We start from the raw sequence: 72,089 nt of genomic DNA, 5'->3' as shown, positions 1-72,089 counted from the left end.
CTACGGATTCGGTGAGGTAGTTCTTGAATGTAGCTTTTGTTTATCAGCATTTGTTGCTACTATCTACACTTACTGTTTTAAGCACAGTACTTTGTCACCCACAGAAGATTTTTAGTATTACATAGAGAAAGAAATTTATATTCTTGGATATTCACAATGACCTATAAGCTATTGATCTTAACATTTATGGTAAAACATGAAAATCAAGACATCATCTCAAGAAACTGAACACAACACAATATTTGTAGACTCTGTTGTTTAGGTGGCATTAATATAATCTTATTTAAAACAAATATAAGGAAAGCTTGTAACTTCTTTCTTTATTTAATATTTGAAAAGGAATGGCTTTTTCAATGAGACAAAAATCAATTGTTTCTTCTCATAAATTATTTTAAGGGGTTCATTTATTTTACACAGAGAACAAAAATAAATCAGTGTGTTTGTTTCAGAAGACAGCAAATCATACACTTGGGTTTTAAAATGCATAACATTAATTACAACTGAAATGTGTTATGAGTTTGCATAGAGATTTTTTATTTCAGGAATACATAGACAATTCTGAAAGTATACATTTTTTAGTGGCGCTTACAGTCTAGATCACGATGTAGCTTTGTTGGTATCTCTCTTCTTGAAAATAAAACTGTACACAGGATTTTTCAGATCTGCTAGAGAATGATACATTAAAAATGTTAGTAACTGAGTTTACAAACTGAAGATTTTATTTATATCCAGTTTCCCATAACTATAGAGGTTATTATTTTTGTTTCTATAAGTAGGCATAGATACATGTGAAGCCACCCTCCCAGGGATAGCTATAGATAGTGTAAGATAATATCTTACATCATAAAAATATTCTTTCTTGTTTAAACTGTGGCTATAATGTAGCCACAGAATTTCAACAAAGAGCTGTTTCTACCATGGAAATGCAACACTGTAGGGTTCCTGTAGAACTGTCTCAATAGCTTTGTTCTAAGACATTAGAGTTGATAAGAATTTCACAGACTTGTCCTCACTTTTTCTTATTAAAGAGTAATAGTTGCTTTCAAATGTTCTATTCCTGGTTGCCTCATTTAAGACTATATAAATGGAGATATGGGCACATAGTTTTATTGTACAGAAATAAAGGCTTGAAAAGTACCAATATTTCACAAGTATCGTGAATCCTGCCACAGGTACAGTCATAATACCATTTTGGTGGGTACTTGATACCTGAATCATTAGGTCCTCAAGTCAGGATTGCATGAGCAATTTCCTGTGAATAATAGATGATTCACAAATTAAAAGTAAAATGTTCATGACCCATGAAAATACATAGTCTAACATAACAAATTATTCACAATGAAAACTTAGTGGAGACAACCCCTCAAGGCAAATGTCATAATTTCACATTAGGTACGAATGTGGGGTATACATTGGGTAGAGGTTGTGAGAGAAGTCTATGTTAAAATGAGAATAACACAATGTGATCCTATCAGATAGCAAGCCCAAATATTAAGGAATGGTGTTTATTTGCTATCCTTGAAGGCACTAAATCATCTTATTACAGACAGGTAACACTAGGTTAATCTCTAAACATCATGGTAGAAAAATGTTCTAAGAGAAGTTTAGTTTTGTAAAAAGTATCACACATTTCTTGAATTCTTTACAAACTTTGATACTGCTGTGTTATGGAGGCATTTATTGAAATGGACAGGACGCAGCCATGAGGAATTCTAACAAGCAACAAGCAATGTTCTGCAGGGATGGGCCAGATTCCCTGATTTCCACTCATAAGCCTTAAAGCACTTTAGCTTAAATGAATCACTTTGGTTTCCTACTTAGGAAGGGTTTCCTAAAATCTGACTGTTTCCAAAGAACTGATGCTAGTTTGCTATAGGAATAATAAAACCTGTTTTTACGACTTTGGGAAAGGAAAATGCATTATTAAAACTGAATCACTATATCTTGACATATGTTTACAAGACTTATTATTAATGGTGAATTAGCAATCCAAAACCTGCACTGCATGTCAGGTTCTAGGATTTTCTCAGGAAAACAGGATGTTGTAAATTAAACCCAAATTATGACATAACCTTAATTCATTGTGAACTAGTTCTATCAAATCAGCTTATGGGTCCTGGTGATCTTTTCATTACTTGTTCTGTGTATCTGGCATAATTTCTGGATGTCAATGGAATAACACAGTACTACTTTGCTAAGGATAAGAAATTATTAGTCAGTTCTGAAGTTGAATAATATATTAATTAGGTCCACTAACAGTTTATCAATACCTTCATAATGTCTAAAATCTAAAGGGTTGTGGACATACTGAGCATTGAGAAAACCTGGTTCACCTCAAGGAAATATAGAAAAAAAGAACAAAACAAAGAAAAATTCTAACTTCCATTTGATATACATGGGAGATTATCTCTAATTGTGCTGAATTAAAATGGAATAAATTTTAATATTTTATGACTCACATATAAATAAAGAATAAAGAAGGAAATAAAGAAGCTTTTTTAAATTTAAACTAACCTTAGAGAAATAGTAAACAACTTAAAGTTGTTTGCACAAGGGAGCCAGAAAGCTGTACATACCTAGCTGCCTTGGACACTTGTCATGCTGGCACAAGCGAGTATTTTACTTGTGGTATGCTATGGTCGAGCCAGATAGGCATTGTTCTGTTTTGATTGTATCTGGAATGATATACAATAAAAGTTTTTAGTTTGTTTTTCATACTTCAAACAGTGTTTCACAATGAGTATGTTCCTGGGGCTTAGGGAGGGGTAACTGCTTGCTGTAACATGTATAACAAAATAGTTCAAAACCAGGAGTTCATTGTGTTTCCAGTTTTTATGAAGTATCTGGAAAATGCCTTTAACTTTTTCTGTTTCCCTAGGAAAATTATGATTAGTTTGCCACTGAGAACTGAATCTATATATTACTAATAAATGAAAACCAAGAATTGAGAAATGGGACAAGTGTCCCCTGCAATACTTGCCCTATAGTTGAATCTTTGGGACCACGTTCCCACCAGTGATTAAGAGTTCTTTTCAAGTTTTGTAAAGTAACAGTCTGTAAAGGGGCTAGATAGAGACACCCAATATTATAACAAGCGTATTTACTAATGGAGCTGTACTTACATATACCAGTGTGAGAACAGCAATATTTTTTTCCAATAAAAAGCTAAAGAAAACATATTTCAATCTTTGGGTGGCCAACCAACTCAAGTATTCACCACTACCATTGTGGAATACAGTACTCACAGTGATATGTAAATATCCAGAATAGCTATATTTCAATACACTTTTATGAATACTTAAGTTTGACTTATTTTAATTTTGCATGTCAGAAATGGCAGAGTTGAGGCAAGGCAATTGGTTCAATGAGTACAAAAAAAAAACTGCAAAAACCTGAGGACCTAAGTTAGATCCCAGTCATATATACCTCATATGATGGTCTGCATTGGTAATGCCAATACGCCTATTGAGTAAAATAAGGAAGAGATGGAATTGCCAGAAATACCATGGGCCATGATGGAGTATACAACCCAACAGCACAAAGAAACAGACTGTTAATAAGAGGACCAATTCCAGAATGTTGTCCTCCAGCTTCCAGAGACATGTGGACACAGTGCACCAACATTTTAATTTATAATATTTTTAATTACTAGTCTTTACTTTAATATTATTTTAAAGTAGAAAACTTAATTCTTAGTTTATCAACCCAACACTGAAGAAACACAACAATCTGCATTTGGCTTTTAAAGTTTAGTTTGGTAACAACTGATCTTGTATGGCTGTTCATGCATGGGACTCGGACAAAAATCATCAGATCATGTGGTGGTATTGCGTTCCCCCGAATATTGTACACTCTAATAAACTTATCTGGGGTCAAAGAACAGAATAGCCACAATATTAAACATAGAGAGGTTAGGCACTGGTAGCACACACCTTTAATCCTAGCATTCCAGAGGCAGAGATCCGCCACTTTGGAAACAGCCAAGTATGGTGACTCATGCCTTTAATCCCAGGAAGTAATGACAGGAGGCAGAATGGTAGTTAAGGCATGAGTACCAGGAACTAGAGCTGGTTAAGCTTTTAGGTTTTTGAGCAGCACAGTTCAGCTGAGAGGCATCCAGTCTGAGGAAACAGGATCAGCTGAGGAACTGGCGAGGTGAGGAAGCTGTGGCTTGTTCTGTTTCTCTGATCTTTCAGCGTTCATCCAAGTAACTGGCTCTAGTAAGGCCTTTTAAGATTTGTGCTACAAGGTCACTTACCAATATTGTTCTGGAGACCCTGCTGTACTTGAGGTAATAAGAAGTGATCATTTACAATGTGTTATTTAAGAAACAGGTGACACCAAAATCAGATTCATGCATATTATAGTTTATGAATACTTAAGAATCTTACTTCTAAGAATATGAAGAGGTTTTAGTAATTTAATCAGCCTCATGAATGTTTGGTTTCCCTTATTAAAAATACAAGGAATACAACTTCCTTTTTTTTCTTTTTGTGTATTCAGAACATGGACATGTTTGTGTAGTGTGTGCACATGTGTGTGGGTATAGAGATGTTTACATGTAAGTGTGTTTCTCTGTATATGGAATACCGAGGTGGACATCGATGTCTTCCTCAATTGTGCTCTGTATATGGAATACAGAATAGCGTAGCTGGAATATTCCTTCCAGGTCCTGCCAAGCCCCGACAGTCTGACATCCCACTTATAAAGTAAACACACAGATGCTTATATTATTTATAAACTGTATGGCCGTGGCAGGCTTCTTGCAAATGTTCTTATATCTTAAATTAACCCATTTCTATTAGTCTATACCTTGCCATGTGGCTCGTGGCTTACTGGAATCTTACATGTTGCTTGTCATGGCAGCAGCTGGCAGAGTCTCTCTGCCTCAGCCTTCCACTTCCCAGAATTCTCCTCTCTCCTTGCCCCATCTATATTTCCTGCCTGGCTGCTGGCCAATCAGTGTTTTATTTATTATCCAATCAGAGCAACACATTTAACATACAGAACATCCCACAGCAGAACTGGACATAGATGTCTTCCTCAATTGTTCTCCTTGTCCTTTTCTTCTTTCCCACATTTTGCTCAGTTGCTGTCCATCAAGCATTATGATGCTTCTGTCCACTCCTGACCGATTCTGGTGGGAAAGATACAAACTGCTGCACTCATCTGTTAACATTGGTACTTGGATCTGAACCATCAGGGCATCACTGGAGCATGGTAGCACACAAATCTCAGGTCTTCCTTAACTTTCTGAGCCATAATTTATGTTTATTAAAATCCCTAGGTGACTTTTAAGGACACTAATTCTTAGAAGAACCATATAAATTGATAATCATCTAAATTGACTGTATTATCTTCTTTACTGCGTTGCTTCTCTAACTTTACATTTCCTACTTCTTCCAGACACGTTTTTGAGATAGTAAATGTAATGATCCAAATTAATTAATAAATAAATAGTACTTTCCCAAAGTGGGGCTACCATGACCACTTCTAATGTTTTCAACTGGAAGCTTGTAAACACATTTGAACCTTACTAGTTATCTGATGCTTGCACAGACATGCAAGCCAGAGTTGAGCTCAGAAATAGAAAGAATGTCAGAATCATAGAAATAATTGTTTAATTTCTTAAAGGTTTTATAGACATTCTATGTAACATTTGTATATAAAACTTCCAAGTTCAGCAGATAAGGAAAAGGACAATGTAGGTATTTCACTAATCAAAAACCTAAAATAGTAAAACTTTGTTTGCTATATAATGACTACTTAATGGAGTTTTGAGTTTCATGACATGAGACAGAAATTCTTCTAAAATCATTGAAACGCAGCTGAGATAAAATATATTTATCACTGGTTTTATGATACATGCAAACAACATAAATTAAAAACCTAACAATTAATCATAAGAGAAATGTTCTACACACAGAAACTCACATCATGGGAAAAAAAAGTCCTATGAAAGAATCAGCAGTTCAAATCCTTGCAGTTCTACTAACTTTCTGACTTTTAGAGTTTTGTGGTTTCATTTCAGTCCTTTGTAGTTTAGTATTCTATGAGCAAAAGAGCTTTGCTCTGATTCTTTTTCCTAGGGCAAGAACAAGCTTCAGCCCGCTTTGGTGTTCTATTGAGCAAGACACTTTTGCTCTTGTCCATTCTTGTTCTGGAGTCTCATTCTATGTTTGAGGCTTTGATTAGCCCAGCTTCCTGTTTGAACTCTCTGACTCACCTGAAGGAAATGAGCAGCAAATCTCTTGAATGATTTGAGAGTTTACCTCTAGTCTTAGTATTTTATTGTGCATTGTTTTCACTTTTTGTTTCTGTTTTTTGGTGTTGGGGATAGATTTCAGAGCCTCTCAAGGGCTAGAAAAGTGCTCTATTACATTGCCCATTTTTATACCAGATGTTTTGGTTAGTGAAATAACATTTGAATATTCTTCTTTTAAAAAGTTTTTATTCATTTTACATACCAACCACAGATCCCCGACGCATCCCTCCTCCCACCCCTCTCCAGCCTTTCCCTCTACCCACTCACTAGTCCCTCCTCCAAAAGAGTAAAGCCTCCCATGTGGGGGTGGGGGTCAGTCAAGTCTGGTACATTCAGTTGAGGAAGGACCAAGCCACTTCCCCCTGGCATTAAGGCTGAGCAAGGCACCTCGCCATAGGTAATGGGCTCCAAAAAGCCAGCTCATGCACCAGGGTCGATCCTGATCCCACTGCCAGGGGCCCCTCAAACAGACTGTCCACACAACGCAGAGGGCCTAGTCCATTCCCATGCAGGTTCCACAGCTGTCAGTCCAAAGTTTGTGAGTTCCTACGAGCTTGGTTCTATTGTCTCTGTAGACTTAAACGGGCCAAAGGATACTCTTGCTGGTTAATACTATTAAACTATGTAAGTGTGTATGCAAAATATTTCAGTATATTGTTGTATATCTCTTATGCAAAGATATCACTTAGATATTTAGAGAAGTAAATAATTCCAGGTCCAACTTCCTATGTCCAATTTATTTCTGCCCATCATCTTTGCATGTTTGTCCCTTAGCTCAAACATGTATGTGCAAGTCACCTATATCCAAACTGAACTAAACACTAAAAATCTATGTCCAGGTCAAGATGATTAAAACATGTGCACTTAGAAATGCAAAAAAAATCTGTGCAGACAGAAAAATAGTTTAAAATTTATGTTATTTGTTTTTTCAATAACTTCATTTGATGGAATGTGTCGTGACGTCTCTGCTCCCCTCCTGCTCCTCTTTCCATGTGTCTTTTCCTCTTCTGTCTTCTTCATCTTTCCCTAATCTGACAGACAATGGAGGAGACTGACCAATAGCATTAGCTCAGGCGAGTTTCCTGAGCACTGTCCTTTTACATTTGTTTGCTAGCTTCCTAGCAAGGTTGAGAGACAAGGATGGTAGATTTTTGTGAATGCATTTCAAGGAATCATGTTGATGTACTCATGAATGATGTTCCTATTGGTAAAATTGGCTAGAGTGTGCAAGAAGTCACACTCAGATAAGGAGGAGACAGAATTTGCACTTGGAAGCTTTCTAAAGGTATGTTAAAATAAAAGAAAGGTCAGGAAGAGCTTTGTCATATTTTTAGATGATCTGGGAGGAATTTCAATTCCTTCTAATTTTGTAAGTAATGAGGTTTCTTTTCTCAGGCTCATTTGCATGTTCATTTTTCTACCATATGATATTGTATCTACTTTTCCCCGAAAGAATGGATGTTCACTTTTAATATAAATATCATATGTCAATATTTTTCTTTGAAATTTGATTAAAAATTAATGGCATTCGCATTATTTTTGTAATAATGAGGATTGAATGTAGTGAACTGTGAACATTAGAAAAATTCTTTATCACTAATCTACAATCTCTATGAAAAAAAATCAAAATATAATTGTACATATTCATGAAGATGCCATAATGTAACATATCACTTCCTGTGCAATATAAAACAATAAATGAAAATCAGTGTTGTTTTCAGTAGAAAAAAGAAACAAAATCTTTATGGAAATATTAATGTATGAAGGGCTAAGAGTAGGAACCAAATGTGTTTATTGGATTCACTAACAATACACTTGTCTTTGAGGTAAAGTACAAAATAATTGTGCAGAAAATTTGCTTCAAGATGTATGTTTAAATATTTTTATTGAAATAAGCAGACACAAAGGTGTTTATTGTATCACAATAAAAAACTTACCAATCAAAAGAACTCTAACTCATGACAACTGCTATACTTTCAGCAAAGAATTAAAAAAACATATCAGAACTGATCTCCCTCTTTAATTCTGATATCCAAAACTTGAAATTAGATATTCATGCATAGGATGTTAAAACAAAGCTGGACTTTTTTCCCTTTAGAAACACTGGAATTTTTATAAAAAAAAAAAAAATCAATGGGAGATACTTTCCATTCTGGTCTCAGAAAAATGAAGTTCCCATAAGAATCTGTACAAAACTTTGGCCTTTATCCCCTGTAGTCTATTCTGTTTTTTTTAATTGGTTCCCTAGAGTGTATTAACTTTGAGAGCTATAGAAAAACTATGGGGAGGTTTACTATATTCAGTTACAAACAAAGTTTATTCACATGAACCATGTTAATATTTGATTCAGGCACTTGAACTTACAATATAATCAGATTCAGGTAATGCAGGTATGTTACTTATAAAATTTCTCTCCCCCCACCTCTCTCTCTCTCTCTCTCTCTCTCTCTCTCTCTCTCTCTCTCTCTCTCTCTCTCTCTCACACACACACACACACACACACACACACACACACACACACACACACACACTTCTGCTTCTCTATAGGTTGCTACTCTATCATTGGCATCAAGTTACTTGTAGAAAAAAAACTTGGCAAGTCTAAATACAGACAATTCAATGTTTTTCATGGAGTTCTTTGCTTTGCACATGCTTACATTGTATTGTCAGTTATGAAGGATAAAATAGTTTTACCATTATGAAATTCATTGAAACATATTCACATTTTTCTTAGGCAGTATATGAACTTTTTTTAGAATAAGAGATGGAATTAATAGCTGATTTAGAGATTAGGACATTGACATTTAATTAATTCAAATGAGCTAACTATGTTGAATTCCAAAATTGTCTTAATTCTAATAAAGAGAAAAATAGAATTTTGATTTTATATTTTTGTACATATTCTGACTTGTTCAGTTTCATAAACATTAATGTGTGAACATCAATCAAATAGAGAAGCAAAACATATATAATTCTCCCTAATTGTCCTTAATTTAAATATACATATAAATGTATATAGCCTAGAACTTTTAAAAGACAGAATGTAATACATTGTGTTGATGAAAATGTATTTATCTTTATTGAGTTAGTAAAATTTCAGCATACAAACATACTAACATCACTTTTAGCCATTTAAACATGTAATGTACCAGAGAAGAGAATTTAATCCTTTTCACTATATCATTTAGTTCTTCAATAAATCATGTTAAACTTGATTATCAATATGACATTTCATGATATGGGAAAATTAACTGATGGTAAGAATCACTTTTTTTCCTTTTATTTTATTTTATAATACCATTCAGTACTACATATCAGCCACGGATTCCCTTGTTCTCCCCCTTCCTGCCTCCCTCCCCTTCCCCCCAGCCCAACCCCCATTCCCACCTCCTCCAGGGCAAAGCCTCCCCCAAGGACTGAGATTGACCTGCTAGACTCAATCCAGGCAGATCCAGGCCCCTCCTCCCAGATTGAGTCAAGTGTCCCTGCATAAGCTCCAGGTTTCAAACAGCCAACTCATGCAATGAGCACAGGACCTGGTACCACTGCCTAGATGCCTCCCAAACAGATCAAGCCAATCAACTGTCTCACCCATTCAGAGGGCCTGATCCAGTTGGGGACCCCTCAGCCTTTGGTTCATAGTTCATGTGTTTCCATTCATTTGGCTAGTTGTCTTTGTGCTTTATCCCACCTTAGTTTCAACAATTCTCGCTCATACAAACCCTCCTCTTTCTCGCTAATTAGACTCCCAGATCTCCACTCCAGGCCTAGCCGTGGATCTCTGCATCCAAATTCCTCAGTCCTTAGATGGGGTTTCTGGCATGACTATTAGGGTGTTTGGCCATCCCATCACCAGAGTAGGTCAGTTCCAGCTGTTTCTCGACCATTGCCAGCAGCCTATTGTGGGGGTATCTTTGTGGATTTCTGTGGGCCTCTCTAGCACTTTGTTTCTTCCTTTTCTCATGTGGTCTTCATTTACCAAGGTCACCTATTCCTTGTTCTCCCTCTCTGTTCTTGATCCAGCTGGGATCTCCCGCTCCCACAGGCTCTCTTTCCTTCAACCCTCGCCCTTCATTACTCCCACTCATGTCCAGGTTGCTCATGTAGATCTCAGCCATTTCTCTGTCATTGGGTGATCCTCGTGTCTTTCTTTGGGTCCTGTTTTCCAGGTAGCCTCCCTGGTGATGTGAGTAGCAGTCCAGTCATCCTTGTTCTACCTCTAGTATCCTCCTATGAGTGAGTACATAGAACTAAACAGAGAATTCTCAACAGTGGAAACCCAAATGGCTGAAAGACATTTAAGGAATTGCTCAACATCCCTAATCATGAGGGAAATGCAAATCAAAACAACTCTGAGATACCACCTTATGCTGGTCAGAATGGCTAAGATCAAAAACACTGAAGAAACTTTATGCTGGAGAGGATGTGGAGCTAGGGGAACTCTCCTCCACTGCTGGTGGGAATGCAAGCTTGTACAACCACTTTGGAAATCACTTTTAAACATATATGTCATATATCATGCCAGGCCAGACAGATATTCATATTAGATCTCCTGGATGTATATGTGTATATACATAATATATATATATATATATATATATATATCCATCCATGTTTGAATTGTAGACATAATTTTCATAAGGAAATCTAAGAAAAGAGCAATGTTGAAGAAATTGTTTCATTTGCATTCTAGAGGGTCTGTACTAATATAAAGAAGTGAAGCATGCATTCATTCCAGGGAGAAGGAGCATGAGTCAAAACGGTGAGAAGTTTACTCAAATAAATGTCAAATGAGAACCTCTTAGAGTAATAGCAAAATATTCTCTTTCTAAGGCTTAGTAGAATTAAAAATATATGGGTGTTTTGGAAAATACCAAAATTAGGGTGAATCTGAGATGTGTTTATCCAGTTAATATGTTTCTCAGTGCTTTAGTAATCCTTTTGAGAGCTTCCAATACAGGAGTCTGGAACTTCTGTACATAGTCTGTGGATGAATTTTATGTGATTGCTGGAGTTAGTTACTCTTGGGCACTATCTGTTTTGATATTTCTTTCCTTCTCCTCCTCCTCCTCCTCCTCCTCCTCCTCCTCCTCCTCTTCCTCCTTCTTTTTATTTATCAAGAGAGGGTTTCTCCATGTAGTTTTGGTGCCATTCCAGATCTCACTCTGTAAACCAGGATGGCCTCATGGTGGATTCACCATATCTGTGTTAAATATTATTTAAGTAAATTTAAAGTTTTAGAAAAACAGTTAGTCAGGAAGGATATAATGAGCAACAAAATTATTGATGTTTTAATAAAGTAGCATTGTTAATGCATTTGCTTTTCTTTCATTTAGAACCCTCATCGAATCAGTCACTGTCCAACTGAACTCACACTGTAGAAGACATAGTGCTAGTCATGACCACTGATATTTGTGGCCTTCTCCATAAGGCTCCTTTGGAAAAGAGCAGCAGCCGAACACCAAAAGAATATTACAGATAAGCTTCTCTCTAGAGAGTTAAGTTATTTTAACCACTTTTTTTTCCTAAGGCAATCTCTGTGCTAATACCAGCATCTTGCATCTAACATCTAAACAACTCACATTAGAACCCTCTGGGCTCTGATGATTTTCAGAATTCTTCCAAAGCTGCATCTCTGACTAGGCTTTGGTTCTATATGATCCCATTTCTCTTTGTCTTTAACTTTATCATGGATTTATACTCTTGTTAATTTATGCACATAATAAATATATTCTCAGGGTTATAACCATATTATTTAATATAGGTTAGAAGAAAAGATATAACTAAAGGTAAGAAATTAAAAGACCTAGCAATGATAGAGACATGAGTGAGACAGAAGCAACAGGAGAATCAAGGAGTAAAAGAGATTTAGATTTAGTTTTAAATTCAAGCACACACACACACACACACACACACACACACACACACACACACACACACATATATATAATTGCTAATAAAGTGATGTGTGGTGTGAACAACTATCAATTAAGAATTTCAATTCCTATTAAAGTTCCATAATTGAAAGTATCTAGTCACTATGAACAGATCTAAGAAGGAGTGAATAATTCTTTTGTGATGATGGCATTTTACTTGCTACAGACAGGTTGCAAATTACACTTATCAGGCATTGAAATTAGCAACTTGAGTGACTATAGTGGAGATATAAGTTTATTCAGGAATCCTGAACCTTGATGTATCAAAAGAGAACAAAGCAGAAGTCATGTGACCTATTAACTGCTACATAGATTACTCCAGAATCAATGGGAATGGAAAATAAAGTTCTCCTTGATGAAGAGTAGAAAATGCTACTTGATCTTATTTGTGTGGTGTAGACTACAGAGCACCCTTTTGGAAATATAATCTACCATGTTCAGGAAATAATGTTGAGGTGTTTATTTAATTTCCAAGTAGCAATGTCACAGATATATTGCAAAGGTCTCTGAGTTCAAAGAAAATAAAAGTAACATAAAAAATTTAGAAGGTAATAAAATTATGAATTTTCTGCTTGAACATGTTTATGAGATATTTAATCAAAATTATTTTCCTATTTTATGATTTCAATTGACTCCTATATTTCAACTGTGCATCTCCAAAACTGGCAGTAAAGCCACTCAAAGGAGTAGAATGACGGAGGTAACACATTAAGTATTACGTGTACCTAAGATTAAGGATGACTTTCTTCTATAGGGGAAGTAACCATTTTGAAGCAAGGATTTAAAGTGGAAAATCAATTTAAAAGCTTTAGATTTCTAAGTACTCTGAGTTCTTCGTGCAGCCATAGTTCATTGTTAGGAAGTTTCTACACCAAAGGCATGAGCTTGAAAATAAAGCTTAAGTAGCTAAGCAGGATGGAGCTCACCTGAAATTCCACTTCCTAGGAAAACAAGACAAGAGGCTTGCAATGTCTGTGAGGCCAACATGGTTATATTCAGAACCTGTTCAAAAAACCAAACACACAAAGAAAGAATCCAGGGAGACCAACGAAAGCTAAGAGTTTTATTAAAGATGGATCAGTACCATCACATCGGTGTTATATTTGGGAATATTATTCAATTAACTAATAATGAAGACTAACTCACCTGACATGCATTTTTGGTTTTTCAGATTCATTTTAGGGTCAGAACTTAGGAGATCAGGCTTTTTTAAAAGCTATGTAATATCTTTAAAATATTTTTTCTTATTTTTAACTGACAGCACCAACTGTCTCCACAGGGCCATGCCTTCAAGGGGTACTTTGATCATATGATCACAAGCAATACCATAATTAGCTCTTTCATCAATAGGTAAAGGGATTTTAGATTCCAGTTCCAGCAACTGAGCGATGAGTTGCAATGTTCTTTGTTTCATCTTCCCTAGGGATTAATTGTAACTACATTAGATTTAACTGGAATCTGTTACATGGAAACAAGTTCTGAAACCAATTACTTTATGGTGATGGTCTTCAGAGGTATGCCAAAGACTACCATTAGCTTACTTAGAGGAAATGAGGATTTGCTGGAACTCACATAATTTATTGGGAAGAATATAAAAGTTGATTTATTTATAACAGAAGCCACATAGTTCTATGGTTTCCTTTTGGAATATATAGTCTCCAGAGACTGGTTCCTGACCTGCTATGAAAATAACTAAATATGCAAAATATTCCCTTTCATCATTCTGCCTATGTTTGACATCACACACAGAGAAGTACTTTGAATATCAGTTCCACCAGATGGTATGCAAAGAAAGGTAATTAACACCAAGTAAGAAAATCAAACTCTAGAAAAATGAATGCATCTGGAGATAGTCATATTAGGCACTAAAGCAGACCCATAAAGCCAACAGTGTTTTTACATTTAAATGAAGACAGATAGGTGGCTAAAATCACAAACTTTTATAATTGGAAAATGGACAAACATCTACAAAATCAACAAGAATCGAAAGGGTGAAGGAGGGGTGGAATGTGGCAGCAGCTAGGTACAGGTGACATGCTCAAGTATACTCTATGCTTCTATGAGCTGTCCTTTGCTGTGGGATGTCTTTCTGTATGCTGTGAATATGTTTTTCTCTGATTGGTTGATAAATAAAGCTGCATTGGCCTATGGGAGGCAGCTTAGAGGCAGGCAGAAATCCAAGCAGAGAGCCAGGGAAGGAGAAAGGAGAGACAGGGGAGACACCATCCCACCATCCAGAGATCAGCATGTAATGGCACTCAGGTAAAGTCATTGAACATGTGGTGACATATAGACTAATAGAAATGGACTGAGTTTAGTTATAATAGCTACCTATCAAGAAGCTTGAGCCATAGGCCATGGCCATAAGTTTAAAAATAATATTAAGCCGCTGAGTGATTATTTTATAAGCAGCTACAGGATACGGGTGGAAGAGATTTGTCCTCAAGGCAGGGCTGGGCAGAACCAGAGAAAACTTCCAACTACAGTCCTTACTAAAACCCATATAATGTACCATGAATTCATTTCAGTGAAAATATAATTTAAATGAAAAGAAAGAAAATCAAACTCCCAGAGCAAAGAAGATAGCTTAAGGAAAAGCACAGCCACCAAAAAAGCAAAGCATAGCAGCATAGAGTCAAGACTACAGAATTAATCACATCCTTTGTTTTGAAATATGTTCCTGATGGCCAGAATTAGATTACCTTTATAATGCTCAACTTTAGATGGGGTCAAACTTCTCTTTGTGGCATATTCTGATTAGTATGATATGGCATATGGAATGCTTAACATATAAACCCTATATTTTTTAGTTCACTTATTTTATAATCTTAAAATTTGACACAAATCCAATGTTTCTACTACATTTAAAAATATTTACAGTTGAGTAGAAGCACAGAAAGCGCTTGTGTAATTAAAAATATATAATTAGGTCAAGAGCTAATCTCCAGGCCTAGTGAATAATTATTTGCCTGGATACAGTATACTATGTTCCCATGAATAATCCACAAATTGCTCTATAGTTCCTTACTTTAAAACACACACACACACGCACACACACACACACACGCAAATACAAAATAATGTAGCAATGAAAAGCATTATATGTCTTTAGTACTTGTTTTAAAACAGGACTTTTGAAACTTGATCTTCCTAAATGAAAAGAGAGACATGAGTTTTATAGGGAGTGGGGAAGTGTATCAGGGAGGTTTTGGAAGAAGGGAAGGGAAAGGAGAAACGTAATAACTATATTATAGTCTATGATAAAATACCATGATCTAAGGCAACATGTGGAGGAAAGAGTTTAATTCAAGTTACAGTGGCACATCATTGCCCATCACCAAAGGGAAAAGTGGCAGGAATTCAAGACAGGAATTCAAGGGGGCAGAAACTGGAATAGGAATGGAAAACAGCTGTTTGCTGGATTGCTCTCCTCACTTTCTCAACTTGGTTTCTTCATAGCATCTGGGACTACCAGCACAGCAGGGGCAAAGCCACGTGAGATGGGCCCTGTCCACCAATAATCAATCCGGAATATTACTCTGAACCTCAAAATGTTCAAGTTTTCAGAATTGCAAGGAGAACTCCCCGTCTTGGCTCATTGCTCTCAATTCCTCTTCATTTAATAATTGTAATTATGTATATATTTCTTTACAGGGTAGTCAGGGCATAGTCATTTGATCACACAGATTTGGTCTGAATTCCAAGCAATTATTGATAATATTTGTATAACTTTGACAATATTTGTGTAACTAACATAGGTGACCTAAACATGTGGGAAACATTTTTCCGATCATCCAAATATATTGAATGCTATCTATCTTAAAGCCAGTTGCAAATATGGCAAGCCTTTCTTTTCTTAAATATCTTTTTGTTTTATTTTTTTTTTAGTTGCTGTTGGTGACCACCCTCCCACCCCCACCCCCGAAACCCTCCCCACCCCCCACCGCCTCCCACATCCCACACAGGGTTTCTCTGTGTAGCCCTGGCTGTCCTGGAATTTACTCTGTAGACAAGACTGACATGGAACTCACAGAGATCTGCCTGCCTCTGATTCCTGAGATTAAAGGCATGTGCCACCACTGCCTGACTAAGCATTTCTATTTTAAAGTTTTTATTGCTATGTCAAAGCCAACATATGCCAAAAAAGTATAATCTCTAAAAAGGACTACTCTGATCTTCTTTCTTCTCCAGGTACAAAACACTATCCAAATATTAGAGATTTTCAAATTCCATTCTTAAAGTACTTGAAAAATACCTACCTAATTAGTCTCAATGAACTTTTTCATAAAACTTTATTTTTTAAAACTAATATACATGTCACAGGCCACGTCTGTCAGAAAACCAAGTAGTCTGCCTAAAGATCTTCTCATCTCTCTCTTCCCCCAAACCTAATCCCCCTGTCTAGTCCCTAAAATACCAGCTGACACCTTCCTGCACTCCTCCCCAAATCGCTGGTGGATCCCAAATTAATCTGCTTTTACCCCCGCCACACACACATACACTATTTGCTTTGTCCCAGACCAAATTACAGCAGGCATGCCCTGTTAACCCAAGGGCTGAAATTCCCAAGGAAACAAGTGGGTTGAAGTTAGACCCATATCTCTCCTACTGCTCCTGAGACCTCCTTCCTCCAATATCATCCCCACCTCTGTAGCTGGAAATCCACTGTGGTCTCCCTATCCTTTCTAACACCATCTCCAATGGTTCACTAATACCTTCTCTTCTGACCTCCCTTCCAGCAATTTATCCTAGTTACCCAGCCTCCAGCACCTTCAGGCATTTCCTTTAAACACATCAGCTGAGTGGGACAGGGAAACAGGCAACACACCAATATTCATACTCTGAAAATCCAGAAAGCAAACAGAAACCAAGGAACAAAAACCCACTAAAATAAAGTCCAGACATCAGCACCTAGATTTATAATCATTCCAAATCCAGATGCTGCCACATCTTCATAAAAACATATTCAGCAATAGCCAGAGCAATATGGCTTTCCTATAGTACAAAGATCAACCACAGCAAGCATGGAAATTCCAACATACTTGAAGCACCAAAAAAAGACCTTAAAATAGCTTTGAGGAATATGATAGAGGTCATGAAATAGGAAATGAATGAATCCCTTAAGGAAATCCAGTAAAACATAGTGTAAGAAAATATATAAAACTGTTAAAGACATGAAATTAGAAATAGAATCAATAAAGAAGACTCAGATTGAGGGAATTCTGTAAATGAAAAACTTAAATTAATCAGTAACTACAGCAACTAGCTTCATGAGCAGAATACAAGAGGTGGAAAGATCTCAGGCATAGAAGACATGATAGAAGAAATGGTTACTGTTCTGGTAGACTCTCCACCCTAACCCCTAGTGTCCATATACCCAAAGAGTCTGAAAGGTTTTGATGGAAGCTCCTTCTCAATCCCCACCCCCCTCAATCTCTCACTGTCCCCAAACTCTGTCCCATTCCTGAAAGCCCAACATGGTGGCTCCTCTTCCAAGATACTCGGGACCACCCCTACTGGCTATTTAAGACCTGGCCCATAGATCTGTCATGCATGTCCTTGTGTTCTGTCCCCTGCCTTCCTGAGGACCACCTGGGAGAGCTCTGCTTTACATTGCCTTGTTTTTTAAACCTGGATTTATTAATTCAGTTTGATTTTGCTTAATGCATTGGCGGCAGAGGAACCAGCAACCGGGGATCCTTTACTTAACAGTTACACTAGTCAAAGAAAGTTTCAAATCACCAAAAAATTTCTGACACAAAACATCTAGCAAATCTGGGACACTATGAAAAGGTCAAACTTAAAAATGATAGGTATAGAGGAAGGAGAAGAAACCTAGCTCAAAGGCCTCAAAAATGTTTTCACCAAAATCATAAATGAAAATTGTCTTAACCTAATGAAGGAGATGCCTATAAAGGCACAGCAAAACATACAAAACATCAAAGAAACTGGACAAGAAAAGAAAGTCCCTTTACCATATATTAATTAAAACACTAAACATATAGAACAAACAAATAACATTAAAAGCTGCATGGGAAAAAATCAAGGCAGACCTATTAGTTTACATCTGACTCCTCAATGGAGACTCAATGGAGACAACGCCAGAAAGGCCTAAACAGGTGTCCTGCAGACTCTGATGGAGCACAGATGCCAGTACAGATGACCGTACCAGTAAAACTTTCAATTATCATAGTGGAGAAAATAAGATACTCCATGATAAAATCAATTTTGAACAATATGCAACTATAAATCCAGCCCTATATAAGGTGCTAAAAGGTAAAATACTATTTAAGGTGAAATATGTATATTAAAACACAGTAAATAAATAATCCGATGTTAGCAAAATAAAAAAAAATGGAAACACAAACACACACACACACACACACACACACACACACACACACACACACACACAGAATCCATCCTTCTGCTTTATTTTAGCATCGCATCGATGTATTTAATTTTGACTTGGTGACCTATATATTGGTGAGATGGCGTATTGAATTCTCCCCTATGAATGTGGAAATTTAGGCTATAGCGGTATTTCTTTTGCAGTCTCAGGTGTTCTCATGTTTGGGGCATAGATATTAAGATATTAAGAACTGAAATGTCATCTTGGTGGGTTTTTCCTCGAATAAGTAAGAAGTGTCCTTTCTCATGTCTTTTGACTAGCTTTGGTTCAGTTTGAAGTCACCAGCATGCTTTCTATGTCTATTGGCTTGGAATATCTTTTTCCAACTCTTTACCCTGAGGTAATGTGAATTTTCGATGCTGAAGTATGTTTCTTGAATAAAGCAGAAGGATGGATTCTGTTTTCACATTCATTTTGTTAGTCTGTGTTTTTTTTTTTAATTAGGGAATTGAGGCCATTGTTATTGAGAGGTATCAATGACTTTATGTTAATAACACTGCAAAGACACTATCATTACTAGTAAAATTTACAAGTTCTATTCATTAAGACATAGATCTGATTTAGGAAAGTATCATTCTTATTTCTGCCAATACTTTCTTGCAACTGTACAAAGCTCTTGTGTAATGTATGCATGGTACTTACGTCCCATAAAACTACTTTGAACAAGGAACTGTTCACAGTAACTCACACAAGTGTGGTACTTATGTTCCATAAAATTACTTTGAACAAGGATTAAAGTGTATTTCTAATCATGAAATAAATAAAATTTAAAATTAGATTTTCACAAGTTTAAAAATCTTCATTATATGTGTTTATAATAAAGACACATTAAATTTCATATTATGAAATTATTTATATTGAACTCATAAATGAACATTTACTCTATAAGACACATCACTGCTTTCTTGTCTTGTTTTGTCAATTATATTTATTCTTCTTTTAAAAATTACAGTGAGTCAATGATTCATGAGTATAAAATTCATAAATATTATTAATCAGGAGTATAGATACACATATAAATATAAATACACATATTCACATTTGTATTAACACATATATTCATTTTGAAAGAAGATTATTGATAAAAGACAAATAGCTTGGTAATTTGGTGGTTTGTTTTAAGAATTCAGTATTCCTGTATCTAATTTTATTTACATTAAAAGTAAAAAGTTTTAAAAACAAATCAGAAGTAATAGGTATCTGTAGGTTATCTTTATCTCTCCTGCCTGCCATCTCACAAATCATGACATTGAGACTTAATATTAATTATAAAAACTCACCTGATAGCTTAGGCTGTTTCTAACTAGCACTTATAACTTAAATTAACCCATTTTTTTAAACTACTTCTTTTATGTTACTTGGTTACTTTTACTTTGTAATGCCCATGCTGCTTGCTCTTAAACCTTGGTATTTCCCCTTATGTCCACCAACCTTATTTCCAGCATCCTCTCTGCCTTGAAAATCTGTTTAGCTATTCGCTATTCAGCTTTTTATTAAACCAATCCAAGTGACACATCTTCACACTGTACAAAAAGATTATGACACAACAGGTAACAATAAATACACATTTGGCTTACAGTTCTATAGAGAAACTAATATGCACACTAGGGAAAAAGAATGAGTTTCATTATTTAGGCACATAAAATTAAAAACTTATTTCTCTGTTTTAAAATAAATAAATTCATGTGAAAATTCTAGGATATTAGACAAAAAATGAAAAAATATGCATAATTATTTCAGCTGGAGAATAAGCATTTAATATTTACATCAATTTGCAAATGAAGAAAACTTTGTTTCTCCTATTGCACAAATGAAGCTACATATTAAGACAATATCATCCATGAATTTAAAGACTACCCAGAAATATAAGAATTAGAACTCTTTCATGCCTTCCTAAGTTTAAATGTGTCCCCAACAAATCATGTAACTACCATAAAAATAATAAATGTGATGAGCCAATTTTCTTTCTCTAAAAGATCCAAGATAACTTGGCATGAATATTACTTTCTACAAGTGAAGCACCCAGGAGTATATCCACATGTTTACATGTTTATATTCTATCACACTACCTGTATCTCTGTGTTAGAATAAAAAAGAAATTTAGCAATTAATGGCTGTTTAACATCTCTATTTTTCATACTGTCTAAATACAAACAGACAAAGATATCCTGTTTCTTGAACTACAGCCTTCATTATCCACATGTGAAATTCAGTACTCTTCCTTTCCCACAACCAAAGTGCCAAACTTGCTGCAATCCCATTTTCTTCAAATGACAAAATCATATTCATAATGTTTTTCTTAAGCCAAAGAACTGGTCCTCATTTACTTTGTTTTTTTTTCCTCTCTGTCTCTCTTTTTAACCATGCCCAATCTATTATCAGATCTCTCAATTTGATCATTTTTATTTCCCTGTATCTATCATATTCTTAAAAAGTTTTATTACACATCTATTATTGTTTTTCTTGTTCAGCTCATGTATATCTAAACAAGTTGATGAGACTTTGTGGGTGTAGCTTCTGACATTCCTAGTAGACACAATCTCATAGGTTTGCGAGCTGTTCTTTAGATGTAACTATGGGGAATGGGCTCCACAAGTCTGCATTTTGATTGGTTTTGCCTTTTTGTTATGGTTTCTGTCTGTTACAAAGAGAAGTTTCCTTGGTAAGGGAGAAAGACTACACTTATAAGTGGGTCTAAGAACAAATATTTAGAATGTAGATTATGCATGCTTTGTAAAGCGGTGGTTTTTGGTTCTCCTCCATGATCAATGTCATTGCTGGTCAATGTTTTGGTTCATAGGGATCATACCATGATGGGACTGAGCGTTGCTTCCATCTTTTGGAAGCTTGCATGGTGCCTTCTCATGCAATGAAAGCTAGTCCTCAGAGGAAAGGCTTTCAGTTCATTTCTAGCACAGGGGCTTCGAGGGCCTGAGTCTGAAATGCATGGTGTCTGCAGCAACAGGGACTTACGTTCCAAGGACAATAGCAATAACCTAGAAGGTTTTGGGAGTCTCTTGGACAACTCTGACCAACAACTCAAAGGAGGGCTTCTTATGCCTATGGATTTTTTAAATTTTTTTCATCACAGCTGGGAAAATTTCATTTAAACCATATATGTATAATTATACACTGACACACACACACATACATACACACATCTACATATATATACATGCACATATATAGAGAATAGTCATTTTATGTAGATATTTCTAGTATGATTCCTTATGATTATCAAGGAATCTTTACTGTAATTTTACCCTCCTCTTTTCTTTTGTATTTATCTCTCTCCTCCTGAACTAGAGACACACCCTTGTTTTTCCTATTTCTCCTTTCAGATCACTTGTACCCTGATATTTCAATCTCTATTGCTACCCAACACTCCTATCTCACAGTAGTCCCATTTTACCTTTTTTGGTTCTGCAGCTACTTCAAAATGTGTGCTCACCCAATATGATCTTTTCTAGTACTAAAAATTTACCTTTGGAGCTCATGATTTCATTTTTCTTTACTGATGAATACATACATGTCATATAACATATATGCACCACATTTTCATCATCCATTTGTTGGCTAAAAGACATTTAGATTGCTTCCTTTTACTAGTTATGATTAATAAGGCCACAATTAACATGACTAATTAAAGAAGTATCTATAGATCAGGAAATTTGACTCTTTGGTGATATGCCAAAGAATGGCATAGCTTGGACACGTGGTAGATTTATTTTTAGCTTTTGAGAATTCCCCACACTAATTTCCAGAGCTGCTGGCTCAGTTTTGCAATCCCACCAATGGTGATTGAAGGTCCCCTTTTCCCCAAATCTGCTCCTGTTCTTGTTTTGAGGTGTTTTGTGGTTGTTGTTGTTGTTGTTTTTCTTATTTGTTTGTTTTTAAATCATTGGCATCTGACTGGGGTAAAATGAAATCTGAAAGTTGTTTCTATTTGAATTTCCCAAATTGCTATGGATGATGAACTTATTTGAGACATTTCTTAGCCATTAGAACTGTCTGTCCAGGCCTCAGGTCCATTTTAGACCTCAGCCTAGTACAAAGAACTGCAGAGAACTAAGCAATTCAGATAGCAGGAGAAAGAGACCATCTCAGATGAGACACACAAACCAGTCATCTAATACCAAATGGTCAGCCCTGATAACATACATGCAAGTATCAATACACAGAACAACCAAGTTTCATTTATGTATTTACAAATACACTTGGAAATACATACATGTGTGGAAAAACATTTAAAAAAAAAAGAGACCATTAATTGGAAAGTGAGCAAAGAGGTGTACATAGGAGGGTTTAGAGGGAGAAAATTGAAAGCAAAATCATGTAATTATATTATAATTTTCAAAAATAATTGAAGTAATTTTAAAAAGTAGAAAGAGAAACCATAATCTGCACTGATTTCTAAGACATATGTCGATCCTATTAAGGTATGCTATTACAGGACTGCTTCGTTAGGGAAAATACTGAGTCACACATTCTCACTCTAGACTGTAAGAAGTAGAAGATGCTATTTTTCACAAGTAATTTATACTAACAAGTGATAAGAAATAATTCAGATTTAGCTCTTCTCTTTCCTCAATTGTCTGTTTCCAAAAATTAGGGTTCTTTTTTTTTTCCATTGGAGAGAAGAGCTTTTTACTGTCAGCTATATTGAAAATAAACACAAAAATGTAAGGTTTTAAGGAAAAAGTTTTCTTGTATCATGTAATAATTATGGATAGTCATGGTTTTCTTTATGACATCTCCATGAACAACATAATGTATTTTGACCGTATTTATCCTGATTACCCCCTTTTTTCAACATCCTGGCCCCACATAACTGCTTTACTCCTACTCACAGCTATCCCCATTCTATTTTAATGTTGGTTTATTTTTTAATCCCGTCCTCTAAAGAGTTTCATTAAGTTCGCTATAGGTGCATCAATGAACAATTTTTCACACGAGTTTGGGCATCTTACTAATTGTCACACCACTGAAGAACAATGCTTATCTCTCTGAACTCATGTCCTCTCATAGTTATTGTCACCAAGAGCCCCTTTAATCTCATCAGTGCTGCATACACACACATGAGGATAGGGCCACACACTGGGGTTTGGAGAGATCCTACTCTCAGGGTGGGTCTTTGTGTTTCTAAACATTTCTTGCTTTCTATTTCTTCCAATTTGAGAAATGTTCTGCTACCATGTCCAGTGTATATCATTTACATGAATTCAGTTTTCTATATCAGCTCCTTTCCCTATTGTTTGTACTCTTAGGCATGTTATCTTGGCAGTATCACAGATTACTCAGATATCACGATCACAATTACTTATATAGGCATCTCTTATTGAGACTTTAGCATAGTAGTTAACATTCTGATCCCTCTCAGGTATTTCTCCTGCTGGACGGAAACTACTCATGTTCTTGGTTTCTTTGAGTATTTCTTTCCATCATTTCAATTTTTTTTAACAAAAAATCTTATTTTCCTTGTTAAAGCCTTTTCTCTTTCTGATAATGTTTTCATCTACACTGTATTTCTTATAACTTGGTCTACATGTGTGTGTGAGAGTGTGTGTGTGTGTGTGTGTGTGTGTGTGTGTGTGTGTGTGTGTGTATGTGTGTGTGTGTGTGTGTGTGTGTGTGTGTGTGTGTGTGTGTTTTTCTGGCTTCACCATCCATGTTATAAATTGATTTATCAGTTACTTATCTTTGAGATCACTGACTTTTTGCTAGCAAATTTTGAAGTCTTCATATGGTATTTTACACCTCATTGGATTTCTGAATTTTCTAATTAAGAAGTTATGGTCTTTTTTGATAAATGATTTGCCTTTCTTTATAAAATTTCTGTGATGTAATTTGTCTTTATGTTTGTTAGTTTGCTATTTTTCCATATATTTACTTTTATTTCTCTAAATTTTATTTTATACTTCTATTTTATACATTAATAGAATATGTTCATAATTATTAAATGAGCATTTTGGTTAAATGTTTAATCTTCTCACTATTTCTCCTAAGAAAGAAAATTAAAAAAAAGAATACTCTGACATAGCAAATAGAGAACATAGTAGTCAGTTACTAATCTATATATGCTGTCAGTGGTTTTGAGACTGAGCTAAACAATTGCCATAATAAACAAGTGTTCAAAAATCTACTACTACTAATATTCTATTGAAAAATTTTAATAAGTAACACTTGGCCATTTCCTTATAGTAATTATCTCGTGACCAGGCACACTGCTCTAAGAGTTTTATTGTTTTGCTCTTTCCAGTCATTTGTGGCAGCCTGCAGTAACATCCCCTTACTGGAGTAGTAGCTCAGCCACAGAAGACAGCGTCAAGCCATTCTATTTCTATGCCGAAGAATGTGAAGTGCTTGATTTTTCCAAAGTTCATTCCAAATGCCTGAATTCACTGTGACTTATTATTTGGATCTTCAACTCTTGAGGTCAAAACAAGTAGCAGAAATAACAATGATACTGTTATTAATTCTGTCTGAGAGAATGACATGGCCCTATTTTATATGTTTACTTGTACTGGCTCTTACATTTTCCAAAGTAAGTTCCAAACTGTATTTGACATGTTTCAACACTTTTAAAAGGAGGCAATTTTATAGTAAAACAGACATGTTCTGAAGTACAAGACAAAAATATTTAGAACATTCTTTTATTTTTTTCCCAATATGAGAGAAAATAAGTCTATCAAGTTTCAGAGTATTTGCACTTTCTTTTTTTTTTTTTTTTGGATGAATATCATGTGTTTTCTGGGTGCTGTTTATGTCATGAGATTCAGATATACCACCACCCAGAAAGACAACCACAGTTTTTTGTTGTTGTTATTCCTTTTTAAGGTCCAAAATCAAATTAAAAAAAAAAACCAGGGGTATTCAATTTCCATCATTCACCAATTTCAGGAGAGCTATTTGAGCTTGTATTTTAAGATTTCGCGTTATTCAGTAAGCTTTTGTTTTTATACGAGTTTAAGCATATTTGGCCCAAGCTTCTAAGAAGAAAGCTTATTCTTGAGTATAAAAAGCAGGCTTGATGGTTTTCCATTGCCTAAACTCAACAGACCATTTTGAATGTTTTCTGCCAGTCTAACAGAGCTTGTTCTTACTACTACATTAAAAAAGCTTAAATGTGATGCATGCTGACTCTATAAAGCTCATTTCTTAAAGGTCTGGTCCTCACCTCATGGAGCTAGTGTTAAGCCTCATGTTAAGTGGTGGAAATGTTAGAATGTAGGACCTACATTGTGAAAGTTCTCTCCATAGGGAGGATGTTGAGTCCCAGGCATTTCATTTGATTTTCCTTGTTTCCCTGATGTTGTGTAATTATTTCTTGTGAGATAAAACATTTCTGCCTAAGCAGCACAGTTGCTCTTTTATTCACTCAATTATTCTAAAATAGTTTTGCTGACTGAGAGGTTGAGGAATCACAGAAATCTGGTCAAGCTCCTTGACGTTCCACCCAGTCTACCTGCTAAGAAAATAACAACACTATGAAGTGGATGCTGTGTAATAGCAGATGAATGAGATCATCAATTTCCAGATTCTTAAAATTTAAGAAATATTTTAATATATCAAATCATCCACTGTGGAATTAAAGGAGCTAGAGTTAAATATTTGGGAATATAAAATACTGAATAAAACAAGTACAGATGGAAGTAATTAAATCATCATTATAGGCTGAGTTTGAGGTTGAATCAAGAGTAATTTACGATGTATAACTTAGGATAAGTAACTACACCTATTCATCCAGCCTTATAATCATAATTACTCATGAGAATGAGACAGCATTCAGAAATTCAAGGGTATCTTGAGCTATACAGTAAGCAGTTGGATAGGCTGAAAAATTTTGTGACACCATATCTCCAAATTATGGGTATGTATGTATATATGTATGTACGTATGTATATATCTATAACACACATATAATAATATAATTATAATATTAATTATGTTATATTTATTAAATGTCATATAAATGTACATTATTTTTAACAAATGTACAAAAATGTGCTATTTATGTAATACTTATATAATCATAATAAATATAATTTCATATATGTAATTTATAACTATAAAGCATAAATACAAAATCATATATACCATCATATATCATATGCTATCATACAATATATGATCACATAAAATCATATATAACAATTTTATATAATCAGAATCGTAAATGTATATATTTATGTATATGCCATAACATATACACTGAAGCAACAGTGATATCAAAAACAGGACATGGATTTGAAAGAGAGCAAGAGGTTTATTTGATGTGGTTTGGAAAAAGAATCAGAAGAAGAAAATGATACAATTATATAATCTCAAAAAATAAAATAAATAATTCAAAAAACATGCCTGGAGATCAAGATATATCCTAGTTGTTGAATGTTTGCCTTGTTTTATGGTTGGTCTTTGTTATTTCCTCAGCAATTTATTAAAACATTAAGAATTGATACACTAGCTCATTGAATAAGGTGGAGAGAAGTCCACATGGACACTGAAATTTAACTGGATATTATTATTATTTTTCATTCAAAATGTTCTTACCAAAATATATGGCACTTATTGGTAGACACACTTGTCATATGTTTAACAATGCAACTTTGACATATTTAATTTTAGGTAACTGTGGAAGTAAATTATTCAAAACCATAGGCTGCAGAGAATGACAGTTTGTATTATACCACTGAGTTCCTCACAATTTAGTACTTAAGTTTGATGAGAATAAGCATGTTGACAGATTAAAGTAAATTACCCTAAAACCAGCTCAATGTCTAAATGATATTTCACCAGCCAAGGAATCCAGAATCCAATATTCTATATTAGTAAGAGGTTTACTTTAGTTATCTTGGTATGAGTATCAAAGATGTTTCCATAAGAGTCTTACATGGATGATACAGGTCTTCTGAAGGAAAAATCCTAGTAGGGATGCCCACATCACATCCTGGTGCATCCACCTTTAATAAGCATTAATATTTGAATATAGTTCTTGGATAAAATACAATATATGAAACTCCATTTGCTACACTATTCTGCTGTCTTAAGATGATGGCCATTTACCATGCAAGCACATAAACAACAAACTTCTAAAATGATACTTTCTTTATATGCATGAAACCATAAATGCCAGGAGAGCTGGGCATGAAGTTTTAATGTATGCCACATTCTGAATTCTGGTTGTAAACTGCAGTGTCCTCCAACTGTTACTAAAAAATAATAATAACCAAGAGCAATATGAAATACGTAGTGGTTCTTTACAATTGTTGAAAAACATGATAATGCTAGTTGAAGAATAATTTCTCCTTTATTCTATTATCAGTAAATCAAGTGTGTTTCTGAAAGTATGAAACGTATGTTAGTTACTGTCAGTCACTTCCAAATCAGGTTGCCCTATTTAAAGAACAGTTTTGGAGGAACCTTTCTACTGTAAAATAGTTTTCTCAAATCACTACATGATTTATATATGCATCTTCAACAGGAACATAAATCCTTCATTTTAACAAGAAGAAATTCAAAGCCAAGTGTTTCAGTATCGAAAAATCATAAATTCCATCTATTTCCTGCTGGAAAGTCGCCTGCTTTTTTATAGTTTTCTTACTAATAATTTTTTTTTTTTTTTTTTTTTTTTTTTTTTTTTTTTTTTTTTTTTTTTTTTTTGGTTTTTCGAGACAGGGTTTCTCTGCGTAGTTTTGCGCCTTTCCTAGAGCTCACTTGGTAGCCCAGGCTGGCCTCGAACTCACAGCGATCCGCCTGTCTCTGCCTCCCGAGTGCTGGGATTAAAGGCGTGCGCCACCACCGCCCGGCTACTAATAATTTTTATGTTTGTGAACAAATAGCCACTATACATTTCAATTCCCACTATTTTCAGAGAGCATGTAAACTTTATGTCCTAGACAGAGTAATTTATGTTGTGTATTGCTCAGTTGTGAGAAATTTTGGCTCCTCTAGTGAATGAATTACTTAACAAATAGCATTGAAGTAGCACAAGAGGCATAGTACACGCCACTGGTAACACTGCTTTTCAGTGATATGGAATGTTTTACAGACTCGTGAATCACTTGGTTTCTAATATTATTTTAGAAGAAAGAGGAAGTCCTGACTCTTTATTTGGAATTTTAGAAGGAACTGAGGGTGTGTTTTGAGTTAGAAAATTTCATTTGAATACACACAAATGCATGTAAATTACACACACACAGATATATATATTCATACATACCCTAGTACACCTATGACATTGTCTACTGGTCTGAGAAAACTCTGTCTAGCTGGGTTTCATTACATATAATTCCTTGCTTATACCTGAATTCTCATAGACATCCTTAAAGAGACATCAAATAAATGATATACATTTTATTCCAGCAGTTCTATATGTTACTTAAGTTATATATGTATAGTTAGGACTGCAAAGGGAATTTTTGCATGAATGACTGATAGTCTGCTTCACAGTTTGGTTCTCATTGAATAAATGGGCATTCTAGGCATCATTAAAAATTTTCATCTAGTTCCAAATAACTATAGCATTAAGAGTATTCTCTTGGTCACTGGTGATTTTAGTTTGGACAGTGAGGTAATATGCAGTGTCATCGATGAGGATTTGAATTGTTATTCTTGCTTCAAGAATGATTTCATATCAAAGGAAAAAAATTCAGTGCAGTCAAAATTCTCATCATTGTTTGTAAAGATACTGGTCTTCAGATTTTATGAGACTGTGGTTATGAATGAGTTTTGTTTGCCTAGAGTGATTGTTTATTCTTGGTTTTCCAGTAAAACAGTACTGGTTTACTCGAATTTTGTTTAAATATGGTGCTAGGCTTCAACCCCATGTAATAGAATCTGTTTTGGAATTCGGACAGGGAAAATTGCTCTTTGTTTGGTAAGCATCTGCACATCACATGTTGGGATGTATTTGTTCTATTACCATCTTACCCTAACAGATTCACACCACAAATAAACAAACCAACCATTTGGAGAATCCATTCTGCTAGCTCCATGGAAAGTGTCTTAAACATCTGGCTTATATCGTTAGGTAGGTTTTGCTTAACATACTGTAGGTTATATTTGATGTTCTTTATTCGGGAGAGATAGTCCATTAGCCATGATTACTACACAATTATTTGTTCCATATTTTCCAAAGCCCAAATTGTCATAGATATTAGAATCAGAGAAGCAAGTGTATACATGATATACTTATTTGGGTATCATAATTTCAAGTTTTTTTTTAAAGATGATTCCCACACATTGGTGAGGATTTTGACTATGGAACTGTCTCTAAATTAGTATAACAACAGCAATCAATGAGGCAAATTTTAGAGTGAACTAGAAAATGAACATCTCGACTGATACAGTGAGAAGGCCCTTTTTTTTTTTTTTTTTTTGGTTTTTCGAGACAGGGTTTCTCTGTGTAGCTTTGCACCTTTCCTGGATCTCGCTCTGTAGACCAGGCTGGCCTCGAACTCACAGAGATCCACCTGGCTCTGCCTCCCGAGTGCTGGGATTAAAGGCGTGCGCCACCACCGCCCAGCGAGAAGGCCCTTTTTTATAATAGCAATGACAATGCCTTTGTTTCTGAAGTTTGTGTGACAACATTCATCCTCATTTGCAGTTCAGTGGCTGCTAGGATATAATTACTTGTAAATATTTTTATTCCCCTGGGATCAGCTTTGTCACTGATGAGAATAATAGAAAATTCATGAGAAACAAAAAGAAGAAAGTGGGTATTAAACTGGGATCTTCTCGGGACAGTGAATTTGAGTTTGGGGATGACACATTACGCTTTAATTTTCTGAGGACTGTGTGATCCATACTTCTTGAGTTCATTTCAGGAGTTGGACTTCATGGTGACATATTGTGTCACCCAAAACATTTTGTACACTAATAAAGCTTATCTGAGAATCAGAGGACAAAACCAGCCACTATATTAAACATAGAATTCAGGCAATGGTAGTACACGCCTTAAATCTTAGCATTCAGGAGGCAGAGATCCATGCAGATCTCTGTGAATTCAAGGCCACACTGGGGAACAGAGCCAGTCATTGTGACACATGCCTTTAATCCCAACACTAACCATAGAGGTCTGGAGGTCTGTACAGACAGACAGGAAGTAATGTAGCTGGACAGAGAGAGGAAGTGAGATGCAGAACCGCAAGGCATATAAGTGTGGGTATTCAGGAAGTAGGTCTCTTTGGCTGAGGATTTCCAAGTGGCTGGCTTCTTTCTGCTTTTCTGATCTCTCAGGTTTTACCCCAGTATCTGGCTTCAGGATTTTTATTAATAAGACTATCTGGCAATTTGTGTTATAGGACTTTTTTCTTAAGCTAAATTTGATTTTAAGACATGTTTCAAGATGAGGAATATCGGTACTACTATGAGGTGAGGAAGCAGTAATTCCTTTAGGTCATGTTGCATGGGGTAATTCTAAAATTGTTCATCAAAATATTTTTATAATTTTGTTATTTGTTTTTAGCCTTGAATTTATTTTTCCAGTTCAGCACCATTGAGATATATTTCGGTGTGTTTAAATATATACTTTTCATTATTTTATCTCAGTACTGCAGAAATGGGTGAAACACATGTTCAACAGTGCATCAGCTTTGGAGACTCCCATGATTTATACTGAGAGCTGGAATCCTTTCTTTATAGACCCTAATAGAAGCACACCATCACTGCAGTGACATGCAAGATGTTGACATCCTGGGACATTTCAAGTTTTCTCTCTTCTACAGCACTTTCCACTTTTTAATAATACTTAAATAATTTGAGATGTTACTAGAAACACAGTGAAGACATGGTAAAATGCATTCCAATTGGTTTTGGCAACAGTTATTTCATTAACAGAGAATAATCTTTATGCTAATCTCACCATGTAGCTCACAGAACACTAGGATTCTTTATGATCATAGCTATTAGTAGGCATAATCTATAATATTGCATCAACATGTTAATATATCAACATTTACTATAAAGCATTGACTCTACTTTTTCATTAGGTTAAGCAATGCTGAATTGTTATTCAGTATTGCAGGAGAGCAACTATTAGCTTTAGTTAGGGAAATTTCAGGGGTTGCCTTTGGTTCTATTTTCCAAATTTGGACATATTTCTTTATAATTATTTTATTGAATGATATTCATTTTAAAGACAGACATACAGAGAGAGAAAGAGAGAAAGAGAAATTTATGAACCAGTAAAATTTATATGATAATCAGATTGTTTTTGTCTTGAAGTATACATCCTGTCTTTTGTTCTATTTGAAAATAAAGCAATATTTTCAAAGTTTTACTATCTTGTACTAAGAAATGAAAAGAGATGACTCAACTCCAAGCAGTCATTCACTGAATTAAATATTCCCATCTAGTAGCAGATCACTGATTGAAGAAGACTTAGATGCTAATTTTCCCACAGTCTAATGCTTTAAGATACAACATTCAATGGGTGTTAACAACTGTTTATTCACTCAAGTAAGTATCTAAAGGCTTGATCACCTGCACGACTATATAGAAAATCACAATGGCACATGATTCTGACTATTTGTCTTACTTCTCTAGATAGATTCACATCTCTCATTACACAATGCTTTCTGTAATGTTTAGATACTATGGTTTATCAGGTGTCCTAAATTTAAATTTCTTTCATATAACCAACTTTAATGTGATACTGAGGCAGTATCACTCATACTGTTAATTCACTTAGTCCTATGGCTAGACTTATCACATGTCGTATATCCTGGGTTTTCCAATGAAGTGGAGGTTATTCTAAATATTCCTCACATTTTGAATAAATATTTTTGTCCTGAAATATTATAATCTATAAAATATTCTAACCTATAAAAATGTGATCTTACCTTAGCCCATGAGTTGAGATTTTAAGTGTATGAATCCTTATGGATTTAATCTTTTCCAAGGAATACTTGATTAATGAATTTTACTTCTTCTTTGATATATGTATTGCTATGAAAAGAGTGTGTTGTTCTTTTTTATTCACTCATATGTATGTGAGTCCCCAGTTGCCATGTAAACAGGCTGCAATAGATTCCTACAGACCTTATGCTAGGAAAGCAATCTAGTGGTATTCAATTCATGAAGTCAAATTCTATATGATAAAATGACAATCAGGTTAGAAAGAATTGTGCTTAGATATTGCCATTCTGGGAATTTTTTTGGTATAAATAGATATTTTTCACCATGTAGGACTCTGCCATGAGCGTTACTTTCACAGCATTTTTTTATTACTGCAACTATCATTCTCTACTTGTGCTGTAATTAAGGAGCAGGATGGTAAACTGGTTAAGAATAAGAACTCAATAACCAGACTTCTTGGTTTCAATTCTGGCTTCTTTCCTTGCTAAATGTAAAGTATGTTTTCCTTTTTCTGAAAAGTGTGGATCATAGAAGTGAAAATATTAGACTTGCAATTATAATAAGAACTCCCTGTTAATAAAATCAATTATAATTCCAAGCAATTGTTGGGTACATAATCACCAGGGATACTCTAAGGATATTTAATCACTAACAACTAGGAAGACACAGGCTATTATGCATCTTGTAGTATGGGAAATATGTTGTCTTATCTTATGGTTCTAAGAAGGGTGAAAGCTAAACAAAAAATGATTCCACCATAGCATTGGTTTTGCATAAATACCGAGACAGGAAGAATGCCTGTGTCTTCTTTAGGGTATTGTAATGCCCTCTCAACCCCCCCAGTTTTACTCCTCCTCAAGGGCATACATTTTATTTAACAGGCAGTACTTGTGCATGCCTGGATTATGCCTGTGGGCTCCAAACTTTCCACACTTGAGTGGTAATTAAATCAATCAAGCCTTCCTCTGCTATGATTCCAAGTGCTTAGAAACATTGTAAGGCGCCTAAGGCAGCCTTTGCAGTTCTGCTCTCAATTAAGTTATCTCTGCCCCCACCTGTCCAGTGAATTGAGGGAAAAGGTAGCGTATGTCTGCCAAGACGCTCCTTCATTCTTGTGTTAAATGCTTCTTGGCTGGTGCAATGTATTCTCTAGACCTCATTCCCACTACACTGCTAGCTGTAAGAGAGCTCTCTTAAGACCACACATCCCTCAGCAGGAGAACTAATTTGCTGGTCATCTCTCTAGAAGTAAGGTTTTATTGTCACATTAGTGTTTAAGACTTAAATCTGAAGGTTATTTTTCTGGGTTTCTGCCCAATAATTTAAAATGGAGGGTCAGTTAATATTAAAAGTCGGGACTCTTCATCCTTAATTAAGGAGGTTTGGGAATAAAACAGAAAGGAGAAATCCCAGCAAAGTTAGCTGGTTAGAGAGTAGAGAGAAGCTATGCCCCAGGTCTTACCCACACTGATGCCCTGTCCTTGTTGGCTCTTCATTTAGGGCCTAACCAGGGAACATTCTACAAGAAAACACAAAATACCTACTTATCTCTAAGAACTTCTAAAAAACCATGAGAGCGTTTTCCTATCTATGATGGTGAAAACTACCTTGTCCACAAGCCTTTTGATCTGGGCCTATCATCTGTACAATATTCATAATGCACAGGAAATAAAGAGTAGGCAGCCCACTTGGATAATTATACTGTAGCTATGCTTTCACAATCATGTACTCAATTAATATACTCATTATAAAAAGACTCTGTGGCTGATATGTAAAATTAAATTAATTATAAAATAAAATAGTTATAAAAAAGACTCTGAATTGCCAGTCATCATGTTTAGTGTGTCTAGTGTAGTTCATTAACTTTAAAATATTTTTATTATTGAAAGTTTCATACAGGAATATAATAGAATATGATCATCTCTTCCTCTGTTTTCTAGCTTCCAATATCCTCTATAGTCCCCACATCAACTCTTACTCTAACTTCAAGTCTTGTTATAATTCACTGAGTCTAGTTAATGTTATTTTTATGTGAATAGTTGTGAAGCTAGTCAAAAGATTATGAGAATTCTATTAGTTCCTATATCTTCAAACAACAACACCAACAACAAATGACTCTCAGAAATTATTAACTCCTCAGTACAGGAGGATGGCATTGAGGTCGTCTAGCCATCTGTGCCAGAATTTTGGCTATTTTGAGCATGCTACATTTTGCAGTAACTACAGCTGCTATGAGTACAATAGCGTGTTAGCCATATCTTCCAGCTACTTTTCTTTTTCTTTTTCTTTCTTTTTTTTTGGGGGGGGGTTGAGACAGGGTTTCTCTGTGTAGCTTTATGCCTTTCCTGGAACTCACTTGGTAGCCCAGGCTGGCCTCGAACTCACAGAGATCCGCCTGGCTCTGTTTCCTGAGTGCTGGGATTAAAGGCGTGCACCACCACCACCCGTGTTAGCCATGTCTTAGCCAGAGGAGAATTCACAACAATCCTCCCCATCATCCACTTCCTTTATCCTTTTGGTCTTCTCTTCTGTGAATTCTCTAAGATTTGACAGGACTTAATCATAAACTTTTATAGTTCTCCTACTGTTAACTATATTTAATAATATACCAAAGGCCGTAAGATATTTGGATATGCTAATTTATACAATCTAAAGTTATTCATTTTTCAGTGTCATTACTTGTTGATGTATACACTATATGCCAATGTTATTTAAGATTTTATTTCCTTTGCTAATGTTGAAAATAGATAGTGCAAGTTAAAGCTATATTTTGCAAATGTATATGTTACATGTATTATAAAATGTTTTCAATGTTTTGCCTCAGTCTGTGATATTTTATTGACAACTACTATTATTGTCATACTTGGCACTGTATTTAATAATGTGTAATATTGTATTTTCTTTTCTAACAATGATAATAAGTAGTATACATGTAATAGCTTATATTATGGACGTATTTTATGTTGTGTATATTGGACAATCTTTTGTTTCCATATTTTGCAACAGCCAACAAGGTAATTTTAATTGACTATCCAAATTTTTTTTTTTTTTTTTTGGTTTTTCGAGACAGGGTTTCTCTGTGTAGCTTTGCGCCTTTCCTGGAACTCACTTGGTAGCCCAGGCTGGCCTCGAACTCACAAAGATCCGCCTGCCTCTGCCTCCCGAGTGCTGGGATTAAAGGCGTGCGCCACCAACGCCCAGCGACTATCCAAATTTTTACAAAAGTTACTTTAAAGGACTTTAAGTAACTTCTCTTGAGTCACTCATTTAAGACTAAAACAAAACAAAACAAAAAAAATGATTTACATATTCTGTAGCTGTATTTCTTTCTTATTTTCTTCCTTCTTTCCTGAGATAATAGTTTGCTTTTCTTTTTATGATGACCTTTGAAAATGCTTATAAACAGAGAAATTTTGCTTGGTTTTTAAGTCCTCTGGCATGAGTAACTTTAGTCATGGTCAACACCAAGGATGTAGTCACACATGGAAAAAAATATCATATAGGATGGTAGATCAAATTCTGACATAAAACTAGGAACAACTCTGAGTATGTGACTCAGTTTACATAATTTACTAACTCAGGACATTAATTCATACATTCACATACATCATGTCAGTTTGATCAATTGTAATACATGACACTAATATTTAAAGTTGTATCTAAAATTATGCTATTGCTTAAGAAGTATATATCCATACATTTTACATAATTTTCTTCACAAATGAATCTATTATTAGACTTCAGACAAAAGAAATATATGACCATTTGATCTCATTATAATTTGCTTTCCTGAATCAATAATGTAATGATATTATTGGAGTGAATATATGAGCTTTTAAGGTTTTTTTTAGTGTGTAATGGGTTAGCTTATATATTTAGTACATATTTAATTAGTTTCACACTTCACATTGGAGAAAGCTCTCTTTCTCTCCCCTCACCTCTCTCTCTCTCTGTCTCTCTCTCTATGTCTCTCTCTGTCTCTCTCTCCTCTCTGTCTCTGTCTCTGTCTCCGTCTCTCTCTCTCTCTCTGTGTATGTGTGTGTGTGTGTGGTCAGGGGTATCTTATCTTACTAAATAGGATGAAAGTGTGCCCTATATTTTGGAAAGGAGAAATAACTCAAGCCTATAGTAGATATAATGATGAATAATGAAAATTCAGTCTAGATAAGGGTGCTCAAAATTAAGATGATCTTGGGGATTGTCCCAAACTTCAATGTAAGCATAGTTTAAGTAAATGGTCTCTGAGGTATAGTTGGCAAATAAAGTGAGAAGCAACCTCTAAATTTTGCTTTAAGCAGCATTTTCCTGCTTATTAATCTGGAAGTTTTCTCTGCTGCTTTCTAGCTATCTACTTCAGTTTTAATCATCATAGAAACATGTCAAATTGCTGTGAATCCAAGCCCATCAAAAATGGGGAATGCCTTCAGGATTTAAAAGAACCTTGGAGGGTCAAAGCACATACTCCCTAGTTGCTCTGCCTTGTGGTTTCAATTTCTATGAATGCAGCCAAGGAATTAAATCATTAACAAATCCTGTCTTCTACTCTACATCATTTTTTTTTACCCGTGCTGCACAATTCTTCCAGAATTATGTCTCTATTCAGTAGAGATGTTATCTTACTATTAAAGAACTGCAAGTTTTGAAGCTGTTGTACCTAGAGCATGCTGTAATGATGTGTTATGGTACAAAGCCAGTGAAAAGAAAGCAGTTCTGATACACCTGCTTGAATTTCCAAATTATTCATTTTTCAAGCTAACTTGCATGAATTGATATCTGTCCAATGAGTTTCCCAAATGACATGTGATGTAAGAGGAGTCTGTTGTGCATTGCATACTGCTTAAGACACACATCACCCAAATTTTCCCCATTTTCATTCTGTTTAAAATTATATCAAATAATTCTATTATAGTGTCTATCATTGAATATATAAATTGTATTGCTATACATAAAATATTTTTCAATAAAAATGTAGCATATGTATTTCAGAGCCTTAGCATCATTTGACAAAAGTATGCGAATATCAAACAAACAAAGAACCTTGGAATTATAATTCCATAATTCTTTCTTTTGTAATCAAAAGTATATTTTTTGTTTTTTGGTCTGAAAAATATATACTTTAATTTTATTTATTTACTTTTTTTTCTTTTTACATACCAACCACAGTTCCCCCACACAACCCTCCTCCTGTTCTCCCTCACCATTTCTTTCTCCCCTCTCCCCACCCCACCCCACCACCTCCCATTTACTCCTCCTAAAGGGTAAGGCTTTCCATGGGGAGTGAGCAAAGCCTGGTACATTCAGTTGAGTCAGGACCAAGCCCCTCCTGCTGTATCAAAGCTGTGCAAGGTGTCCCACCATAGGGAATGGGCTCCAGAAAGACAGCTCATGCACTAAGGATAGATCCTGGTCCCACTGCCAGGGGCCCCTAGGACAGAACAAATTACACAACTGTCTTCCACACTCGGGAGACCTAGTCCAGTCCCATGAAGAATCCACAGCTGTTGGGCTAGAGATCCTGAGTTCCCAAGAGCTTGGTTCACTTGCCTCTGTAGATTTCCCCAAGTTGATCTTGACACCGCCCCCTTTCCCCCCCTGCTCATATAATCCCTCTGCCCTCTCTTCAACTTAACTCCCAGAGCTCAGCATGGTTGGCAATTGATCTCTGCATCTGGTTCCATCAGTTACTGGATAAAGGCTCTATGATAACAGGGTATTCACCAATGTGATTACAAGGGAGGCCAGTTCAGGCACCCTCTCCACTATTGCTAGTAGTCTTAGCTGGGGTAGTGTAGCATGAATCTTAAAAGTTCTTATTAATAACATCAAACCTGAGCCAGGTATTGGGGTGAACGCTGAATGATCAGAGAAGCAGAACAAACCAGAGTTACATCCCCTTGCCAGTTCCTCAGCTGATCCTGTTTCCTCAGACTGTAAGCCTCTGAATTCTCATCCAGAATGAATCTCAGCTGAACTGTTGCTTGAAAGCCTAAAAGCTTAATCAGCCAAAAGCTTCTAGTTTCTTGTCTTCATCCTTATATATCTTGCTGCTTTCAGCCATCACTCCCTGGGATTAAAGGCTTACTTCTTGGGATTAAAGGCACGTATCACCATGCCTGGCTGTATCCAATGTGGCCTTGAACTCACAGAGATTCAGAGAGATTTCTGCCTCTGGAATGCCAGGATTAAAGGCGTGCGCTACCACTGTCTATCCTCTATGTTTAATATTGTGGCTATTCTGTTCTCTGACCCACGATAAGTTTATTAGCTTGCACAATATTTCGGGGGAACACAATACCACCACAGGGTAGTCCTGTGGATTCTTGGAAATTCCCTAGCACCAGGTTTCTCCCTAACCCATAATGGCTCCCCCCTATCAAGATAACTCTTTCCTTGCCCTCCACTTCTTGGATCCCCCAGCTGGACCATCCCATTCCCTCATGTTCTCATCACCCATCTTCTCCCCTCTACCACCCCTCCTCACCCCCAGTTTACCTAGGAGATGTCATCTATTTCACTTCCCCAGGGTAATCTATGCATCCCTCTTAGGGTCCTCCTTGTTACCTAGGTTCTCGGGAGCTGTGGGTTGCAGTCTGGTTATCTTTTGCTTTACATCTAGTCTCCACTTATGAGTGAGTAAATACCATGTTTGGTTTTCTGAGTCTGGGTTACCTCACTTAGGATAATATTTTTTTAATTCCATCCATTTGCCTATAAATTTCATGATGTCATTGTTTTTTATAGCTGAGTAATACTCCATTGTGTAAATGTACCACATTTCCTTTATCCATTCTTTGGTTGAGAGGCATCTAGTTTGTTTCCAGTTACTGGCTATTATGAATAATGCTCTATGAACATAGTTGAGCAAGTGTCCTTGTGATACGATTGAGCATTCTTTGAGTATATGCTTAAGAGTGGTGTAGCGGTGTAGCTGGACCTTGGGATAGGTAGATTGATTCCTAATTTCTTGAGAAACCTCCATACTGAATTCTGAAGTGGCTATACAAGTTTTCACTTCCACCAGCAGTGGAGGAGTGTTCCCTTATCCACATCCTCTCCAATATAAACTGTCCTCAGTATTTTTAATCTTAGCTATTCTGACAGATGTAAAATGGTATCTTAGGGTCGTTTTGATTTGCAGTTCCCTGATTACTAAGGATGTTGAGCAATTCCTTAAATAACTTTTGGCCATTTGAGATTCTTTTGTTGAGAATTCTCTTTTTAGATCTTTATCTCATTTTTGATTGGATTATTTAGTATTTTGATGTCTAGTTTCTTGAGTTCTTTATGTATTTTGAAGATAAGCCCTTTGTCAGATGTGGGGTTGGTAGAGATATTTTCCAATTCTGTAGGCTGTCATTTTGTTTTATTTATCATATCCTTTGCCTTAGAGAAGCTTTATAGTTTCAGGAGGTCCCATTTATTGATTGTTGTTCTTAATGTCTGTGCTGCTGGTGTTATACTTAAGAAGTGTCTCCTGTGCCAACACATTCAAGGCTACTTGCTATTTTCTCTTCTAGAAGGTTCAGTTTAACTGGATTTATGTTGACATCTTTGATCCACTTGGACTTGAGTTTTGTGCATGGTGATAGATATGGATCTACTTGCAATCTTCTACATGTTGACATCCAATTATGCCAGCATCATTTGTTGAAGATGCTTTCTGTTTTCCATTGTACAGTTTTGGCTTCTTTGTCAAAAATCAGGTGTTCATAGGTGTGTGGATTAATGTCAGGGTCTTCAATTTAATTCCATTATTCCACATCTAGGTTTTTATGCCAATACCAAGTTGTTTTTATTACTAAAGCTCTATAATAGAGCTTAAAGTCAGGGATGGTGATGACTACAGAAGTTGCTTTATTGTACATGATTGTTTTAGCTATCCTGGATTTTTTTTTCTTATATGAAGTTAGTATTATTCTTTCCAGGTCTGTGAAGTATTGTGCTGGGATTTTCATGATAATTATATTGAATCTGTAGATTGCTTTTGGTAAGATTTCCACTTTTATTATGTTGGTTCTACCTATCAATGGACATGGGAGGTCTTTCCATTTTCTGATGTCTTCATCTATTTCTTTCTTTAAGGACTTAAGGTTCTTGTCATACAGGTCTTTCACTTGTTCGGTTAGAGTTACCCTAGGTATTTTATATTGTTTGTGGCTATTGTAAAGGGTGATATTTCTCTGATTTTTTTCTTGGCCCATTTATCATTTGTATATAGGAAGGCTACTGATTTTTATTTTTTATTTTTTGGTTAATATTGTATCCTGCCACATTACTGAAGGTGCTTATCAGCTGTAGGGGTTCTCTGGTAGAATTCTTGGGGTCACTTATATACACTATCTCATCATCTGCAAATAGCAAAAGTTTGACTTTTTCCTTTCCAATTTGTATCTTCTTGATCTCCTTTTGTTATCTTAATGCTCTAGCTAGAACTTTGAGTACTGTACTGAATAGACATGGACAGCCTTGTCTTGTTCCTGATTTTAGTGGACTTAGTTTTAGTTTCTCGCTATTTAATTTGATGTTGGCTGTCGACTTGCTGTAAATTGCCTTTAATATGTTGAGGTATATTCCTTATATTCCTGATCTTTCCAAGATCTTTATTGTGAAGGGGTGCCAGATTTTGTCAAAGGCTTTTTCAGCATCTAATGAGATGATCATGTGGTTTTTCTTTCAATTTGTTTATATGGTAGATTACATAGACAGATTTTCATATGTTGAACCATTACTACATCTCTGGTATCAAGTCTACTTGATCATGGTGGATGATTTTTTTTTAAATATTTTCTTGGATTTAGTTTGCCAGGGTTTTATTGCATATTTTTGCATCAATGTTCAGGAGGAAGATTGATCTATAATTCTTCTTTGTTGGATCTTTTGTGGTTTGGGTATCCAGGTAACTGTAGCCTATAAAAGGAGTTTGGCAATGTTCCTTCTGTTTTTATTATGTTTTATTCCTATTGTATTTTATTTATTTGAAAAGTATTGGCATTAAGTCTTCTTTGAAAGTCTGGTAGCATTCTGTACTGAAACCATATGGCCCTGGGATTTGTTATTGTTGAGAGATTTTAATGATGGCTTCTATTTCCTTAAGTGTTATAGGTGAATTTTAATTTTTTTAATCTGATCTTCATTTAATTTGGGTAATTGTTATGTATACAGAACATTTTCTATTTCTTTTAGGTTTTCTAATTAGGTGGAGTACAGGTTTTTGAAGTATGATCTGATGATTATCTTGATTTCTTCTTGTCTGTTATGTCTCCCTTTTCCTTTCTGTTTTAATAATTTGCATATTCTCTCTCTGCTTTTTGATTAGTTTGGATAAGAGTTTGTCTATCTTGTTGATTTTCTGAAAGAACCAACTCTTTGTTTCTTTGATTACTTACACTGTTCTCTTTGTTTCTATTTTATTGATTTCAGCCTTCAACAAGATTATTTCCTGGCATCTATTCCTCCTGGGTGAGTTTGCTTCTTTTTGTTCCAGAGCTTTCAGGTGTGCTGTTAGGTTGCTAGTGTGAGATTTCTCCAACTTCTTTATGTAGGCATTTTATGCTATGAACTCTCCTATTAGCACTGCTTTCATCGTGTCCCATAAGTTTGGGTATGTTTTACATTCAATTTCAATGAATTCTAGGTAGTCTTTAATTTCTTTATTTCTTCCTTAACCCATGGTGATTCTGTTGTACATTGTTGAGTTTCCATGAATTTGTAGGATTTCTGTATTTTGTGTTGTTTTAAAATCTGACTTTAAGCCATTGTGATCCTATAAGATACAGGGGGTATTCCATTTTTTTTTTTATCTGTTGAGATTTGCTTTGGGACTTAGTATGGGGTCAATTTTAGAGAAAGTTCCATGAGGTAATGAGAAGAAGGTATATTCTTTTGTGTTTTGGTGGAATGTTCTGTAGATGTCTGTTAAGCCCATTTGAGTCATAAACCTGCTAGTTCTCTTTTTTCTCAGTTAGGTTTCTGTCTAGCAGACCCATCCATTTGTGAGAATGGGATGTTGAGATCTCCCACTATTGGTGTGTGGCATTTGATGTTTGCTTAAGCTTTAATAATGTTTCGTTTATATATGTGGGTATTTGGGGCAAAAATGTTCAGAACTGAAACTTTATCTTGATGAATTTTTTCTGTGATGAATATGAGATGTCCTTCTCCATCTCTTTTATTAATTTTAGTTTGAAGTCCGTTTTATTAGATATTAGGATAGATACACCAGCTTGCTTCTTAATTCCATTTGATTATAAACCCTTTTCCCTATCCTTTACTCTGAGATAATATCTGTCTTTGAAGTTGAGGTGTGTTTCTTGTATGTTGCAGCAGGATGGATCCTGTTTTTGTATCCATTCTCTTAGCCTGTGTCTTTGTACAGGTGAATAGATTTGATATTGAGGGATATTAATGACCAGTGATTGTTAATACCTATTATTTTTTGATGGTAGTATGTGTGGGTTTCCCTTCTTTGGGATGCTCTGCTGTAAGATTATCTATTGCCTTTGTTTTCATGGATGCACCTAAATTCGTTGGGTTGGAGTATTCCTTTTAGTGCTTTCTGTGGGTCTTAATTTGTGGATAGGTATTGTTTAAATCTGCTTTTGTCATGGAAAATCTTGTTTACAAATTTCATTGGATATAGTACTCTCAAAAGTATATGATTAAAATGTGGATTTTATCTTAAATATTTTATTTCCCCAATATTACATATTGTGTAATGATTCTCCTCAGTTCTTTCTTAGTCCTTGATTTGCCACCTTGTAATGTAGTCTCCTTCTCATGTTTTCTTCTCAACCTTCATGAACTCATGAGCTAAGGTGAGGGAAGCTGGAGAGAAACAATTTTCTAAGTGTCAGGCATGGTACTGACGAAGTTCTAAATGAAAGCTGGACATAATGTTGCAAGCCTGTTACCTCAGTAATCACTAGTGGTGGGCCCAGGATTATTAATGCACATGGATGAACTGGGTGGTAACCAAAGCAATTGGAGGGGAGAGAGAGAGAGAGAGAGAGAGAGAGAGAGAGAGAGAGAGAGAGAGAGAGAGAACAATACACCTTTTGTTCACATTTTATAAGCAAAAGATAAAGTGGAAGAAAATGTCACCTTCTCCAGTAACCTCTATGTTCCTCTTGAAATGACTATACATGATTATTGCAAGTGGATCAGAACATATGAGAGGTTCTCAAGACAGAGAGACCTGAAAGGAAAAATAAAAGTTATTGTGATGATCTGGGTAAGGATTTACATGGAGGGGGCAATGATAAAGGCTAGATTTAGGAATGTGCTAGGCAGAGTGAAGAAAGGTGTCTTCATGGCCCTCAAAAAAAAAAAAAAAAAAAAACGGTCTTGGTAAAATGGCTAGAGCAAATTTATCAGTCAGTTTCCCCTCCAATACCCCGAGTAAATAGCTTATAAAGCAATAATTTATTTATCAAGAGGATGGAAACACTAAGATGAAATTTACAACCAATTCAGTGTCTGAATGGACTTGCTTTCTGTTTTATAGATGGTGCTATCTCACCTAATCTTTACATATTGGAAAGATGAGGCATTTGCCATGGTGTCTTTAAAAGGCATTAAAAGGTATCTTTAAACAGTGTCTTCTATGTATAAGGGATTCACCCTCATGTTTTATTACTGTCTAAGGGCTCCTAACACTCACTTTGAGTGCTAAATTTTCAACTTAAGGAGGCCACAGACAGTCTGAGGAAGCCATGAAACAATTCTAGGCTTTCCAGACTTTTAAATTTGATCAGTTTTTATGCCCTTAATAATTTATGGCATGTGCTACAAGTGAAAAATTAAATATTGTTATTAAATATGATAATTAATCACATGTAAATTTTATTAAATAATACAATTAATCACATGTAAATTTTATGCACATATTAAATGTGTACACACTTATTTGGCTATTAATATTCTTCACTTAAATAACCCAGCTTATTAACACTGGCCTGGATTTATAAATCTTGAGTCTTTTGACAACTTGGATGCTTGCCAATTCCCATAGGGAACAATCCAGTAAATGAAGACTTCTGTTCTATTCTATTGTGAATTATACATTACTGCTTTTGAATGATAAAAATTAACCTCAATCAGTGTCAGTCAGTTTTTATTATTGGCAGAGGTCACCAAGTGAACTGAATAAACAAGAGACAAGGACATTTGACACAAGTCTTATTATTCTTGTGAGCATGTCTCCATGGATGACTTTTAAATTGCTGGAAACAAAACTCTTAAGACCAGTAAGAAGGAGGACATTCCAGTTGGTTTCTGGAAACTTACAAGAAACTATTTTTTTCATATAAGTATTCTTCATCCAATAAAGGATCATGGGATACATTATGCATAATTTTTAAGCAGATATTTTAATTATGAAAATTTAGATGAAGGGGACAAGACATGCACCACAAAACTGACAAATAATTCAAAAGTAGCTCTGTTCACAAGGCTGTTGACATGGAGAATGCAAGTTATTAAATGAATGATATTTATGAAACAGTAAGAAGGGTTAATTCTAAATATAAATATATTTTAATATGATATCAATTCATTATTCCATTAAATTAATAAATATAAATATGCAGAACTCCTTAGAGATAATAGGAATTTTATTAGATTCAGGATTGCTTCCTGTATTTCATTAAAACATATTATATGTGTGCTGAAAATTTAATTTCACATTAAAATTTGTGGACATATCTCTATATTTTGAGGGTAACATAAAATGATTATGAGAAATGACAAAGGCACTTCTATCTTCATAGAAGTATTTAAACATTCTTTATGCATTCATGATTCCATTGAAGAAATAAAACAAGTCTATTATTTTTCCTGTCAGATTGTATTTTTTTAATCACAAAAACAATGCTTGTTCTAATATTGTATGTATGAGGCCTTTCAATTTGTTCAAGATGATACCGGTTCACTAGGACTCTTACTTATGTAACAGGAACAAAAACTGTGTTATTTATACACAGTTAATTTTAAAATAATTTTTAAAAATAAATAATAAAAAAGAAATCTGTGTTCCAATATTTTTCTAGTTTCTTATTTTCGTCTCTGGCTTCTTCTTTAAGTAATTAAATTATGCAAAACTTCCTGCAATGTCTTTTCTGCTTTTGATTGCACAGGTAAGAGTTTTACAGGATGATTTGTTTTTACCTGACTCTAGATCTTTCAACTCTGTCTTGTTGGGTGATGATCTCTACAAATGGTTGTTGTCTGGCCAGCAGATAAAGATGGCCCTCTCTCTGGAGGCCAATCCCATCATAATCGCTTTTCTCATCACCAGCAAATGATATAAATTGGGGGAGACTGAAAGGACACATCTGCAGTAGTCCTGCTTATATGAACACAATGATCGCTAACCTCCAGTGACACAGGGACTCTCAGACCCAGCAAAGAAGTGGGCAAACCAACTGAGTTAGCAGGCCAGTGTTGCACCCTGACTGAGGTGTTTTCCTAGAGGAAAAAAAATCGAGCAATGCATGAATGATGACAAAACTGACTTAGATATCCAATTAGTATTTAAAAGTATTTATCCCCTAATGTCTTGGTGATGGAAAATTTCTATTTGTCATAGTGTTAATATTCTTATATTAAAAAATAGGTGGTCATGTAAAATATCTTACTTTAAATGCCACTTATCTTGCTATATGTACATATACACTTATAATATTTATATTTATATGTTGATTTATACAAGTTTAGGATGGTATAGAATATAAGAAGTCTATATCATTTTATATATAAGCCACCAGAATTTCGTTTACCAAGATGTGAGTAAGAAAACTTTGGCTGGATGGTGGTGGCCCACGCCTTTAATCCCAGCACTCAAGAGGTAGAGGCAGGTGGAACTCTGTGAGTTTGAGGCCAGCCTGGGCTACAGAGTGAGTTCGAGGAAAGGCCCCAAAGTTACACGAAGAAATCCTACCTCAACCCACCCCCCCACAAAAAAAGAAAACTTTGTTATCAACATAATTTCATCAACAGAATTCATTTCTGTATTAAACAGTTTGTGTTAAAATCTATTGTCTTGGGGAAGTCACATCATCTTTCAGTACCACAACTAACACATTTATCAAATTAGCTTAGTAATGTGTAACTCAGCTTTTTGTAGCAAGCACTACAGCTGCCAGGGTGCAGGAGTACCATCTTAGAACAAACCACGACTCTTCCATTTCTGGTGTTTTAGTTTGTAGAATGTGGCAACACAGAAAACTTCAAGGAAGAACCACCCTTGCCCATGGTGAAATGGAATATGTGGTGACATAATGCCATTTGAAATTTAGCACCTCATTCAGGAGTATTAGATCGTATATACTAAATATTGAGCTTGCCTGTGAACACTGAATAAGATAATATATATGCATTAAACTTAGAATTTGTAAGGCATATAATTCTGGTCAGTAGTAACTCAGTTGCTACCTTGCATATTACATAGAGTCTTTGTGCATTCCTTTCACTAAATCTTTGCCCAAGGAACCCGTTCCCTTCATCTGCCCTCTGTTTACTCTTCCCTTATGTCCCCGTACCAACAGCTCCAATTTTTTAAAATTTTCTTTATTTTTTATTGTATGTGTATTGATATTTTGTCTGAATATATGTCTGTGTGAAGATGTCAGATCTAGGAGTTACAAACAGATGTGAGCTGCCATGTGGGTGCTGGGAATTAAACTCAGGACCTCCGGAAGTGCTCTTAACCGCTGAGCCATCTTATGCCTGGCTTCTAGAAGGCTGTCAGTTTTTTAGTGTTTCTCTTATAAATTTCTTTAGAATCCAAATGTATATCACTATATGTTACATTTATTGAAATGACTATGAACTGATGAGTTGACATATATTCTTACTTTAGACATGAAAAATAGATTTATTGATTTTAATACTTTTTAAATCTGGATTGTACTGTTCAGTGTTGATCCCACAAGCATATAAGTGTGGCAGACTGCTAAAGATACTTAGTAAAATAATATGTGGCTAATGAATACTTATTTTTAAAAATGTAACTAATAATAAATACTAACATGGCAATATACAAAAAATCAAGTAGTAATTAATATTTATGCCTTTGAGACTTTCTGTTTATGCTATAAATTATATCTTTGCTTTTTTGTGTAAAATCCTTTGGACATGAGATAATACTTTAGATTTAAAAAAAATACCGAGTATACAAAGTGGCTTAAAGGACGGTGCCTTCTATTTAGTTAATACAATAACAAATAATTCTAGAGTTGGTAATTGTATAGTTTTTATCTCAATATAAAACTGAAATACAGAAACTAGCAAAGTTAAACTAGAGTTGTAACTTGAAAAAACACCAATGAAAAGGTAGAGAAAACACACATTTATGAAGGAAACAAATTACATTTACGCACTAAAGTTATAAAAATATAAAAATATAAAAATTACCAAAATCTCAGAAAGTACTTCATCATAAAAGTAAACAAGAGATATAGCAAAGAGTGAAATATACAACAATATAAACTAAGACAACCAATTTATGATGGATGATTAAAATAATTCTAAACAAATCCATGTAAAGTTTACATTAGTAGAACTTTCATAAAGAAATAACAGACTCTGTGTTTTAAAATCATGTGATTGTGGGTTTACATACTTTTACATATACTTATGTGCTTTTCTTTAAAGAAATATAAGTTATTAGATTCTAAATTTTAATTGCTAAGAACCTTATAATTTCAATGAAAGTAAATTTTAGTAAAGGTTAGCAGAATAATCCCCTAGATTTATCAAATACCTTTTACAATGATATTATTTATATATTGTTGTCAAAACTGTTTATTTGATACGCTATGTAAGTTTGCATGTGGGAAACATTTGTAAGTGTAGCTCATGGGAACAATCTTATCCTATGGTCCTCTGTGGGAAACAACTTCTAATACATATGACATGAGAATGGCCTAGTTTCCAGCAGTTTCTCAAAATTCAAGTTAAATATACATTGGCTCTTAGCCCAAAATCCTTGGCAACCTTTGTTACCCAGGGCGTACAGACAGAGTCATTTGAGTATATGAAATATTTTCCTTAGTAATTACCATGAATAGGCTGAAGAGTTGTATAACATTGGACAGAATCTTAATTTTAATAGAGAACTGTTTATCAGTATCAGAATTTAATGTACATTACATTGATGTTAATGACATCTGTGAAAACAATCCTACTAGTTCAAACAAAAATGGCTCTTTTTGTCTTAGTTTGATGATTTTTAATTCCTTTTGAAAAAGAATTTTTTTTTTTTTTGGCAATCTGTGACTTGGATTTATAGTTTGATTTTATCTTCCTTTCTTGAGATAAGAAAACATAATGATATTAAGGAAAAATTATACTAAATACTTTGTAAATAACATATAATTCCTTCTAAACTAATGATAATGCTAAAGAAAATATTATTATTTTTGTAATACACAAATTAGTAAACTATCAGTTAGCTCTTGGAAAATTTAATCAGAAAAAAATGTAATCAATGATTTGAAGGATTTTGACTGCTATAAATGCCATGCTTAATCTCAAGCTCTCTAACTGGGTTAAGGGTCTAAATGAAACTGGTTTTAATTTAGTACCTAGAATTTCATTTCAATATAAGAAAAGCATTCCATTGATGTCAAAGTTCACAAAACTCTACCAAATACGATAGTGATGGGAACCCAAAAAGAGATAGTCAAAAATTTATGCTTCAGAATAGTTTTATAAACTAGGTCAAACCTCTGAAATTCCTAGTTTTAATGGATCAAGCTGTGAGCAGTAAAAGGGAAATGGAATTTTAAGCACTATTTTTTTTAACACTTACAGAAGTAGTGTAGGTTTAGTAAATTGATCACAGATGGTCTCATTAGATAAAATAGCTATTAAAGAACTGTCATCAGTAATAAGATACAGCATGCCACACACATGGAAGATGATGAATCACAAAGAATCCATCCTGCACTATTGACATTCTGAGGTTGTACTGATTTATTTCTAATTCTGTCATTTCTGAAAAAAAAAATCATTATTTATATGTGGATATCACATGATAAAGATTCCAGAAACAGCCAAATATTCATTATGGGAAATAATTATCAAACAATTTACTTCCTATGTATGTTTAAAAATTATTTAATACAAACTACACAGATTATATACATTTATATATTGTGTATAACCTCATACATACATATACACTCCTAAAAGGCATAAAGAGCATTTTGGTGCCTTCTACCATAGTGAAGAAAGGCATTCCAGTTTAGATTAAGCCTCTTAATCTAAATCTGTTTGAAGGTGCTAGCCATGTGACCTTGTATACTCTAAGAATCTCTATTTAGAAATCCCATGATAGGAAGCCTTCCCATCCAGACCTTGGGTGGCAGTAGGCATGTTTTACAGATGCATTTCCGAGTTAACTTATTTTAATATTTAAGTGACCTTTCTTGACATTTTCTATTTTCTTGATTAAAAAAAAATAAAAAAGCAAATTAAATTCTAAAAGGTCATCTCTTGACATTGTTATTTGGACAAACACAGAAACAAATATCAGAGCTGTTGAAAATTGCAGAGAGCACACATCCAATGACAGCAAACTTCAGTGTCCGTGAAAGTGCGAGGCTAAGCTTTGCCGAGGCAGAGAAAAAGAGCTGGAATTCCCTGACTGCACCAAGTGTGCTCTCCTTAGCTCCAAGTGTAGCCTACCGGCTTCGGGACAGCTTTACACACTGGCTCCGATCTGTAGACAGCACCTTTGTCCATCACAAAAAGTTCATGTTCAGCACAGAAAAGTGATGAGTGGCTTAGCGTTACAATGGGCATCTCTCTCCCGTTGCCATCACGAGACAGGTAGGTGCAATGATGAGGTCCTTCCCTGCTGCAACACACGATTCATGGCGTTTTGATATTACCAGATGACGAAAGCATAGGTCACACAGAAACACAGGGACATAGAGACAAGCGAGAGGCCTGGCCTTCTACTCGAGACAACCTGTTCTTTCAACAATTGTGTCTTTTATAAGAATTCCGTCATTTCGTAGAGCATTGTGTTCTAATGACCTAACAGACACTCGCCAGTCCCCACTATTTAAAAGTCATATGACCTGCTAATATCATCCACATGGGTCCAAGACTTCAACCCAAGAAATTTTACATCCAAACTAGGACTAAAGTACAACAGCCTGTCTCCTCAAAAATGAATATTTCTGTCTCAAACATATGAAGGAATGAAACCTTGATAGAAGAGTAGTGCCATAATGCAAATAGTGATTCCAAAAAGATTATACAGGGTAAATATTCTGGTTTTTAATATTAATTACTCATTGTTTCTTTGAAATTGAAATTTAAGGAGGACCTGGTGTCACATGCCTATAATACAAACTATTGGAGAGGCTGAGTCAGGAGGGTGGCAAGGGTGAGTCCTGCTTGGGCTCAGTGGCAGAGTTTTCGCCACCATGCTCAAGGCCCTGGATTGGATAAGACTCAGCTTTCAGCATGTGCTCATTCTCTGTCTCTGTCTCTGTCTCTGCCCCTCCCTCCCTCCCTCCCTCCCTCCCTCCTTCCCTCCCTCCCTCCCTCCCTCCCTCCCTCCCTCCTCCCTCTCTCTCTCCTCTCTCTCTCTCTGTCATGTCCCTTTCTCTCTTTCTCTTTCTCTCCTTGTCTCTCTCCCCGTCTCTCTCTCTCCCCTCTCTCTCTCTCTCATTCATACACACACACAAACTGGGCATTGTAGATGTAACCAACCGTCTTATTAAATAAGAAACACAGAACCAATGCAAAGAAGAAAGTCAAGAGGTCAGAGCTAAGAGCTAAAACCTTAACTTTCCTCCTGTGGTGGTCCTTCCTCTCTGAACCAGAACCACTTCCTGTGTGTCTGTCTTTTTATAGTATTTCTGTTCTGCCTTCTCATTGGTTGTAAACCCAACCACATGACTGCCTCGTCCCAGCCTGTCTGTATAGACCTCCAGGTTTTCTATTGATTGGTATTGAGATTAAAGGCATGTGTATCCAATACTGGTTGTATCCCTGAACAAGCAGAGACTTACCTAGCTCTGCCTACCAAGTGGTGGGATTACAAGCATACGCCACCATTGCCCTGTTTTCCTATGGCTTGCTAATAGCTCTGACCCTCGGGCAACTTTATTTATTAACATACATATAACATTTAAATACAAATAAAATATCACCATATTTCCCCTTTTCTATTTTAATAAAAAGAAAAAAGGAAAAAGCTTATAACTAATATAAGAAAAACTATATACAAAAGTACAATAACTTTATACAATATATACAAGTAATAAATACCTAAGCAACGTCTAGTTCATTTCTCTCAATGAGAAAATAATTCCATTATCTATCCTATTGTATCTAATTTACTTTCTATCCTAATTAATCTTCAACTATAACTAACTAATCTTCAACTCTCTCAGAGACCCAAGAAGGAAATAATATTAGCTAACAAAAATAAAAACAGGAAGTACATGCAAACAACTTCCAAAAAATTGTGAGTTGATAGAAACAGCCAGCTGCTTGGACAGTCATCTGAGGTTTCCCGCAGTGTTGGGGCATCATCTTCAGCCTATAGGCTTAGTGTATGTGACAGACTCATTTGTGAAGTAGGATGTACACAAAGTCAACAGTTCAACCTCACATTGGGTGAGAGCAGTCTATATACCAGAAACACCTGAATTCCACTAGTGTCATGTCATGATTCAGGATTTTAAATTCTGGAAATTGTTGATGTTTTTTAATTCAGCTGTCCATTCTTCTTGGCTATTTGTGTATGTGGCTTCATCTCAGCAAGGCATTCTGTATTTAATAGCACTTTATAATTATATATATATATATATATATATATATATATATATATATATATATACCCACAAAAAATTGAAATATTTTTTTGTGATTTCATTTTCTTTGCTTAGGACAAAATAGAAAGACTTTTCTCAAAAAAAGAAACATGGAAATTATGGATAGGAGTCTATGAGACAGCATTCTGTATCTCACCATTGACGTTCTACTCAAGGTAGTCTTCAAGTTGAATATATCTATTCATATCCTGTCACAGAGCAGTTCAGTTTGTTACATGTATTAATATTTTATTAAGGGTTAAATTCAAATTGTATTTCATGTACTAATGTTTTTAAAGTAATGACTTATATCATTCTTTATTAAAAGTCTTCCTCAGAAAATTCAGCATAATTGCACACATCCCTGAACAGTGATCAATTCAGTGTCATTGTAAATATAAGGTTAATAAGTTCAAGTAAATTTTACTATACACAAGAACAATTTACATATTCTGATGAGAAAAATCTATTACCTTGGTAAAATAGATGATCTATGATTATCATCCAAAATGGAGAATCTATATAAAAAGAGATTAACACATATATATATATATATATATATATATATATATATATATATATCAGAAATTTCTTTCAGAATCAGAAGTAATTGAATCATACTTAAAATGCAAAGGAAGAATTTACTAAAGAAAATGTAACTAAAAAGATCATTGTGATAAGTAAAAAGAAGTTTAGAAAAAAATGTCTAAAACTCACCTGAAGTTTAATATAGTTTAAATATCAGTAACATTTGCACTGGAATTTTGGTCACCTCTCAGAGAACTGATGACATTTACTGAATTAGTGATGCCACATGTTGAATGCAAAAGTCTTATAATAAAATGTAAAACTAGATATTTAGTCTATTAAATACTTTTTACATTTTTTGTCAGGTCTAAAATTAAGAAATACTTTCCAAACTGCCATATAGAACATACCATAATTTGAATAGTACTCACTGTATATAAAGGAGTGATTTGGACAGCAATTTATTTTTCTTTTAAATTACTGATATGACCTCTGTAATCCAAGGAACCTTATTGGAATATTTTATATTAAAGAATATAACAACAAATAAATAATTAAATTAATAAATTAATCATATAAAAACCATTTGTAGCATTTAAAGACACGCCGTGCTTTTGAAAAACAAAGTAGTATTATCACTGTTAAGCAGCAGAAATGATTTCCTCTTTTGTAAACTGCTTTTGCCTATCTCATGTGAACATCCCTGTGACAATGCCATTAAAAAGAAAGTCTGTGTGCATTCATCCAGGCTATGAATGGAAAGGTTACACTTGGTAAGACAAATCTCTTTGCAGTCATAGTAACTGAGGAGTGATTTACACATCAAAGAGGGAGCTACCCAGACACTGAAATTGTTTCAATAGGCTCTTCTTAAATAGGTGATGTGATCCCTGGCTCCTTCTCACTTCCTCTGTTAGCACTGGGTTATCTGTGATCACCCATTCAAGCCACAAAGAAGGAATAAGCAAAACAAACCAAGAGCAGAACTCATTCCAAAGTGGAGCACAGGACACTGTTTTCTACTGCAGCTCTCTCCCCCAAAACCCTTTTTTGAATTCAGAAAGGGACTCCAGTTGTTACACCATTTGGGGTAGGACTGTGTAGATGCCTAAGGAGACCCTCTATTGGATTGTTATTATCCACTAAAGGTTGTGGACAAGAAATATTACACAACCTTTTTGTCTTTTACTGTTTTTTCCTTAAATGGTCTTTTAGAAAGAAAAAGACTTTGTAAAATACATATATTCTGTATATACTTGTGTGCATACACACATACATACATACATACACACACATAGTTGCAGAACATTTCCTTTCTCTTTCTTTCATCATGTGGATCCTCCTTATACAAACCCCTATCCCACACAGATGACTCTTTGTTTTGATTTGCACTACGATCAGTCTACAAGGAAGTCCCTCTTTTCAGACCACCTGGTTAACTCACTATGTCACGTATTATTTTCCATTTCCTATTAACCATGTTTATATTGTCAGATGTTTCACATAAACTTCTGAAATTGGGTATATTATTATTTAGATTATTAGTTAGAACAACCTTAGAAGATGATGTTGAAAAGCACATCTGATATGGTCATATATTGTACGATTTTTAAAAAGTTATTGAATATTTCTGAGCCTCAATTTTCCTATATATAAAAGTAGTTCATGGATGATAACAGAAGAGAGATTTTCTTCGGTGATGTATGTGCTGTTAGGATGTATATAGTTCTGCCTCATAAACCACTTCTGCAAACACCCAAGGGAGCAACTGCGAAGAAACTCACTGGGTCACAAGACATAAAATAAAATACTATGAAAACATACGGGGTGTTAACCGAGAAGAGGAGGGCGTTAGGGGAGTGTGAAGGGAACAAGACAGGGGAATAAGACGAACATAATCCAATGTTATACGAGTGAATGAAAATGTCATAAGGAAACATTAATTACAATAAATGTAATATTATTTTATTTTAATATAATAGCAAAACATCAAAAATAATTATTTTGAAAAAGAAGTTTGTATTTTTAAGTCCATTAAATTACAATTCAGAGTATTTGTCACATCATCAAACTTAAGCACATACCATGTTCTCTGTGGTACACAAAAGAGATGTGAAACAGGAATACTGAAGTGCTTGATTAATGGAAGAGTTAGTAAATGATTGTTAATTAAAAGTCAATAAATGGTTTCCTTCATTGACAATGAAGGAAAAGAGCATCTCAGTGTTTTCAAAAGATAATCCCCTCTTATAACTGTGTTTTACACATAAAATCTAACAAAGTAGCCTTATTACCAGAAAATCCTCCCAAGTTCTAAATATTTTCATGGAACATAACCTGTTTAGACAGTGTGATTTTAATAACAAACATTAGGCGTTATTTATTTTACAACTCATTTACCCAGATTCTTGTGACATGAGTAAATATCTGAGACCAAATGTAAATAGATTTATAAGAATGGTTTGATTTTTCTGGTTTCGAGTATAAAATAAATTCATCAATACATTCTTTAGACAAATATAATAAGCTATAGAAGAGCATGAGGCTTCAGAAACAAGTCTGAATATCTGGCTTTTCCTCCTGTCTTTTCTGTTTGTCTTTTTCTCTCTTCTTCACACCCTTTGTGTTTGTGAGTGACTACTTGTATTGCTTTACATGGGACCTAGGGTATAATACAGCTCATCACATCAAACAGGTTTCTGTAATGTATGCATTTAAACAATCCTTACATTGTAACCACATTTCTTTCTAGAATCATACTTGTAAGACTGCATCACACTTTTCAAATAGGCTTTCATATAAAAATTCAAGAAAACTACCTGGAAATTTAGTGAGGTAGTAAAGGTGAGGACATTTTCCCAGGAGCAATTATTGAATTTAGAAATAACAAATAAACAAATCAATAAGAAAATACATTCTAAAACATCTTGATACTCAATAAATTAAAATTTAAAATCAGAAATTAATATTGATGCTATGTACCACTGGGGCAATACTTGCATGAAATAATATTATTACCCTAAAATTTAACTGTCAATAAATGAAGAGTTTTCTTCCTTCTGTTAATTTTCTGGGGAAGGGGATGGGAGTAGTGAAACAGGGCCCTCTTCTATTGCTCTGACTGTTCTGGAGGTTTGTAGTACAGGCTTGCCTCAAATTTACATCTACCATACTTCTACTGCTGCTTATGCATTGGGATTACAGAAATATTCCACTACCCCTGGCATAAAGAGAATATTGTGTTTATGCTACATAACAAATAATTCAATTTAGGATTTTAAAATCTATTTATGTCCTTACAATTGATGCAGGTTAGATATCAAAAGACTTTGGATTTTTTTATTAGTTTCTCTACTCAGGGTTACCCAAGGCAGAAATCAAGTCATCAACTGGCATGACTTTCCTTGGAAATGAGATACAGAAAGATCCACAATCAGTTACTTCAGGTTGTTGATAGAATTGCTTCTCCAAAGCTCACAATCTTCAGTAAGAATCTCTGTAGCCTGGAGTTCTGCCTACATAAATATTGGGTTTCTGTTTCAAGGAGTTCATATATTTCAGATATTAATATCTTAGATAATTTCCTTTTGATTGATCCAACACTGCTCTATTAAAGTCCTTAATTACATCATCAAAATCCTTTCCTCTTTGAAGTAACACAATCAGTAGTTAGGTATCCTTTTACCTTGAACATGATTTTCTTGTATTGAGACAGAGAACAGTGTCTGTTCACATGCAATTGGAGGGATCTACACAAGGGTATCAATTTGAGGTCATTCTAAGGATTTCTATCAAACTGAATATTCTGTAACTTATATAGTAACTTTATTTGACATGGCATAGTCATTGTAATTAGTTATAGTTAATACAAAAATAATCCTTAAGTCATAATTAGAGGATAAAGCAAATTATAAATTTCAGAAAATACCATATATTACTTTCATTACTTTTCCTTTTTTGGTGCTGTTTCTAAGATGTATAAAATTATTCTCAATAAACACAGACTCTTAGATATCAACATTTCTGGAAGGAATTTTCTAATAAATTAGACATATTACAGCCCAACCATCATCATTTATTAAATTTATGAACATTTATTGCAATGCTAATAAAGAAATAATTTTACCAGGCACGTCCAATACGGAAGCTGTGAAATTGTGTGCCCATCCCATAAAAATAAAAATTCTACTAGTACTTGCAAAAGAGGAAACCGATTCATACAAGTGAAAATCCCATATTATGTATCATAACAAGTTGACTTAACCAGTTTCAATGAAAGTTTAGTTTCTCAAATATGCTGTGGGGGACATTTGTAGTCAAGGAGATGTAAAACAAATTATGATGCTGTGTGCTTTAACTCCTTCTTAGAGACATGTATTGGACATTAAAATAGAAAGTCTTTGATGAATTGTGTGTAAAGTGTTTAACTCAGTACTTCACAGTGATTCAGACTGTGGAAAGTAGTATCACCTAGCACACAGCAACATACAGATGCAGAAGCTATCTGGAAATCTTATTCTGTCTGTCATAGCTTGCTGGGGTTTGAGGGAAACCAGCCACTGGTATTTTAGATTTGAAATGATGTCTTACAGTAACTGTACATCTACATTTGGATTCACAATTTAGATGTTGATCTAAACAGTGTTTCTTAGAATTTTCTGCATACATTCCCCCTCTGCTCCAGCTGCTGTTATTTAGTATGCTGTATGAGATCTATTTCCTACATGAGTCAGTGAATCAGCAGTGTACTAGAGGGGAATTTTTAGAGATAGGTAACAGAGAAACTCACCCTGGGAAGTTGTTAAAAATAGTTTTCCATGAAAGAAATTCTGTGTTTTTGTTGCTGTAGATTGCAGTGAAAGAAAAAAAGCAAAGTGATGTCAGCAAAGGTTTTGAAGGGATTCATTTTCTTCTTTCATTTCACATCTCTTTTGGTAGCTTTCCTAAGAGGACATCTGGGCAAAAATTGAATAAAAGCCATGTATTCACTTTAACAATTAAAAGTGCTAATTTTTATGAATTAAGCATAACTATAATCCAATGATTATACTAAATTATCTGTCACTTAAAAACTAAAGTGAGTACTCTATAATGCATTGGTAGTGTATGTGACTCAGCAAAAAAAAATATAATTTTCGATACTTAAGTTTCAAAAGATTATGGCGATGTTTTTCTAGAAGCTTAGATAAAAATACAGGTTACTCACAAGTCAAGTCATGGAGAATATTTCTAAATTGTTTGTTATTCACTTGCTATGACCACAGTTTGCAGGACCTGTCATCCTGCAGGATTTTGCCTCTGACCCAAAGACTTTATGACATTTTTGCACAAATTGAGCTTTCCCTTTTCAGTGGCTTACACGCTATTGTGGGTTTTTTCCTGCTTCCCCTGCTGTCACTTCTCAGCCATCAACAGCATCTCACAGAGCTTCAACTTGCCAAATAATGGGGTTTTGTGATGTTTCCTCTGCCTGACTTGTTTGTGATCACTCAGCTTCAACTTAGCGGTCAGTATGTGGTTTGGCCTCTTGTCAATCACCCTTTTGTGCAGGCTGGTTCCATAAAGCTGAATTGTAAGGCCTGGGACTCCATTGTTCCTGGGTTCAGAGTGTATCACAACTGAGGAATTTTCTGAGAATTTGATTTTAAGGAGAAAGTATGAGCTGGAAACGAAAGGACAATATGCTGTCTGTTGCTGTGCCAAGGATGTGCTCACTCCAGTCACTCACTCATTTATGAGCTCTTGAACTTCTTGGCATTTTGTTAAACTAATACTCTCCTGATCAATTTTAGCTTAGATTCTTCAACTATCCAACATTACTGGTTTGGGATCTTCTTAATAATGGATAACATATGTCCTAGAATGTCTCCATAGAATGTCTTCTCTAACTAAAGGAGTCCTAAAATTGTGCCTTTACTAAGACACTGTTGCATGGGGATTATTGAGCTTCCAAAGAACACAGGCTGCTGAAGGAAAACAGATGACCTTATAGGACTGAGAACACTTCTATTCTATTTATTCCTTAACAAATAAAAAAAATTTACTCTCTCAAAATAAGGAAAATATGATTTTTTTTACAGTAGAACTGGCCTAATATCACTATTATTTATTTTTGTCAAAGGACTCTTTTTTTTTTTTTTGCTGTAGATCATTTTGTTTCATTTTTGATTTTATAAAAATAGGTAGGATTAAAGTGAATAATGTCTTTATATTGCAGTCTGTATTACATGGAACAAACAGTCATTGTTCTTTTATTTAAATATTTTATTACAGGTTCTTTATCACTGCCTGTTTCCATGATTAGGAATCATCATTATTAGTTGATGAAAGAAGTGTTATATATTCCATATGTGCTTTCTTAATGTATTGTAGAATCTGTGTGCTTCTCTCCTTTGAGGAAACACCTTATTGTCCATAAACAACTCAATAAAACCTACTGGCATTTTAAGGTTGTATTCATGCTATCTTCTGTGAAGAATACTATTTTTAGGAAAAAATAGTAACTAAGTCTATCAGTACTTGTGATTAGTCCTCATTATGTTCTCTCCCCTTCTTGGCATCTAAATCATGTTTTTGTTTTTGTTTTTGTTTTTTTTTGTGAAAACAAAATTATGTTAATAAATAACCATGTTACCATTCAGCAGGTTTATCTTGCTCTTGTCTTGAGACTCCATAAAGATACCTGTGCACAGCCAATATTATTCATTCCAATTTCCCACATGAACAAATTGACCTCAATATATCAAGTGAAAGTTTTAATAAAAATCAGCATGAAATAGTCTCAACAGACAAAACAAATAACTTAAGATTTTAAAATTGTGCCAAAGGTTGTTCAGAAAAGATTTCACAATATTTATCAAACATGAGGGAGAATATTTTGTTCTAGGCCATAGCAGGATCATATACTGATAACTTCCATAACTATAATCTATGTCGTTAGCTCACTAGCTTTCTGGGTTCTCCTCAAGTTGGCAAGAGTTGGCCTAAATTGGGATTCATAGACTATGGCCCCGTGTTTTATCTCTGGTATTTCAATGTACCATATTTGCATTGTTTTCATTGCTTGCAGAATTTACAGTTGTATTCCTCTGGAAGATTTTGGAGGAGTTTTATTCCTACACAGTGTTAAAAAATGTCTGGAGCTCAAGATATTAGAAACAGTACAAGAACAAGGAATTCAACAAAGAAATTATTTTAAAGATAAATCCTCATTCACAAAATTCACCTAGTAAACTTAAAGGTGGACTTAGAAGATCAGTGAAATGCTAATGGACTTTCTGAATTTTAGATGCCATGCAGGATTTCCCAAATGTATTTAACCATAAAAGCCTCCTTGGAAGCATATTGTATACTATTTATTTCTTGGAATGATACTGGAAAATGCTGTCAGAGCTAATTAACAACAAATCCTCTGAGTCTCCTTCTTCATCTAGGCAGTGTTCATAATTTTCCTCAGAAGATGCAAGGTCAATCAATGTATGACAAGCTGTTTGTCAGTAATTTGAGTTGGACAAGGAATTCTGTTTCTGGTTCATGTGTAATAAATAAATGATGGTTTAATTGCTGTTTTGGCCAATAGGAAAGTTATAATCTATCACCAGATTGAGTGCTATAATTTTAGTCAGTGATTGAATTATTACTACTTAGAATCATAGAAGCAAATTCTCATTCAAGGGGACACTTACCCAGGCCTGACTTCCACTTTTTTTTCTGTTAAAAGTTTCCACTGAATTTAAACCTTTCGAACAGGAGCCTCCATGTTTCTTGTTGAAAAGAATGAGCATATTTAAGAATGAAACTGAGCCGGGCGGTGGTGGCGCACGCCTTTAATCCCAGCACTCGGGAGGCAGAGGCAGGCGGATCTCTGTGAGTTCGAGGCCAGCCTGGTCTCCAAAGCGAGTTCCAGGAAAGGCGCAAAGCTACACAGAGAAACCCTGTCTCGAAAAACCAAAAAAAAAAAAAAAAGAATGAAACTGAGAGTCTGATGATGTCTATCAACAATGTTCTTCAATCCCTTTTAATGAAAACAGGATATGCATATAGAAGCAATGTAGCTGGCATAAGGTTTTAATGTATAATCTTATTCTTCTGTTTTAACTTTAATAATAAACTTTAACTCTGTTTTGTGTTGCTTTTGTTTGTTTGCTTTGTTGTTGTTGTTTTCATATTGATGGAGATGCAGCTTAGTAGTTAAGAGCACTGGTTGCTTTTCCAGAGGACCCTGTGGTGATATTGTGTTCCCCAATATATTTTGCACCCTGTAAAATGTGTTACTTTTGTTATGAGATACTAAAAGCAACTGATCCCTCCTGGTAAATCATCCATAGAACTAGTCTTCACTTGACCATTAATTGTATTCAATTACATTTAATGAAATATCCTCACTTAGTATGCCATTTTAATTTACTTTATGTATATTGTTTTGTCTTCATTTATGTCTTGTATCACATATATGCCTGATGTTTTCAGAGGTCAGAATAGGGTGCTGCATGTCCTGAGACTGGGGTGAGAGATGGTTGTGAACTCACATATGGTGGATGCTGGCAATTAAACCTGGGTCCTGTAACATGAATCTTAAAGGGTCTTATTAATAAAAAAACATGGGAGCCAGATATTGGAGTAAATGCTGAAAGATCAGAGAAATAGAACAAGCCACAGCCACCTCACCTTGCCAATTCCTCAGCTGATCCTTTTCCTCAGACTGAAAGCCTCTGAGCCCTCATCCAAATGGATCTCAGCTGAACTGCTGCTGAAAGCCTAAAAACTTAAAAAAAGACTCTAGTTCCTGGTCCTCACACCTTATATACCTTTGCTTCTTGCCATCGCTTCCTGGGATTAAAGGTGTGTGCCACCATGCCTGGCTGTTTCCAGCATGGCTTTGAACTCACAGAGATCCAGATGTATTTCTGGCTCTGGAATACTAGGATTAAAGGCATGTGTGCCACCGTTTTCTGCCCTCTATGTCTACCTAATGGCTGTTCTGTTCTCTGACCCCAGATAAGTTTATTAGGATGCACAATATTCTGGGGGACACAATATATCACCACAGGGTCCTCTGGAAAAGCAATCGGTGCTCTTAACTGCTAAGCCATTTCTCCATCAGTATGAAAAAACAACAACTACTACAACAAAACACGTAAACAAACAAAAGCAACAAAAAACAGAGTTAAAGCACTGTTATAGCATTTCTGTCATTTCAGTGATCAATGCTCTAACAGTAAAAGTATAACACCAGGTGACTAAAAATAAAAAGCAGGGTAGGGATGTGGCTCAGCTATTATATTTCTAATCTATAGCTTATTATAAATTATAACATATTATATTTTTATAATGTTTGATATATTATATAATAGTTTTAAAACATCAGGTGATTAAAAAATAAAAAATAGGCTAGGAACATAACTCTGCTTGTATAATTGCCCAATGCAATGATATTTTAAAATATACAGGTTTCCTTTTTTAATTCACAAACATTTCTAAATATCACCAACAAATTGATGATATGCTTACTTAAATAATTAGGCAAATTTATAGACTCCCATTTCCATTACCTAGCTTGTATTATAAAAGTTTTTTTTGGTATCACAAAGCTACTGTTTATCAAAAAGAATAAAACCACAGTATTTGCATCCTAGATTTCTTGGGAATAGGAACAGAATACAAAATTTTCAAACATAAATCTAAATACAAAAAACTAAGCTAGCCATATTTTTTGCCTGCTGTTTTGTAGTCTATTTATTGTTAACACTGGCTCCATGAGGTTTGTTTTCAATTACCTCCCACAAGTTTTCTGTCTTCTATTTAACCTCAGTTGACTGACAAACTAAATTATGCATGTTCAACTGAAAAGGATCAGTTAAATATTTGGCACTCGGTCACCATCTGTGCTTTGTACATGGACATACTGCATAACATTTTCGTGTTTGCTTTAGAAGCTGTTTAATGGTTAGGCTTTCTGTAATATTTGTTGTTCCACACAACTAATTCTGGTGATTGTCATTTTCTGAAAATATAAAGATCTACCCAGGAAGCAGTAAGAAACTAGGAAAACAAAAGCTCCATTATATAGTGACATAATTAATTACAAACCATTTTCAAGGGAGTTGATACGGGTATAGGCACTTGGATGAATGTATCCAATAAATAAGTTCAATTTTTATGACACAGCACAATTTCTTTCAGAAAAGAAATGTGTGAGATCTTCTATTTAAAAAAAGTATGTATAATCACAAACTTTAAGCCAATGAAAATCTCACATCTGGCCAAAGTGCTTTGAAAAGTAACTACTTGGTCTCAGTTCTAAACGTATCATCTATAAGGCTCACTCTCAAGCTCAGGGAATATTCAATAGAATGTTAATAAATTGGGTTAGAAAGAATTGGAGGATGGGCAGGAATGCTATGAAATGTTATTTTCTGGATATGATAAAGCTTATTGTAAATAGCAACACACAGAATACGACCTCCATGAAATAAAGATATAAAAATAATCAAAACAACCCAATTCCCAAAGAATATTTTATCAATTTTAAAATATAAAGAAAATATGATGCACATTCATGTCCACTAGTAGAATACACATACACTGAAAAAAATTGATACATTGTGTTAAAGGGCTAAACATTTATAGTAGAAAGAGTACTATGAACTATGCAATAGAATGCTAATAAATATTTTGTCAATCTGTATACCATGAGATATTGTCAACATAATCATTATTTGTGTTTCCTTATAATTATTTGTATTATTATACATTACACCGATTACTTTCTCAATATAGTACATTAAATTTAATTTTTATAATCTTATCTGTAATGGACATCATCTTTTCTATCAAATGGAATGAAAACTTTTATTTTTGCTTACTAATAGTCCTGACCTACTTGAGTGTTTAAACATCATTTTTGTTTTGCTTTGCCACTATAACTGTATACAGCAATGCCTTCATGTCAAATGAATTTTAGAAATGCTGACCTACATAAACTGTCACAGCCATGAAAAAGAAAGACTTTTCATAAGCTCAAGGATAACTTCCTGAAATTTTGAAAAGTTAATAAATATTACTAAGCTGAAAATTCACTCTTAATGTTTGCTCCTTTGTTACAGACAAAACATATAATTAAAATGTTTGTATAGAAACTTATGATGAATAGGCTCACAGAGACAAGGACAAGAAATCAGAAGTTATAAGGAAGAAAACAAGCTCATTGTCTTGGTCATCAATGGCTTTTTGGAACCAAGGCTTAAATGGAATGGCATCTCAGTCACAATTCCTCTTTTTCTCCTTAAAGTAAACATAGACACTGTACTTATGGTACAAAACCAAAGCTTATAAAAGTCTTACCTTTTTAACCTTGGTATTTTGAATATTGACACTTTCTACTGATAATGGCTGTAGGAGACACAGAGGTTCTTGAGCTCTATACAAGCACTAGAGAAACCAGAAATATTAAACAACAGAGTTGTCTCTTCAAAGGGAGAGATGCATAACCTGTATCCCACCCAGAAAGCTGGAAGAGCAGGTGTTTAATAGCCTGTTATTTGCGTGGCTGAGACCACACCAGATGTTCCTCCATGTTCCTAAGATGTCATATCTAATCAATCTAGTTAAACTCATCTTGATGGAAGATGTCACATGTACTTTGAAAAGAGTTTCAATACAGTCATGTCTTAAGCTTTATTGTGTACTCTAAATTGAATTAATTCTCACAAGGAAACGTTTTTCCAAATTGTGCTGTGTTTCATATGTCTAAAATAAATGACCTGGTATTAGACTCTCAAAGTATGAAATAATACTGGCTACTGAGGTGAGTTTAAATAGACTTCTTTCTTGCTCCTCACAGATCCACACTATGCTGGTCTTGGTGTTTACAGAGACACCCTACAACTAGCTTGAAAGAAAAAAAAAAAGTCTACCTTGGCAAAATTTTCATATGAAGTTGAGAACTGTCCTTTCAATGTTTGTAAAACTCTGGATTTTAGTGGGGATTTCATTAAATCTGCTGTTTGCTTTTGGTAGAATTGTGAGGGTTGAAGTCATGTTTTAAGTTTAAATTACTGTGCCATCTTCTGATATCTTTTTTAGTTTATTTTTTCAAAGGCTTCAAGGGTTTTTTTTTTTATCATACTTTCCTGATTACTTATTTGTAAGGGTTGGCATTATTAATACCAGGTCAGTAGAATGAAGTAGGCAGAAGCCCTGAAGATCTAATTCAATTTTCCATGTTTTATCTCTTCAACTTGATGTATTACACATTTTATTTTTTTCAATATCTGAAAATACAACTATTTATCCCCGCCAAAAAGTACTTACAGAGTCTTATAACAATGAGCCAAAACTTTCAAAATTATTCTGTTAGTGTAGTATTTTGTGCTTGGATGACAGACAACAGCAACACAGATTCTTTCATGTTATAGAAGTGATTGCTCCTTCTTTCCTGATTAATGTATGCTCTAGACTGGTATTGATGGAGAAATGATAAATGCATATTGTAAAACCAAGCGTATTTGGCTGTATCACCCATTCCACAAGTCGAATTTGCTTTTCTTATTAGCAAAAGCTTCTTTGCTCTAAGAACTTTGCATTCGTGCTTGGAATACAGACTAAGCATTATGCACAAATAAACGCCAGGAATAACTGACAAAGAAAACCAGGAAAGCAAATGATGCATTTAGTTTGTTATCTTAATCACCCCAGCCTTTTAATAGTTTCCACACTTGTCAAATAAAATGATCAAATTAGACTGCAATAAAAGCCTTCCAGTCCTGAAATTTCATTATTGGAGCCTAAGCCTAGGCTTTCACGTTTTTCTTTCTTTCTTTCTTTCTTTCTTTCTTTCTTTCTTTCTTTCTTTCTTTCTTTCTTTCTTTCTTTCTTTCTTTCTTTCTTTCTTCCTTCCTTCCTTCCTTCCTTCCTTCCTTCCTTCCTTTCTTTCTTTCTTTCTTTCTTTTTTTACCTCACTGAAGCCTCATTTCCAACTGAATGAGCAATATCATTATTACTATGTAAGAGGCATAAATCCAAGTTTTAGACGGGTGCTTACAAGAGCAAGCCACTAATCCACCAAAAAGGCAATATTGACTACAAACTGTGATATGTTAAGTTATTCCCACATGACATCAAAACCTCTATTTTGATAACAGCTAATATTAAATGCTTACCATAATTTTAACATGATAATTCAGAGAATGAATGGATTACAATGAGTTTAGAGCAATTTATGTTTTTAGACATTTTATAAATTTATGCTTATTTGATTTTTGTTTAAAATATTTTGACATTTACAAGCTATGTAAAGTTAAGAATATTGAGTTAATGGATACATGAAACGTAGTAAAACTACATCCCTATTTAACATCCCATTCAGAAAGAAAAGCAAAGTCGGCATGTAGATACTCCTCTAATCATGAACAAGTCACTTCCTGTTTTGAGAAGCCTGTCTTCCTCTTATGTGTGACTCACAACTTGATAACCCAGAGTGTGGCACATTGACATTCTGTGTATTTGGAACTGAAGATTAAGAGAGAATCTTCAAATCAAGTCTCTCTGACCTTCTCCTGTCCTTCTGTCCCAACTTACCCTTTGCCCTCAATCAAATCACAGACACCTGACTTCATCTTTTTCATGGTGGATCATAGGACCAGAGCCTTCCTCCTCAAAATGAACCATGAAACCTAGAGCCTGTTTCTAATTTCTTCCTTTGAGAAGATTCATCCAAAGGAATCCCTGCCACAAAACTAACAGGAAGGAATATATTTGAATTTCCTGAGAATGCAGATTCTTTGCTAAAAATAGGTCTGAAAATGTTATAATTACAAAAACTTCCCAGGAGTTTTAAAATTATTCTAATATAACTCCCTAGAAGATGATAAAGAGTATTTTTCTCAAGATGAGTGACCCATTGACTTATTTTTGAAAAGTAGCTTTTCTGTTTTTGTAATGAGATTTAACTCTCAGAATAGTGTTTCCTTAGCCCATTAACATACATGAAAATCCTTTTGCAACCATATAGCAAATTCAAAAGCAACATATTTATGAGTTCTACATTTGATGAAATGTGCATGAAATAAGAAATGGTAACCTCTCATAGATTAGGCACTTTATGCATCTAAGAGACTGACCCATTTAAAAACTCATCATAACTAAAAGCAGATGTTGGCTTACTTTTGTTGTCCAAGATTCTCATACAATCTCACAAGTCTCTGAAGAAGTATATGGGGAACTTAGAAGAACACAGTAAGAGCAACAGCTGCTGAATTCGACAGATTTGTTTTCTCTGTTTTGAGTCTCTTAACATTAAGATAATTTAATAAATATTTTAGCAAATAGAATGGATAAAGAAAAAATCAACTCTTGGGACTTGGAAAAGTTAGATTCTTTATATTTGACTTCTCAATCAGTTCACTTGACACTTTTCCACCGTGTTTTATGTTCTGGCTTGGTGTTCTGGAGTTGCATGCCAAATAGCTTGAAACAGCTTCCTTCCCCTCAAGCACAGTAAATTAGTAATAATTGGATCTTTGCAAAGAATGAAGTGTTTTGTATATGAGGAAGAAACTGTTTCCGTACAAGATCAAAAGATCCTCTCCTTCTTTATATGGAAAACTAGATAGCAACAGTCTGAATTAATTCAAGAGTCAAATATAATTCTAGTTAAATGCCCATGTTCTCCATTGAATATTAAAAATAATGTGATACCTAATTATGACAGAAAAAAAATTACAAATATCACTTTGTGAAATGGAAATTTTGTAACTAGTTCATAAAATGAGAAGCATTGGTCAATGTGCTGTTGCCATTATTTTATTTTGCTGAATTAACATATCAGTCATGGAAAGTTTATACAACAAGTTCATAATTTCATCTTATAACATGAATTTTAACACTTTGCTATATTACTTGATATTGGCCTCAATGAAAAACAATTTTTCAGTAAATAATTTATTTGAAGAAGTATTGATTCTATTTTATTTATTTGCTCCCATAAATAAGAAAGTTCCTCATTTTGTTTTCCTTTTCTTTGTATTCAAACATAAAGAAATTAAACAGAATATCAAACAATATGTTTTATTTAATTTTGTGTTCTTGTGATGCAGAAAGAATAATAATGAATAAATGACTGAATAAACTATTGCGATTGAAAGTCACACGGTTTCCTAATTGGAAACCCTTGGCCATCTGTAGATTTTCCATAAGCTTTTCCTAATTGGAGACCCTTGGCCATCTGTAAATTTTCCATAAGCAGTAAGAGGAAAAAGCCCTGTGAAGCCTATGATAAGTCCCATGAAGTTGCTATTGTGAAGAAGTATGGCCAGTGCAGTTCTGTCCTGCTAGAAAGGCAATGTAACAGTCATAATGTCCGAAATTAAATCTAGATCATCTTGACGGTTAGTGATATAGACATCTGGTGTGGTTCGCCCTATAAAGGAAGATATCTGAAAGTAACAATTTGTTTTAGGAGATAAGCAACACAGATGGAAAAGGTATAAAATTATGGTCCTTCCTTTGCGAGAGTGAAAGTTTCAAAAGATCAGAGTGATCATAGCCATGGCATGAAAAAAATGGGAGTCTTGAATATCATAAATATTTTGTTTCAAAGAGTGTCTATGAAAAACAATGAGAATCAAAAGACATATACTTTGTGTGCATATGTGCATGCTAACATGCTAACATACATGTGTTTGTGGATGCATATGTCTGTCTATGTGTAGATTCATGGACATCAGAGGTCATTTTGGGTGTCTGCTGAATTCCTGCTAGGGAGCCTTGGTATTTACAGGTCAGGGGTCAGATGTCTATAGGTTACAAAAATGGCATCAAGGGTAGCCCTGTTGAGGTCACACAGGGTGATAGTGAAGCTTCTGGCTCAAATGTAACAGGCATCAGTAGCAGTTTTTTTGCTCAGGAACAGAGATGATTCCAATGCATTTGTGGGAAGGAATAAAGAACACCAGCACATAGATGCAGAGTCGTAACCATGCATAGGACAGCAGGGGATTACTGAGCTCATTTCCCAGTATCCTTTTTTTTTTTTTGGTTTTTCGAGACAGGGTTTCTCTGTGTAGCTTTGCGCCTTTCCTGGAACTCACTTTGGAGACCAGGCTGGCCTCGAACTCACAGAGATCCGCCTGCCTCTGCCTCCCGAGTGCTGGGATTAAAGGCATGCGCCACCACCGCCCGGATTAATTGGGAAGATGACATGAGTTCTCATATATAACTGAAAAGGTATTGACAGTTGCTAGTTGATAGAGGTAAACAAATAATCATTGTTCTTTATGAGAGTTGGTACTGGAATGTTACTCATGTACCAGTAGATGCTGGATGGGGAACAGGATAACGGAAAGTTTGGTCAAGATAATGTCCCCTCAGATTGCAAAGGATGCTTCTTGGGATCACTTGACAACTAGACTGACACTATGATCATAGACCCTAATAGAAAAAAAAAAAAAAAGAAGCCTCCTGTCTAAGATGTTGGCCATCTTCACTTTACCTTTGCACTGATTTGTCTCCAATTCTCACCTTTAAATGATACTGCCAAGAAAAAGTCAGTCTTATTTTGGTAGATGAACCAGGAAACAGATTTCTTTTAGAGACTTGATCTTAATAACCTTTTACCAAGTGAGTTGGCATGTTGAAAGGGCTTCACTCCTTGCATAAGTTTTGGCTTCATGATTCCTGTGGTCTCTGCTTGGCTGTAGCCTGAGAACAATGAACGTCTCCCAGGAAGCCTCTTTGGTCTCCTAATCCTGGGCCTAGTCCTCTGGGCTATCCCACTGAACCTGGTGTTAACTACATTTTGATGTTCTCTGAAGAGAGTAACTACCGTAATTATTTTTAAATTTATTTGATAATTTATTATTCACTGTCTCTATAACACTTTCAAGTCTTCCTGGTTACTTTCCCTTCACCTGTTCCCCATCCAGCATCTACTGGTACATGAACAACATTCCAGTACCAACTCCCATAAAAAACAATGATTATTTGTTTACCTCTAGCAACTAGCAACTGTCAATACCTTTTCAGTTATATATGAGAACTCATGATCATCTTCCCAATTAATACTGTGGATTGATCTTGTACTAGACCTGTGTAGGTAACCATAGCTGTTGTGAATTCCTAAGGGTCATAAACATGTCATTGTACCAGAAAATATCACATAACAGTTTTTATTTAGTTTTCTAATAAAATAATATTTCAATATCCAACAGTTATATAGTAAATACTTTGAAGAACAGAAAGAATTTTGTAGGAGATGTTTTGATAGGTAAAGAACTTGTGGTCAATATTCCAACCCTTATAGCAAGTAAAGGCTGGGCTGTTGGGAGCATAAACGTTCTTGTGTCCACAGATCTCCAGGGAATCCAGGAATATTAAGCACCCATGATTATTCTTTCAAAAGCAAGGACATATAACCGGTTTTTCCAGAAAGCTGAGAATTGGAAGTGGTTAATAGCCTGGTGATCTACATTATTTGTTGGGCCAGGCCACATCAAGTTCCTACAACCCGTACTGGAAGTGGCTAGTAATCTAAATGAGCCTTATAGGCACCTGCTCTGCTAAGCTCCGACAACCAGCACCAGAGGTTGCTAATACCCCAAATGATCTCTAAGCTATCTGTAGAGGCAAGGCCTGATCCTGAGGCCCTTAAACTAATACAGGTAGCCTATCTCTAAAACTAATCTTCTAGAAAGAAATGACATATACCCTGAGTTGAGTATCAGTGTAATTATGCTTCCTTGTATGCCAGGCATTGTGTTATACCAGGAAACTTCCTTTCCAAATTATATGGTGTTTAACTTTGTAAAAAAATAAATTGCCTGACATCAGACTCTTTGTTGGTGAAGTCAATCTGAACTGAGTTTTCATTACCATTTCTTTGTGGTTCTCTTCTCTGTCTGACACCTGCAGATACCTTTTCACTAGGCAAACTGGAAATCTGTGATTTTTCAGAATGTTTAGAGAACTGCAGTTGTATGCTGAAATTCCTTCTAAATCTAGAGAGACAGCAATAGATAGATAAAGTGGATATGTGTAGTGAATAACAAGTAGAAATACTGAAGTCATTAATGATGATCTTACTGGAGGATAAGAAAGAGCTAACCTGAATGTGGGGTTACAGTTTTCTTTCTTTTGATGTTCTTATCCATTATTTGTATCAGGACAGTACCTGCTTTGTGGAAAAAAGTATATTATTGCTTTGCTTATATTTTGGAAAATAGGATTTGGAATAAGGTGTTACATCTCCTTCATTTTTTAGATTATAATAGAATTACTATACTTCTTCCTTCCCTCTCCTCCCTCCAAACTCTATTTATCTCCCCCTACTCTACTTCAAATTCATAGACTCTTTTCTCATTATTGTTATTTCATACACATATGTATTTGTATATGCATATTTATTTCTAAATAGAGCCTGTTGAGTCTATATGATGTTTAATTGTATTTATGTTCAGGGCTGAGTTTTGCTCAGTTCCCAATACTCCTTTGTGTAGTGTTTAGGCCCCATGGGCATTTCTCCATCCAGTAAGGTATGTTGGTTGGACTCATTCTTGTTCAGCTTGTTTTTGGGTGGTCATGTTAGTGAGACTTTACCGCATTTTTTCAAGTATTGGGAAATTCTTCATTGAATCTATCTAACCTGCCATTTCCAGATAATCTCATTGCTATGGATCTGCATCTTTTTTGCTTTAATCTAGTAATCTGGTACATCATATATAGCTAGGAAGTTATTTGTTCTTTATTCTTCTATATTTTAAAGTTTTCTGTTTTAATTTTTTTTTTTTAAGAGCACAAGTGTACTATAACAGCCCTCTGGATTTCACTGGAATCCTTTGTAACCTTCTCTTTTTTATTGCTGATTTTGTCTATCTGGGTATTCTCTCTCTTTCTTTTGATTATTTTCACCAGTAACTGTTAGTATTATCAATTTTTTTAAAATAACATTTTAAAACCGTCTATGCTTTTATTTTATCTTTCGGTTTTTAGTTTATGATGTTAATTATTTATTGCTACACACTTCTTTGGAGTTAGTTTGTTCTGGATTTGTCTCTTTGTCCTGACATATTTTCCTTGAATAAGCTCTGTATTAATTCAAAATTATCTCAACTTCTTATATTCACTGGATTTTTTTTCAGTCTCTTGACCCTATTTCAATGTTCTTGGATGTTTTACTTATGTTTATAGTTTTGTTTTTGCCATACCTGCTTGAGTGTAATCCTTTCCTGAGTTCTTTTCCATTCTTGTTATTCTTTCTTGTA

This window comes from Peromyscus maniculatus, chromosome 9, assembly GCF_049852395.1.
Source record: "Peromyscus maniculatus bairdii isolate BWxNUB_F1_BW_parent chromosome 9, HU_Pman_BW_mat_3.1, whole genome shotgun sequence".
NCBI classification, from domain to species: domain Eukaryota; kingdom Metazoa; phylum Chordata; class Mammalia; order Rodentia; family Cricetidae; genus Peromyscus; species Peromyscus maniculatus.
Note: the sequence above shows the minus strand (reverse complement) of the source record.